We start from the raw sequence: 71593 nt of genomic DNA, 5'->3' as shown, positions 1-71593 counted from the left end.
TTATTCCTCCCTTCACCGCTGCCACCATTAGATACTGTTTCTGTTCAGCCTTGGTAATTACCTTGCCCTCCCTTCTGGTATGTATATCCCCCAGCCAAGGATCAGGCCTTTGGTAAACCAAATAAGTATTTATTAAATATCAGAAATAATAAGATTAGTTTTAGAATGTTTCACAAGCGTATGGTTTCATCTATTCCTGTTTTGTACTTGACTTATTAATCAGAACTCCAACTCCCTCTTTCTCCACACTCCTGACCTCCACCCTCAAACACCTCTTTCTCCACACTCCCAACATCTACCCAGATTCAACTGTCATTCTTCCATTTATACTCCCAGCCATTCAAATGCTCAGCCAATCATCCAGCATTCTACTGCTCATGCACTCCCCCCTCCTCTTTTTCCACTTACCATATGTCTTCTATATAAACAGCACTTACCATATTTACACTATAAGCAGGAACATCACATGGACATCCAGTGAAGCTGATTGTTGAAAGGTTCAAGACAGACAAAATAAAGTACTTCTTCACGCAGCACATAGTTAAAGTGTGGAATTTGCTCCCACAAGAGGCAAGGATGGCCACCAACTTGGATAGCTTTAAAAGAGGATTAGACAAGTTTGTGGAGGATAAGGCTATCAGTGGCTCCTAGCCATGATAGTTGTGCTCTGCCTCCATAGACAAAGGCAGAATGCTTCTGAAAACCAGCTGCCAAAAGCTGCACACAGGAGCTGCTTGCGGGCTTCTCATGGGCATCTGGTTGGCCACTGTGAGAACAGAATGCTGGACCAAATGGGCCTCATCCAGCAGACTCTTCTTATGTTCTTAAGTTAGTCGCCACAAAATTTCATGTCATCTAGTGGAGGCTTCTGTATTGGGGAAAAGGTTCAGGAACGCCGAAATCAAACTCCGTATTGTTTTACCAGTAGATGGCAGCAAAAACACATGGAATAGGTTTTCACGGACCACCGTGGATAAACTGAGAAGTGGTACTAGATCCAATATTTGCCTTCCCTGTTTGAAGAAGGGAAGGTGCAGATGGCAATTAGGGGGTAATGCAATAGCCCAATATAAACAAAAGGATGAAATGACTATGTAACCGCAGAACGGTTTTTTAATATACTTGTAATGTCCCAATTTCTGAGCAGGTGCAAACTGGCTTTCCTGGGACTCCCGAGACCGAGTTTTAAAGTTCTGCCAGATTCATTCGTTGCTTGGGGCTTTGACACAATCTGTAAATGCAAAAATGCTCTGCTGATCTCCTATCTATCCAGAGTTTTGGGGGGTGCAGGGGGGGGAGGTAAACTGAGTCATTCCCACTCAACCAATTGCATTCCACGTCGGATTGAATTTGAATCTGAATAAGGGACGCTTCCTTTCCTTGAGAATTCCTGGAGAATTCCCCCCGGTGGAATGTGTCTAGAGGGGATTGAGGTTATGATATATCCTCATTATAAGTCCCTATTAAAGAAGAGGGAAAACAATTATCGATAGGAGCTGGCACAAGAAGCAATGAGTTCTGGATACAGGAAGGAGCACTTAGATGGCACGCTCAAACATACTTCCTTGGGAGCAAATAGCCATGAAATCTGTAGAACTTTATCCCAAGGAAGCTTGCCTAGAAGCCGGGCACGGTTACAAAAGACAGTGGTCCAGAGAGCATATGGGATCTCATTCTCCTAAGCATGCCTCGGTTATAGAATAGGCAGCTTTAGGACGGGGGCTGGCCAAGTGATCCACTAAAAGTTGCTTCACACGTGCATGTAATAGTACCTCCCTGGGTTTCTTATCACTAAAGCTACTCATGCAATGGATGACGCATGGCCGTGTGCATTCCGTGACTCCTTTGCATCCTCTCTGTAGATCCGTGTTGGCGCATTCATACATGCAAGTCGTCAGTCGATGCTGCAGTCATACAGCGATCACTGTGCGGCTCCTAACTCCTCCTCCTACTCGACTGTTCTGTTCTGTTCTCTAACTGGTCTCTCCCCCGCCACACACACACACATCTGTATTTAATTGTATTTATTGTATTACTGTATTATTGTATTTTATTGAATTTAATATGTACGTCGCCTAGAGTGGCTTCGGCCAGATAGGCGACCTAAAAATTAAATTTACATTTTTACATTTACATTTTACACACACACGCACTTTCTGGGATGAGAACCCTCCACCTCATCATCATATTAGCAACAACAATATTAATTAAATTTCTATCCCGCCCTTCCTCCTTGAAGGAGCCCATAATTTGAGCATACACTGATCTTAGTATTCCGCTTACAGATTTCTTCGATGGAGTCCAAAACCACCCCAAAAGGCAAGATGCGCGCAGGCAAGAGAAGGCTGGAAAATTAAAAGACGCTCCGCTGGGAGATGTAGTTTTTTAAACCGGGGTCCTGCCGGTAAGAGAGTCCCGAAGGGCAGCTCGTCACTCCGCCAGGAAGGCAGCTGCGGCGCTTTTTTTTTACTGGATCACCTATTTACATATAAATATTTTGCCAAGCCTGATTTGGCTGAAGAGTTCTGAAGAGTTCCTGTGAAATAACCTTTGCTTATTTCCTTTGTTTCGTTTCCCTGCACATGACGACGTGTAGCGCAAGGCAGGGGAGTGAGAGAAAGAAAGATCCACCAGAACTAGTCAGTAGTTCTGTCGTGGGCAGAGAGAGGAATAGAGAGACAAACAGACTGATTATTATCAACATCTACCTAGCCGGGTAAGAAAGGATAAACAGACATGATTGCGCTGTAGCGGCGTCATATAATATACTCGTGTAATGGATTAGATGAAAGGCAGATTTTGGGGATACAAAGCGAGAGATGACTAGGAGCAGCGGCAGAACATCATTTCAGCGGCAGAACTGCGTCCCAGGACGTAAAACGGCATCTGTCTGAGAGCCCCGCACGTTGCCTCCCCTCAGCCACCCTCAGACCTCGCGGATCTGCAATTAGGGACAATGACTTCCGGGTCAAAGGTTGTGACTTCCAGGCAAGGGCAAAGAACCCCAGGAGGTTCCGTCTGAGAACTTCCGTGCTCGCTTAGGTAAAGCAAGGCGAGGATTCCTCGCTGGCGCCGGTTTCCAAGGGCAAGGAGGCGGCGCGGCGCGCGCTGCTGCAGCTGCTGCTACTAAGCCGGTCCGGTCGCCTGAAGTCTTCCAGGCTGGCCGGTCTTGGCTTCAAGCCTGCAAATCAGTCACCTGCTCTCAGGGGTGGCACGGCCCACCTCGGAACACTACGAGAGCACACCTCTCCTTTCCCCACCCCCAGGTCGAAACTGATCCGGACTGTGGAGCGCAATCTTAAGCATAGCTTATGTGTGCATAGGGTTTGTTTCAGCAATGTATATACCGCTTGACGGCACGGTTTCTAAGCGGTGCGCTTACAAAAGGGGTACCAGTGGCACAGCGCAGTGCTCAGTGGCACAGCGCAGGCTTTGCAGGAGACCCAGAAGAGCCCCCGCCAAGGAGACAATGCTGAGCTAGCCCAGACGGACTAGTGGCCTGGCTAGGTATATAAAGCAGCTTCCTCTCTTCCTGGACTGCTCCCATGCACTTTAGGAGAAAACACGGATTACATGGGCCTCACTCCCAAATAAGTACTGAGTACTGTGCACACGCGCCTGTCTTTCTTGTAAGCCCCGATGCATGCAGCCTTACATCGCCAGGCGATGCATGCTTCCTCAGAAGTAAGCCTTCCCCTTTGTTCAATAGGTCTTACCCCCACGGAGGGATTGCAGCCCTCTAATAAACTGCGCACAGCTGGGAGACTCGAGCTTCTGTAGACAGGGGTCGCTGATCCCCAAAGAGCTGGGCTGGACTCAGGCTGCGGCATTTGCTTTGCCAGGAGGGATCAGAAGACCCATCCTAACCAAACTCAAATGGCTAAGCCTTCTTCGTTCCCTTGGTGAGAGACCAGAGCCGGAGGGTTTCGGTGCCTCTCCAAGCCTGGCTCAGCTTCCAGGATTCAGGGGTACAGCCCACAGCCCGCACCGGCAGCTATGAAATGAGGGCTCATCTTTAAACCCAGGGAGAGTTGCATTTCTTTCGCTCTCCTGTCGCTGGAAAGAGGTGGTCTCCAGGCAAACTCCAGGAGAAGAAGACGGAAATGGGATGCAACGAGGACCGCGGTGTCTCAAGCCAGGCCCTACCCTCGCGTCTTTTGGGCAGCGCCTGCCTTGACTCTGCCCTGGTGGGCGATCCAAGGCACTTTTGCAGAGGGACCTCTTCCAGCCTGGAGAGAGGGCTTTCCCCGAAGCATTAGCAATGTGTGGGGTGGGAGAGAGAGGCGAGGAAGAGGGAGGAGCCTCCTTTTCATTCATCTTTTAGAACTTAGAAATCTATCCGTCCCAAACTGAATACGAAAATGTATGAAATAGAAACACCACCTTTTGCATTTAAAAAAGGGAGGGCTGGTCCCGGAAACGGAAGTGACAACATTAATTGCAATGAAAGTCAATATTGTTTGTTACTTTGAAGTTATTGTGGTTCCTTCTATTCCCGGCCCCCTGAGTTCAACAGGACCCTGAATTAACTTAACTGGTATTGTTACAAAAGTGGTCTCTTTGGGGGACACGGTGAGGGTGGTAATAATTAGCAGGGAGTTTTACCCAACTCAGAATCGATCAGAACATCATCACTGCAACGCAGCGACACCCCCCCCAGCAAAACTCCAACTATGTCAATTTGTGAAAGCCTTGTCCCCTACTCTAATTAGCATTATTAATAATAGGCTTTTGAAAGGGCAGGGGGACCAGGACTAATACCAAACAGCCCTGGACGATGTTATTATTATTACTGTTATTATTCGATTTCTGAGTAATTATTATTATGATTATTTCATTTATATAATTTCTTATATAGTTTAGTCATAATTGTTTTATTAGCATGCACTTTAGCCACGATCCTCAAGCCACTTCTTCCCAAATAAAATGGTGCTGCTCCTGAATCAATGAACTGACCATTGCTGTTCATCATCTTATCATCATCATCAAAGCAGGAGCAGCAGCAAGGTCTTGGTTATCGGACTCATGACACATACAGGAGAATCTCCTTCCCCCGCAGTCCTCAGCCACAAATCTGTCGGGTGGGGATTGTCCCGCTTTGCACTGCGTTACGGCGCTTTTCCGCCTGGCGAAAAGTGGAGAAGTCAGGCCGGCCAGCCTCCACCCTCTCTGGTAGGAGGGCTGCCCAGCCTGCCCCGGCGAGCGATTGTAAAACGATGCCCGTTTTGGAAGAGGCTCAGAGATTCAGAAACTGTCCTAGGAAACTGAAGGGTAGAGGGCAGAGAAATCAAGGAAGTTATGGGAACCGATAAGATCATACCTCTCTCCCCACCAAGTTGTAAATTGTTTCAACTGATTTTAATTTTGCATTCTTATCTGATTTTGCATTTTACCCACCCCAGGACCCTATGGTGAAAGGTGGCTAAGAAATAATAATAACAACAACAACAACAACAACAACAACAACAATAATAATAATAAATGGGCAGTGTGGTGTAATGGTTAGAGTATCGGGACTGGGATCTAGGAGACCAGGGTTCAGATCCCCGCTAGGGCATGAAGCTCACTGGGTGATCTTGGGCCAGTCACAGTCTCTCAGACTAACTTACCTCACAGGGTTGTTATGAGGATAAAATCGGGAGGGGGGATCATGTTTATAGGCCACTTTGAGCTCCTTGGAGGAAAGCTGGCATATAAATGTAATAATAATAAAATGATAGTAATAAACAAGTGAGTGAACTGCACTTCCACTTTCAGCAGAAAGTCAGTTCCATTGAGATCAATGCAAGTGGCTCCTAAGTAAAGAACCCAAGGTGACTATAGGTAAGTTACGGGAAAATTCGCCTGCACCTCTGCCACGGTCTTACTGTCTGGCCTCGGCCAAGGGCTTTTTCTTCACTTCAGTCCCCACCATCTGTAAAATGGTCATCACATGAACCGAACTCAGGAGGCAAAGCCAATCGGATAGAAAGGTTGTACATCATCACAACATAGGAAATAGACTTTAGAGTTGTAGCACCTAGACTTTGGAATTCCTCCCTTTAAATATTAGACAGGTATCATCTGTCTCATCTTTTCACCACCTGCTGAAGACCTTTCTCTTTCAACAAGCCTTTTAAGTAGACATCTTATCCCAGTATGCCTCTATGCTGGCATTGCTTTTTAATGTGTTTTTTTTAAAAAAAAATTAAAAATATGTTTTGTTTTAATATATTTTCGAAGATGCTTTGTTTTAATATGTTTTAAAATCTTTTTTTAAGATATTTTAGAGTGTTTTAGTGTTTTTGTTTGCTGCCCTGGGCTCCTTCTGGGAGGAAGGGCAGGATATAAATTTAATAAATAAATAAATAAAACGCAGGCAGGTAGTGTACAAAACGCCTAACAATCTGGATCCCCCGCATCTCAACGCGCTTAGGTCGGAGCCTATCAGGTTTGAGGCGATATAGGTAGACCGTCCGCCCTCCAAGCAGGGCCGTAGTTTTAAGGTGACAGTTAAGCGTGTGTGCGTGTGTGTATGCGAGGCTGAGAATGTTCACATTGTGCATTATTCAAGCTCCTTTGAAAAGAATGATTGCTTTCCACTTTCCAGGAAATGCGGAGGGAAGGGGCGGATTGAGATGTTAAATGTGTTGAAAGAGGGATCCACCGAAATCGATGGGGGGCATATTCCGAAGAGCCTGTTCACACGCGCATTTCCATCCCTTGATGAACTCAGACTGGCAGCTGCCTGTGACAACCAACTCCCGTCCGAAAGCAACGTGCCTAATTAGAGGCAGGTGCGAGAAGATGCGAGCGTTCTCGTCGGTTTAAGGGCTGCGGCAGCTCGTTCGCACAGACAAACCTATCCTGGTGTTGCCCTCATCAAGCGATGAGTGAAGGCGCCCTGCGTCATTATGTTTTTAGGACCGGACTGTGCCACGTTGGCTTCGAACAAAGAAAAGGGCATTGACTTTGGAAGCGAGCCGCGCGATTACAGCCAAAACCTGGTCTTAGAGACACTTTACTCAGACTTTGACCTAAGTTTTTCTTTTCTTTCCTCCTTTCGATGGAACTATTAAGTAACTCTGCTTCGGAACAACACAGCCAGTCTAAGGAGCTCTGTTTGTTGTGCCAACAAACTGGTTTCGTTTTAATTGTCTTATAGAACAATAACAATCAAATAAAATAAATGCAGGTCGATCGTTGCTCCTCCCCCTCCCCGCCTGCTTGGCAAATCCAGACGTTCTTTCTTACTTACTTTTCCTGCGCCTTAAAAAAATCCCTAGGGGGCCTGGGAAAAAGGGAGGCGATCAAACATCATATCTTAACTGTCAAGTGCACAAATGCCCTTCTCGGCCCTTCCCTTTGGCCTCGAACTGGCATACATTACGTGGAAGGAAATGCCATTGAAATCACTGAGACACCGCCAGGATCCATGGCTTTGGCTCCCGGGGGCCATTTGGACAGACATTTACATAAATACAGATTCGCGTTGGAGTTCTCTGATTATGCCGAGATAAGACTGAATAGATACACGTGAGGGCGGCTGCCTGGAGGCTAGAAAGATTGGCATATGTATATTTATTATGGCGATCCACCCTCCCTCCCTCGGTATAGGAAGATACCTAAAATTGCAGGAAATTCATTCAAGATCCAAGAAGGTGTTTAACTAAGATTTTTTTTAAAAAAAATAATTGAAATAATGGGACGTTTACAAATAATGAATCTGAGAGAGATGGCTGAGATTTAAAGAGGGGGAAGGTCCCATTCAATAGCGCAGACAAAATTCAGGACTTCAAAGTAAATTGATTCGGTTTTAATAGTCTGTAGAATAGAATAGAATAGAATAGAATAGAATAGAATCATTCACTATGTATGTGTTTGATGTGTGGTTTTACGGGGAAACATCTTTATATTCTCTGCCTCGCCTGATTTTGAGCAAAGGTTCTCTCCTGTCAGCTCTGGATCTTCGTTCGTCCATGCCGCTGACTCCCTTCGGACTTCAGGGCACTCCGGATCAGGTGGCGCGATGTCTCTCCGGACGTGGCGTGAAGAGGCTGGCGTCTCCCACTCTTTTCCTCGCCGGCCGCGTCCCCGGAGCCTTTGCTGCTCTTTCGTCGCGCCAGAAGGGGAGGGTCGAGGCTATCTCTCTGCCTTGCTCCGCCTCCGTTTTTCCTCTTCCCCGGTCGCCTACCCACCCCCAACTTTGACTGGCGAAGTGGCAGCTCTTCCCTCCTTCGCTGCGCCTTTTGTTCCAACCCTTGGATCCTTGTCCGGGACGCTGTGCGGGAAGTCGGGTGGGGGGTAAGGCTATAGGAGCGATGGGGAAAGAGCGGGCTGTGAGGCGTCCTTCCCTGGCTCTCCCTGTCAGGTTCCTACCTGCTCGTGGTTACTGCCTGTCTCTAGGCACCACCAGGGACTCCACCAGTCCGGACCACACTCTCTTATGATTTCTCTCCCCGCTGTAGCACAGATCTCAACAGATCCCCCTGCTAGGCAACCACCAGTAACGTCCCAATACTAGTATTCCCAGAGACTCTGAATACTGGTATTGTTATTCTCTTCACCGCTGCCACCATTTGTTACAGTTCCCCTTCAGCCTTGGTCATTACCTTACCCTCCCTTCTGGTCTGTGAAACCCCAGCCAAGGATCAGGCCTTTGGTAAACCAAATTAAGTATTTATTACAGATAACAAAGCTAACAAGATTAACAAGATTTCTTCTTAAGGCACATAAACATATGGTTTTACTCAATACTAATCCAAAATCCACCTCCCTCCTTCTTCACTCTCTCCTGGCAAACAACTCTCTCAAACCCCACTCTTTCTCTTCTCCCCCCAGATTCCACAATTCACCACCTCACATTCCCCCAGATTTACCTGTCATCCTTTCATTTATACTGTCAGCCATTTTAAACATTCAGCCAATCATCAAGCATTCTATTGCCCATTCACTCCCCCTCCTCTTTCACTACTTACCATGTATACTCTAAACAACCAGCACTTACCATATATACACTAATATATAGGAACATCACACGTGCCCCCTGGGGTGTGGGACAATGGAGAAGAGTAACCAGAAGAACGCGAGGTACAATCCTCTGAAGCATGTACTATTCCAGGGTACCTGCGTCAGAGGATGCTGGCAGAGGGAGAAGGTAGGTATGGCGGATGACTGGCTCGGGAACTTTTTGTTGGATGAACTTAGCAGAGTCAGCACACACAGCTTGGAAGATGGCTGTGTATTGACTGCCTTCCCTTTAGTTCCAATCACACAGAGACTTTTACTATGGAAAAGAAGAAAACTTACTTTATTAGCAAATACATACTTGGAGAGAAAAGAGTTCCAACTAACTTAGATGGAGCAGAAAATGAGATCAGCAACCCTAAGAGTCTCAGTCCCTAAGAGCACCAGTGTAGCATCTAAAGGAAGGTCAGGGCAGGTTAAGTCAGAAAGATAGCTAGGAAGCACAAGAGTTTTCCTGCTCTGTGTCTACTTTAACCTCAGGCAAAGCCCTGTCAGGCTGAGTTGCATCCCAAGACTTCCAACACCTTTTGTGTCTCAATCTATGAGTATACAGAGATCCTGCTCTATATGCTCTTAGATTGTGAAAGCTGATGGATTTTGGTTGATCCATCAACTATCCATCTAGTTCTCTTTTAGTGGTCAGCTAAATGTCTCTGGAAAGCCCACAAGCAGGGTGCACAAAGGCAATAGCACTCTTCCATTATTGTTCCTCCCAACTGTTGGCAAGAACAACTCCTATTTGGTTCTCCTTGCATGCCTAAGGGGAGATAGAGCAAGGGTCCTCCAGCTGGCTAGACTGCCTATTCTTACCTGTGTTCCTCTACCTATCTTCCTTCTTTGTAAACTGATACACTCAGGGAGATGACCTCACTTCCATCCTCTCCACCCACTTTCTTTTTCTCAGGCCAGACTAGAAGGAGAGCAGACATCTTCCTTATGTCTCTCATCCCTGAAGGCTGGGAATTGTCCCTCCAGCCTTGTTAGTTAGCTAGAACTAACACCTTTCCTATCAAGTATGTATTTCTATTAATAAAGTAGTATTTTCATATTTTGAAACCAAGTATAAGTCAGTGATTTAAGGCAAGGAAAAAGCTTGCTTTATCTCAGGTAACCTCTGCACAGAACACTGAGCAAGCTACATTCAGCTAATGTAGCTGCTATATTTTTACCAATACTCCAACACCAGCAACTCTCAGCATACAGTTTTTGAATAATTGAAAATATGTACTGCCTTCAAGTCGATCCTGACTCATGGCAACCCTATGAATAGGGTTTTCATGGTAAGTGGTATTCAGAGGGGGTTTACCATTGCCTCCCTCTGAGGCTAGTCCTCACCAGCTGGCTAGGTCCTGCTCAGCTTGCCACAGCTGCACAAGCCAGCCCCTTCCTTGTCTGCAACTGCCAGCTGGGGGGCAACTGGCCTCCTTGGGACTATGCAGCTTGCCCATGGCTGCACAGGTGGCAGGGCATGTAACCCCTGAGCCACTCACTGTGGGGTGATCTTTAGCTGGCCCTTTACACCCAGGAGACATGAGCGGGGATTTGAACTCACAGACTCTGGACTCCCTGCCAGGCTCTCCTTCCCACTGTGCTATACCAGCTATGTGAGGGATGGGGAGAGACTGTGGCTCTCCAAATATTGTTGGACTCCAGCTCCCAACAGCCCCAACTAGCATGTCCAATGGCCAGGGGTGATGAAAGCTGTAGTTCCTCAACATCTGGAGAGCCCTGTTAGCATTTGGTGCTGAATGCTGGAAGAAGCTGAACTGTAGTAGGATACCTGCTGAAGGAGCACACGTTACCCTGGATATAATCACACCAAGACTCTGGCTTTAGAAAGCAAGCAAACTGGCATTTATTATAGGAAATACATTATGGATAGAAAAGATCCTAGTTCTAGCTAACTAAAGTTGGAGATGCAGAGATACATGCATGTTCTTTGCTCTCTGCAGGAGAGACAAAGGAAAGATGTCTCCCCTCCCAAGGTGGGATGAAGAAGAAGGGAGGAGCAAGAAATGAGGTCAACAACCCTAAGTATCAGCACAGAGATCAAAGGACAGTGAGACAGATTAGGGAGCTTTGGAACCCTTTCTGTCTACTCTTTCCCCATGCAACTCCCCTGCAAGCTGAGTTGCATCCCAGCACTTCCAACAAGCCCCAGATTACCCATCCTAGCCATAGGTGAATAAAACCTACCCCAAACCACTGACATGCTTGGCTTGGCCATCATGTCTAGGGATCCTTCCAACAGCTGGTCTGAGGCAGTGACTAGAGTGTTGAACTTTGAGAGCAATGTAACTTAGGATCAAATTCTCCACCATAAAGCAAATGGGTGAGTTGGAGCCAAATATCATCTCTTGGTCTTGCCTACCTCACAGGCTTGGTGTGAAGATCAATGGGGGGGAATCGTGTGTGCCACCTTGAGCTCCTTGTAGAAAGGATGAGATAAGGATATATAATAATCTAAAAAATAATTAATAGGAATAATAACCATGCGGGGAATCCAGTGTGTCTCTTTGTCCAATGCCCAAGACTCCCACAAGAGATGGGCCTTCTTAGCACACATACCCCTGTCCGTCATAATGCCGGGCAATAACAAAACCTCACATTTACACAATGCCTCAGGCAGTTCACGTATACATGGCTTCAATCATCTTGCTTGGATTCATGGTGAGATCTTGACCAGGGACATCCTTGTTTGCAGCCACTGAAATATAAGAGCTCTCATTTGTGCCACTTGGGGCTCCAGCACTGAATTACAATAAATCAAGAAGTTCAGCTCTATTCACTTGGGTCCAAATTGGGACCATGGTTTCCTTTCAAGTGAATTGTTTTATTGCCCATCACCACTGTTGTAAAGGATCAGTGCCTATTTGGCATATGTTTTAGTTCTAATTGAATTGTCATTGTCTGTACTTCTCACATTTCATTTCCCTCTGATCTCACTGCTTACATTTCCTCCTCCACCACCATGTCTATTTATATATACCTGCAACTGAGGATTACACTTCATACATCTGATGAAGTGGGCTTTTATTTGTTTGTTTGTTTATTATTTCCATTTATAGACAGCTTACTATCCAAATATCTGGAATATGATTACAATAAAAATAAATAAATATATATGAACACAATAAGTACAATAATAACCCTGCCAAATGATTTACCTACAAATAGAGAACAAACACATAAACAATATCCATATGCACAAACACATTATAAATGTAAAGTCAGAGAGAGTTACAAAGCATCATGATGTAAAATTCCAAACAACATAACACATATTCATTCAGCCACCTCACTCTCCATCCATCCTTCCATCCAAGCACACACCAGCTTGTGCCAGCCTCCGTGAAAGCTTAGGATATCATACCATTTGTTTGTATTTAAGTTGCCACAAGACTTGTGTTTCAGCCACAGAGCTGGCAAAACTCTGCCAAAAAGAGGCTGCTTTCTCAGTATCAGCTATCAACAGCAGCAGGTAAGATGCAGGATGAGGCCTGATATGAACACTAGTTGCTCTGTGTGTGCTTAGAAACACTGCCATTCTTCCCTGTTACTCTGTTACTCAGAACAGTGAGCCCAGATGTTGAAGAGCCTTGACTCCAAGGAAGCCTCGTTGCCAGCCCCTCCCTGCTTCCACCACCCAAGCGCACTACATGATCATGACAGAAACTGTCTTGAGCAAAAACCATGGAAGATTGGGAGGGGATCCTGTGCACCCAGAAGACAATTAACGATTCATTGGGAGAGGTGTTGCCCAAGTGTGGTGGGGAAAGTAGTCTGACATCTGCTTTGATGGCTTCTTGCTAATATTGTTGCCACACAGCTTGTATTCAGAGGCTGGCTGGTTTGCATGGGGAAGGGTAGATACAGAGGGGAATTTCCATGCTTCCTCAACCTAATCTGTGCTGACTTTCCTTCAGGTGCTAGACAGATAGGGGCTGCTGATCTCATTTCCTTCTCCTCCCTTCTTCTTCTCCTCTCTTGGGAGAGGAGCCATCTTTCCTTTGTCCCTCTCTCCTGAAGAGAACAAACAGCAAGGATGTCTATTTGCATCTCCAACTTTGGTTAGCTGGAACTAGGATTGTATTTCCTACAATAAAGGTAAGTTTGCTTGTTTTCTAAAGCCAGTGTGGTTATATCCAGGGTAAAGTGTGCTCCTTCATCAGGGATCCTGTTACTCTTCAGCTTCTGACAGCATTCAACTCCAAACGCTAACAAACTCCACTTGAAGGTGGCTTGGTGGGGACAGAAAGAGGCCATGTCCAGACACTCCTCTGGGTGCTGTGCTGGACCTGTAGATTGCCATAGATCAACTTTCAGCAAGGACCCAGTGGGATAACTCATATGCAGTCCTGAATGTGAGAGGGTGTGTGTGTGTAGTGCAGCCTTCCCCAACCTAGTGCCCTTCCGATGTTTTGGACTACAACTCCCATCAGACTTTGGTGTTGTTCTAGACTTCCAGCACAACTCTGTCCCTATCTGTTCAGAGGTAGTCCTATTGAGTTCAACGGGGCATACTCCCTGGCAACTGAGTATGGTACTGCAGCATTAGACCCACGTTCCGTTTCCTGCTCATCCACAGACCTTACTGGGTGACTTTGGATCAGCCGTTTCTCTCTCAACCTGATCTACCTCACAGTGTGGTCATGAGGTTAAGATGGAGTGGTGGTGGGGAAATGGAATTATGTGTGTCACCTAGAGCTCCTTGGAGGAACAGTGGGCTATAAGTGCAGAACAAAAATATATAAATAAATAAATCAGGGATGGGCATGCCCCCCCCGATGTTCACTAAGAACATCACTAAGAAGTGAAGATGAAATACTGTATATATTTCTCACAAATTCTCAATCTCATGAAATACTGTATGTGAGAGTTTGGCTTCCTAGGAAAATACGGAGCTGCCTTGGAATAAATATGGTCCATTAAACCCAGTGGTGTCTGCTCCAAGGGTAAAGGCTCTTCCCCTTTCCTGCTACCTGAGATTATAATTGACTTTCCTCTTTCAACAAGCTTTTTAAGTTGAGACCTACCCCAGTCTACATATGTGTCAGAATTGTTTAATATATTTTTAATAATGTTTTTAACCCTTTTTAAGGTTGTTTTTTAAAAATGTTTTTAATGCTGTTTTGTTTTAATGTTTTTTAAGATCTGTTTTTATGATGTTTTAAAGTGTTTTAGTGCTTTGTTTGCCGCCCTGGGCTCCTGCTGGGAGGAAGGGCAGGATATAAATTAAATAAATAAATAAATAAATATCATGTATTAAATTTATATCCCACCCTTTCTCTCAGAAGGAGCCCAGGATGGCAAACAAATGACAAAACACTAAAAATATCTATAAAACATATTAAAAACAAATATCAGCCTGGGGCCTTCTGAGTACAAAGTATGCACTCCATATCCTTGAGCTAGGAGCCATCCTCAAAGATTCCTTAATATACCTATTGTGCTGGTACTGCATCATAGGGGTTACCTTGAAGGTAAGAGGCTGTATTATAATCCAGACTATTTGTCTACCTACAAACCTACTGTACAAATTACATCATCCCTAACAATTGGCCCTGCTGGCTAGGGCTAGTCATGCTGTCTATAGGAGTTGGAGTCCAACAACTTATAGAGGGCCACAGGTTCCCCATCCTTGTTGTGAGTGCCGACGGAAGGGATTGAACCTGGGATCTTCTGCATCAGGGGTAGAGAACCTTTTCTCTGTCAAGCGCTACATTCCCTAGAGAGTGTAATCTGCTGGGCTGACCAGAGCTGGCTGTGTGCAGGGCTGAAGCCACTAGTGGGTGAAGCAGGACAAAAAGCGAGTAGAGCACCCTCTCTCTCCCTCTCTGTCTGCCCCTTTCTCCAAGTTCCCACCCTCCTTATCATCCACATGAAATTAGGCCACAGAATGCCCATCCATTCTACATGTAAAGTAAGTACTGTGCCTCTGTGTTGTGGCCCCTCCTGTGATAGGAGAAAAACTATAGCTCAGTGGTAGAGCATCAGCTTTGCATACAGAAGATCCCAGGTTCAATCCCAGTCTTCTCCAGGTAGAGTCAGTGTAGTTAATACTGAGCTAGATGGTCCAATAATATAAGGCAACTTCCTATGTTCCTAGGATACCTTGGCCCAGTCCTGCAACTACCCTTCTGTCTTGGCTCCCAACCAAGAAAGCAGGACTTAAAGACTGGGTTTTGCAAAAGGCTTTATTCCAGTACAGGAACACAGCATCAAACATTCTAGGCGTAAACCAGGATACAGAACTAGGCATGGAAGCAACATTGGAAAGTTGTTGCAATGATCTTATCATATCCAGACACCCTATATAAAAGAGAGGTGGGTGGGCACTTTACTTGCACTGGCCAACTCTAGCATTTTCTAGCCTGTGCAGCAAGACAGGGACTCCTTCTGGAAAGCAACACTGATTACTTTAACTGAAGCCTCCTTTTCTCTATTTTGTGTAACCTTGGAGAAATTGTTATCCCTGGCTCTGACATATTGCTTTCACTTTCCTCTCTCTGGGAGAGTACAGGCTGTTCATTACGGTATATCTGTTCAACAGCTATTCTGGGCTGGGTGCCAGTGAGGATTCCTCTCTCTTTGTCATAGGTGAATGGGGGTTACCAACATCAATTAATTCATTAGATACAGAGCTGCTAGAGGTTTCTGGAAGCATTTCTCCCATCTTTTCCCCAGCCCCCTCCACAACACCTGAAACCCAGTCTTCATTCTCGCAGTCCTGCCAAAAGTTTTCCATGGGCCCATGACACCTTCCTTGTTAGGTGGAGCAGCCACATTTCTAGGTAGGGCACTTGGGGGGAAGGAGCGCTTAGAGCCAGCCAATCCCTGCTCTCTCATTGGTAGAGAGGACATGACAGCCAGGCCAGGAAAAGGGAAAGGCAGTGACCTTCCCCCTCCTCCATCTAGAGAGTATGTTAACTTACATGAATAAAGTTTAATCAGTTGAATTGTCTCATCCTTTTTGAGAGATCCCCCGGAATACCAGACTGAAAAGCCTGACTTTGCTTATAGCTACAGTCCCCTTCCATTTGTGGTTTGTCCCTGTAGTCTGATTCTTTATGAGCTGAACTACTTTGGTAAGAAAAGTGAGCTCCTGAGCTTGGCTTTGATACTTCATTAGGTATCTCAGTTTTAAATTCCATCCAAAAAGGGAAGGACAGAGAGAAAATAAATAATTTTGGATGTGTTTGTTAATTCTTCCTTGACAGTCCCTCCTAATCTTGTTCCTGACATTTAGATTTTGTTTCCTCTTGGACAATTGAGGGAAAACTTTTTGACTGGCTGCTTTATAATGGACTAACGAAGTAATTGGAAACTAAATGTGGAAAGCAATATGATTTTTTTTTTACTGGTTGCTGGGTTGATTTTTCTATCTAGAAACTCTGAAAAGGCCTCATGCTGAGCTGCACATATTGGGAAAATCAGAAATTAGGCAAGAGTTACAGCCTAGGTAGCCAGCCAGCCAACTGGCTAGCTGTAGTGTACACAGCAGTATTTCTATCCCTCTGGGACTGTTTTCATCATTTGCCATCAAGTACTCAAGAAAAAAATAGCCACTATGATTGTGAGTACAGTGAGAGCTTTAAAAGAAAAAAAAGAGTCTTAGGGTAGCCATTTTTTCACATTAATGTTCTTAATTGTTGTAAACCACCCAGAGAGCTTCAGCTATGAGGCAGTATATAAATGCAATAAATAAACATCTCTTTATTTCATCCTTTACCATAAGCACACAATCCTGCTCTACTCATTGTAATGTCTGCAGAATAATCAAACTCTTACTTCTCACTGCAGAATGCAAATAAACATGCTTCTTTATTGCTGGCTGGGTAGAGAACACAACTGAAACTGAAAAGCAGAGCAAATGAAAGTGTAAGTGGTGGAGTCTAATTCTAGCCCTTATACAAAGTTCTAATATTTAACTCTTTAAGAGTCACATATTCACTGAATTTTTCAGAGGGCCCATCATCTCTACTAGAGATGGGAGGGGTTCCAAACAAAGTCATCCTAATGTTTATTTGCAAATGTTTGCAATGGTGTCCTCTTAATGTCACTGTGCTGAAAAATTATATGCTATACTCCACAAAGTAGATCCACTCAGTTCTGCGGGTTTAAAGGGACCGGCTAAATTGCTGAAGCATGAATGTAGATTAGAATCTAAGGCTGCACTCCTGTACACATTTTTCTGGGAGTAAATTTCATTGGATTAAATGGAGCCTACTGTCAAATAGACATGTATGTGACTGCACTATAATTCTCTGTCTCTTTCTTTGTCTAAGTTCCTCTTTTGGATTTTTGTCCTCTACCAGTACATGATTAGAATAAATAATTTTACCATCAATGTCCCATCAAAGCTCTTTCTAGAAGAGATGTGCTTTGTAGAGTTTCCTGTCTGAGCCTTTGTAAAATCCAGTTACCTCTGTGAATCAAGAATAATACCTTCCTAAAAGGTCAAGAAAGCAATAGTAAATGTATTTCTTTTTTCCTCTCTTTGAATGGGCTGACATGTGTACCTGCAATTGTTTACCTGTGTGAGTTTCTCTAAGAAATTTTATTTTTATAGTGAAAAACCAAAGAGAAGGTCTAGGATTAACTAAAAACATTGCTCCTGTTCTTCTTGTCCTTTAGTAAAATAAAATGCAATGTGCAATTTGTTTCAAGTGTGAGTTGTTTTTATTCAAAGTGAAATTTCAGTGGCCAGGAAGAGGGACAGAGATTGGAACCCAGAGTCCTTGGACTGTGGTGGGATAAAAACCCAATTAATTAATTAAAGTACTCCTGGGTATTCTGCCTAGGGGTTTTAAATACAGTCCACCTCTTTAAATACCACTGGCCTGACACTCCTTGTGGGCACCAGGTTGGCGAAGGCTGTGCTACAACAATCGAGGCCGAACCTAGGAAGGAAAAGAACAGTGGCTGCGTTGCGGACGAGCAGTGCTTGTTGACATCATTGCCTCCAATATATTGATCCCAGCCCTATGAAATTACATAACCCTGAAAAGCAAGGGAGGCGGTCTATTTTGCGTAGGTATCAGCCCTGGAATGTGTTTGTTTGTTTTCGCTCCAAAGCTGCCTCCAAGAACGCCACGACCAAATCCCGACGCCACAGCAGTTGGAGTAGTGAAGAAATGCCCCAGAGCGCCCCTGAGCCTTTCTCTTAATCCCCGAGTAACCACAGCCAACTTATCCCATATTTGAAGGTGAAAGGCTTCCGCTTTGATTTCAACACCAGCGCTTTCCCCTCTCTTCTTTCTTTCCTAAAGTAAATGAAGCTCCGGTTGTTCCCCCCCCCCCCGGCGAACCTCGGCTGGAGTGCTCGTTTGCCGCGACTTCGCCTTCCTCCCTTCTCCGCTCGCTGGAGGCGGGGCCGGGCAGAAGCCCGGCGCGTCGTCTGGGAAGTTCCGCGGCCCAAAGAGGCTCTTTTGTTTGGACAGAGGAGGGAGATGTGTGCCTTTCCGTCCCTTGTTGACTCTTGGCGATGAGGGGGAGGGGGGAGCCGCAAAGGCCCAGGCCAAAGAGAGAAGGGAAGCAAACGACGCCTCTCCTAACGCCCAAGTGGCCCGCCACGCTAGCAAGGCGTGGACTCTTCCCCCTGTTCACACCGCGAACAGGCTGGGAACAAAACGCGAGGGGCGAAGAGGAAGTTGCATGACACTTAGAAGGATAGGCGACAAACAAATTAAATATTATTATTATTATTATTATTATTATTATAAGGAGGCGCGGGAAGGCCCCAGAGAAGGCAGGCCAGAATTCTTCGCAATGGCCCCGCGTGTGATTTAACAAAACCGGCCCCCAATGCAGCACAGAGACAGACAATAGCGAGAGACTCCGGAGCTCAGCTGTGTACGTGCGCAGCTTATTGTTAGAATCGGTAGTGGGGAGACCACCCCGAGAGCCTTCCTTAGAGGACTTAAGGCTCTGAAGCAACGTCACACATGTTGCGATTCATCTTTTTATTATTATTATTATTATTCTCCTGTCTTTTTCCAAGGACCTCCTGGTGGCATATTTACAAGGCTACATTGGCGCCATACCTTGAAAGTACATTGAAAATGAAATAAGTCGATTCCGAGTTATGGTGACCCTATGAATAGGGTTTTTATGGTAAGCGGTATTCAGAGGTGGTTTACCGTTGCCTTCCTCTGAGGCTGAGATGCAGTGACTGGCCCAGGGTCACCCAGTGAGCTTCATGGCTGTGTGGGGATTTGAATCCTGGTCTCCCAGGTCGTAGTCCAACAGTCTAACCACTATGCCACACTGGCTCTCTGAAAGCACATTATTTTCCCCCAAAGAATCCCGGGAACTGTACAATTCCCAGCACCCTCAACAAACTACAGTTCCCAGGTTTCTTTGGGGGAAATAATGTGCTTTCAATGTCCTTCAATTCATGGTGTGTATGACAACTTTGTTTCCCCTCCCCCTGTTTTATCTTCACAACAACCCTGTGAGGTTAGGCTGAGAGATGGGAACTGGTCCAAGGTGACCAGTGAGCTTCACCACTGAGCAGAGATGTGAGCTTAGGTCTCTGATGTCTTCCTGTCCATTTTATCCATGGATGGGCAGAATATAGTTTGGGATCTACTGGCTGATCTCTGGGTAGACTTGCAAAGGTTTCTGATTCTGAACGAACAATGGCAACAACAACAAAAATTTCCCTTCTCAGAAATTAGGTTGCTGAAAAACAATGTTTGGGAGTAGATTTCTGTGTGAAAGCACTTGTGAGCTTGATCATAATTGTGATCATAAATTCCTGGGCTGAACATGTGCTCAGAGGAACCCTCTTCCTTAATTTGTTGTACATTACCACCAAGTTGAGCCACTATTGGGCCCCTGGCTCTGGCTGTAGACCCCAGAGCTTTAGTAAAAAATAAAAATAAAAAATACACTAGATCCCACAAGTTTGGAGTCTGCCCGCCATTGCATTTTTCAGGTGCACACCCAAGATATTTTAAATTTACATCTCAAAAGGTAACATGTGAATGCAACAAACGTTTGGCTGGATGGGTATATGGGTCAGGGAGTCAGGATTGGCTGTAGCTGTTGGAATATGTGGTTCAACTCGAACTGGTGGGTTGGGGCTGCATGGGGTTAAAAAGGGTAGACAGAGAGGAGACCTCCTGATTGCTAGGTTATACCTATCCTTTGATCTCCTGCTGACTCTTCCTTCCTTAGACTGATATTCTCAGGATGTTGACCACATCTTTCAGCTTCTTCTTCATTCTCTTGAGAGGAAGAGCAGACATCTCTTTGTCTTTCTCTCTACTCCCAGCATGAGGGCAAACACTAGGCTTAGTGTTTGCATCTCCAACTTAGCTAGTTAGCTAGATGTAAAAGTCTTTCCTATCAAGTATGTACTTCCAGAATAAAGATAATTATTTCTTATTTTAAAGCTTGAAGTGTTAGTCTGACTAATTCCAGGGAAGGTGTAATATATAGCAAGGATTCAAACACACAAAGTTCACTCAGATGCTCAAGTGCCTAATTTCACTACTCTGCAACAGCAGCCCCCTGTTGCTACCCAGTGGCAAATCTTGGAAGGGCACACACTGGGCTCTCTTCTTTAGGAGGGGTTGGAAGGAAACTCTTGGGTGTGTTAGCCTTCTCATTCAGTTTTGTTTTGTTTAGGGCAAATAGATGTATGAATGAGTGGACAGATCAGAGCTGAGCCTGTAAAAGTAAAATGTCTTGCCCTTATCATGCACCACATCCAATAGCCACAAATGATCCAGAATTAGCTGCAAGATTTTTCGGGCCAAAGGGTGGCACAGTTGCTAGGCCAGCAAAGCCCTGGCACTTCTCTGGAATAAGAAACAGAGCATATCTGTGGGGAGCCTTCCCATCCTCCTTTGTTTCAAAGGGTTCCATTGTTGATAGATTAACAGACTGTAGCATTCTTATATGTTTCTTTCTTGATTTGGAGACAAAGATGACTTGAGAAGGAAGATGGGCTATTCAGAGCTTTATTAAAATTATGCATGATTTGGAGAAAGGTTCCCCCCACCTCCTTCCCTGTCTCACAATAGCAGAACATCAGGCTTTCCAATGGAACTGATTGGCAGGAGGTTCAGAACAGACAGGACGGCCCTACCAACCTCAGTCTGTCCTTTGCCAGCTGTCACCTGCCTGTCTTCTTTCTGGCATCCAGTCCAGGGGGAGGCATGGCCTCTCAGCTTCCTCTTCCTGAGTCTTAGTGTTGCTATTATGGTACTCAGTAGGGGCAAAACCAGAATGAGGTGGCTCTGCCTGTCATTGATTCTGGCTTCAGCTACTGTTGAGCTCTCTGTCTTCTGCCCCACCAGTCTTAATGGGCACCAGCCAGGACTAAAGACAGACAAAAGAAATCACTTCTTCAGATAGGGTTGTATTCAGTGCTAATACTACTCAGAGTAGACCCACTGAAGTTAACAGACATGACTACCTTAGGTTTATTAATTTCAGTGCGTAGGACTTCATTGGATACAACCCATAATGCACAATAAGCTTATGGAATTCATTACAAGATGTGCTTAAGACCTCTAGTTTGGATGGCTTTAAAGGAGAATTATATGTCTTTCAGCAGCTATTAGCCAAGTCAGTTAAATGAAACGTCCAGGGGTAGAGGCAGTATAACTCTGAAAGCCAGTTGCTTGGAGTCATCAGTAGAGGAGAGCAATTCATGCCCTGCTTGGAGACATTCTGGCCATCATGGGAAACAGGATGCTGGACTAGATAGACCTTTGTTCTGATCCAAGAGTACTTTTCTTATGTTTGTACATCATAGATTCATGGTTGGTTGTGTGCCTCAGCTGTTCACAGTCATAACCATTTACTAGTAATAAGCCACTGGCCTTTGCAACTAGTAGACACTACTGGCAACATATCATGTGATATATAACCTGTGTTACCTGTTAACACACTGTGCAGTGGTTACAGTCATTCCATGGAAAACAAACACTGAGTGTAACTTCTTCTATTTATATTCCTCCTCCCCAGGTGTGCAAACGAAGAAGCAAAAGCAAAGAGATTTCAGTGGGGTGAGAAAGGTTTCTAGCAAGATTATGCTTTGGGATGTAGTCCTGACTGACAAAAGCAGTGTATTCTGAGAGCATTCGTTGCAGTTACATACTTCATATACTTCATAATAGCAGTGTTATCAACAGAGATCAAAATACCACCTTAGGGTGTTCTATTGTTTTTAGCCTTTATACTTTTGGCATAAATATCTGCTACCCAGAACCGCTGCGTTGACCAGAAATACTGATTGATTATTTATTTATTTATTTTAAAATTTCTATTTATATGCTACCTTTCAGTCAAAGCATTCAAGGTGGTTTATATCCGATCATTATGGCTCACAGAAGGGAAGGTTAACCTATGGCCCTCAAGATTGTTGGAAGTGTGGAAGATTGCAACTCAGATTTGGAGGTTGAAATCTGCATGCCAGAGAGGAGATAAAGAGATAGTCCCCCAAGGTGGCTGTCCATGTGACCTGTGTTCATCCCTGTCTTCCTTCTGTTGTAAACTGACTACTCCTTCTGGTCTCTTTCCCCCTTCTGTGACCACCAAAGACCACTTGCTTTTTGTCTCTTTCTCTTGTAGCGTGGAGACAATGACCAAGCCTGGCCATTGCACCACCACCTTAGTAAATTAGTTTGTTAGAACTACATTGCCTTTCCTATCAACTGTGTATTTCTATAAATAAAGTAACATTTCTTATCTTCAACCAAGTCTGAAGTATCAGTGATATGAAGCAGGGGAAAAGCCTGATTCCTTTATAAATAAACCACATTCCTCCCAATTCACACACATTCCTCCCAATTCCACAGCCAATCTGTTCAACACAAATTATGTTGGACTCCAACACCCATCAACCCCAGCCAGTATGGCCAATACCCCAAGATGATGGAAGTTGGTGTTCACCATCTGGAGGGCAACAGTTTCCCCATCCTTGTATAAAGCACTGTTTCCCACAGCCATCATCCCATCTGGTCATTATTTAACTGTATTATGCATCAGAATGAAAGAGTTACTATATGGTTACAAGGGAAAGTATCCTTCAGATCAGTAAAATTAGCCCCCCTGATTTTATCCATGTTATGCATTAGCAGAGAATTTAGCTGAGATCAATGGAGTTAAGACATGCATGCTGTGTGATTTATCTTAAAAGGAGCAGGTTTTTACCCTGCATTCAAATCACTGAGACTTTAGACTTTGTAAAATAAGTAAAGCTTCTTCATTTATAGAAATACATACTAGATAGGAAAGACATAACTAGTTCCAACTAAGTTGGAGGCATAATGGCTGGGCTTGGACATTGCCCTCATGCTTTTGGAGACAGGAACAAAGACAAACATGTCTTCTCTCAGCTGGAAGGATAAGTAAACAGGAAGGAGAGTTAGAAGTGAGGTCAGCTCCCTGAGAGTATCAATTTACATGGAAGGAAGGCTGCTAAGATGACAGGCATGCAAAGTGAACCAAATGGGAATTGTTCTTGCCACACTTCCAATAATCCATAGAGCTCAGAGCAATCTTGGCCCCTCACATCACCCCGTGAGGTAAGGGTTGAATAATAGTGAACAATAGTAAACAATGGTGACTTACCCAAGGCCATCCAGAGATATTCAGAGCAGTTTGAGTCTTAACTTCCAATTCCCAGGGTCAACATTCTAGCCATTGCATCAAGCATAATAGTGCACAGAGATAGTTGTGCATCTGATACCACATGCTATCTAACCCAGCAGGGAACTGAATATAGATCCAGATCTACTGGTAGATTTCTGAGTGATTTGCAGTAGATCAGCATGGAGTTTGACTCACATTTATTGAACATAAGCAAGAACAAACCCTGACCCACATTATGCTGCTCAGAAGAAGAAAGCTGGGATGAGAAACCAGGAGTAGATTTTTATGTAGCAGGACTGTGAGCTCAATTGTGGTAATGGGAACTAAATCCTGGACTGTGCACCTTTCGCACAGGCACACTGTACCTTAATTCCATGTCCCCCGTGTCATTATTTTATACCAGGCTCCATTTCGTGGGCTTCAGGGGGTTCTAGCAAATAAAACAAAACAAAAAATCACATAACCCTGGAGTTCATTTGAATGTCTGAATGGGCTGCTTCTAAGCAGAAAAAAAGGCTGGTGTTTGCAACCTGTGAGACACCATGGGTAGATTATGACTATAGATGGACAATGGTGGTGGAGGAGGAATAGCTTATTGTAAGATACGGATGCTGTTGGTAAATGCCCAGTGTAAATTAAGTATGAACTACTCCTACTTTTGGCCATTCAGCAGAAAGAAACCACAGTTTTGGTAACTGAAATAAAGTTAGTACGTTTATATGTATGCCTCCCCATTACTTGATTTGTCATCAAAATGTAAAGATCTCCAACTAAATGTTGTTGAACTCTCACTCCCATTAGTTCCACCCAGCATGGCTAATGGTCAGGGATAATGGGACTTGTAGTCCAACAACATCTGGACAACCCCAGGAGTCCTCACCCCTCCTCTAACCTGGCCCCACATTGGAGAAGGCTGTTCTAGCACAACCCTTGGCCTGCGGTGTTGGCTAGCTATTTGCAAGGAGCTTCTAACACAAAGCATTCCAAAATGTTATTCCCCACTTGAGTTTCAAGTGGTGCAGTCCACTCCATGAGTCATTCTGATGTAGCCCAGACTTAGGCGGCTTATTCCTGCCAACAAGTAGTCAGAAGACCCAGTGTTCTTTCACATAAAAAGTCCCTGCAAACAGAAAATAACTAAGCTACCAAGGAGAAAGGTTTTGCAGTTAAGGCCTCTCCCTGCTGTGGTAGCTTTCTGCTTATCAGTAGTGTAATGGCAAATTCAGAACTGCGGGGTTCCTTCATTATAGTCACAGCCACACACCCTTCCATCCTTCTGCTGGGTTGAGAATGAGGTCCTTGTTCATGCCTTCTCCCACAACAATAGACATTCCTAGGAGTCATTAAGCATGAAAGGAGAGAGTGTTAGCTACTGAGAAGAGTCTTCTCACTGGCTGACCCACATCCTTTCACCCTGATTGGCTCCAATCAACAGGAAAAGACAAGGAAGCATGTTAGAAGACTCTTCACAGTGGCTAACACATTCCCCTTTCATGCTGATTGGCTCATAGAATGCTGGAGACATAAGGACCCTGCTGGGACCCTGCTCCAAAAAAGATAAAGGGTCTAAGACTCCCAAGACCCTGAACAACTGCACCCCTGTGAGTGCTTACAGAGACGGGGCGAAGTGGTGGTTTGTTTTATCTTTAACTAGGGTAACTTTTTTTTAAGCAATGCCTCGTCTGCAGTCTGAAGGGGAACTGCCCATTTTACCAACCTCTGCTGCTGCATGAGCGGGGGCTCCAAGTAAAGTCGGTGAACCTGCCCACACTCTCAAGCCAAAAACTGTTGGAAGTGGGACAAGAGCAATTCCTGTTTTGTTCTTTTGTTTGTGTTCCAGAAGGGAGATAGAGCTAGGGTCCTCCAGATGGATAGGCTTGTTTACCTTTACCTGTGATGCTCTGACTGACTTCCTTCTGTCGCTAGACTGTGATGCCTTTAGGGAATCTTACCTGCCCCTCCTCCTTCCACCCTTTCCACTCCTTTGTTCTCTGACTGTCTGGAAGAGAGGAGACATCCCTTTGTCTCTGCTCTCTGCAAGCCATGAAGCTAACCCCTACACCTGGGCATTATGCCTCCAACTTAGTTAGATAGAAGTAGGTTTGCTTTTCTGTCTACTGTGTATTTCTATAAATAAAGTAGCTTTTCTTATTTTACTAAGTCTTAAGTCTCAGTGATCTCAATGCAGGGTAAAAGTCTGCTTTCTTTGGCAAACACACACACACGCTGGCACACTCGCATTTCAACATCTGCTGTTACTCTGCTGCTGTGGTGTTGCTTTAAATGAAATTAAGCACACAAATTACACACAGCGCAACAAGGGTTATGGGCCCAGCAAACTAAGTTGAATGCAAGTTGTAGCTGAAGCTAAATGTGCTTGTGTGTAATTTACAAGGGAGACTTTAAGTTAGAAAGAAAAGCAGAACAAAGATAGAAAGGATGGCTGAAGTATCAACACTTGAGAGACGCGTTCCAAGGCTTGAAAAGGATAACTACAAATTATGGGATTTAAGGTTCACAGCCCTCCTCGAAGGAGAAGACTTGAAAGGAATTCTGACTGATTCTGAGCCATCAGCTGAGGATGTGAACGCAATGGCTTCATGGAGACGTAAGCATGCAAAAGTAAAATCCCTGCTTATTCCTGCTCTATCAGATGAAGCATTAAATTTCTGTGTTGGATGTAACAGTGTAAAGGAAATGTATCACAAACTTGGAGAAGTCTATAACAAGAAAACAAAGAGCCACATTATGTTTCTTTACAAAGAGTTATTTACTCTGAAGGAGATTGCTGAAAGGGGCAGTCTGAATAAGCACATAGAAAAGTTTTCAGAACTTTTTGCAAAATTGGAAAAGTGTGGTAGATTTCTGGATGAAGATTTAAAGAAAGGCTTGCCTTTAAGCTCTCTTAATCAGGATCATAAATTAATTTTCTGTGTGCTAGAAAATTCTGATCAAAGTCTGAGTCAGCTTATATCATATTTAAAAGACCAGGATTTTCGGGAAAAGCGGAAATGGGGAGAAACAAACAAACAAAAGGTAGCCACATGAGTCACCACCCCAATCCACAAAAGGGGGAAGACAGACGGAATTTCTATTTTAAATGTGACTCTTCAAAACATTTTCAAAGGGAAAGCAATAGCTGGCAGACAACTCCAAAGCCTGACTTCAAACAAGAAGACCCCAGGCAAACTTGGCAGAGAAAGCCAAAAACAGAGACTTATAGCTATGTGTCTTATCATGAAGGCAAGAGTGATTGTAAAAGCAGATTTTTGACTCAGGATCCACCTCACATATTATAATTGATAGAAACCTGTTTAAAAGTTTTAAAAATCACAAGCAAAAGATACTTACAGTGTCTGGACAAGAAATTTTCTGTGAAGGAATAGGGACAGTGCAATTACTGTGCAAAAACCCAGATGGGCAAAGACAGATTGAGCTTAACAATTGTCTATATGTTCCAGTTTTTAAAGACAATTTAGTAAGTGCTACCAGGATTATGGAATTTGGAGGTCAACTTCATATGAGTGGAGAAACTTGCCATGTTCTAGATAAAGGAGGAATAAGTTGCACTGCAAAAGTGAAAAATGGACTTTTAATTCTAGAATTATTAGAAACCATGCATGCAAATGTGGTCAAGGAAACCAGTGATTCTGAATGCTTGCATACCTGGCATAGAAGGATGGGACATGCCAGCCTAACTAGAGTTACCGCTCTTGAAAAAGAGAATTTGGCAAGAGGCATTAGAATGAAACAGTGCAATTGTACACAAACTTGCAAGTGCTGTATTAAAACTAAAAGTGTGAAGCCAAAATTTCCTAAGAAAAGTGAGAGGAAAAGCAAAAAGCCTCTAGAGTTAATTCACACTGATCCTTGTGGGCCAATGAGAGTGTCCTCTAAGGTGGAAATTTATACATGCGGACTTTTATAGATGACTACTCCAGATATACTACAATGTATCTGATAAAGGAGAAAAGTCAAGTACTTCAAAAACTGAAGGACTATGTTAGGATTGCGTCCAACAAATTTGGCAGAAAGCCACAGATCATAAGATCTGACAATGCAAAGGAATTTTTGTCTAGAACTATGCAAGACTTTCTCCATGAGGAAGGCATAGAGCACCAGACTACAGTTGTGTCCAACCCAGAGCAAAATGGGGTTGCAGCACACATGAACTGGACTTTTGGACAAATGATTAATTCCTTGCTGGAAGATGTGCATTTACCAAAACAGTACTGGGGAGAAGCTGCGGTTACTGCCACTTACCTGCAGAACTGACTTCCTGCATCTGCAACCAACAAAACACCATTTGAACTGTGGCATGATAGGATACCAAGTATGTCACACCTTTGTGTATTTGGGTGCAAGGCCTTTGTGCACATCCCAAAGGAAAAGAGATCCAAACTTGACAACACTGCCAGGGAAGTGATTTTTATTGGATATTCTCCAATGCAGAAGGGATACAGAGTAATAGATCCCAAAACTGGCAAAGTTGAAGTATGCAGAGCTGTCAATTTTGGTGAAGGAACGTCCGCACACCGACCAGAAGGGGCGCCACACCAAACAGATGACAGCAAAATGGAGGAAGCTGAATTATTCTTCCACCACAGAAGATATAACAATATACCTGCAGAGGAAGGTATAATATACCTGCAGAGGAACCAGAAGAGGCAACAGAGCCACAACAGGCAACAGAGCCAAAACAGGCATCAGAGCCAGAACAGGCATCAGAGCCAGAACAGGCATCAGAGCCAGAACAGGCAGCCACAGCACCAGCACCCAGATGCTCTGAATGCACCAACAGAGGTGTACCACCAGAGAGACTTGCTTACCTTGTGAAAGATGAATTTCCAGAGCCAGAGACCTGGAAAGAGATTGATGCCTTACCCAAAGCCGAAGCTGAGAGTTGGTGGCAGCCAGCCGAGGAAGAGCTGGAATCTCTACACCAAAGTAAAACTTGGACACTGACCAAGCTTCCTCAAGTAAGGAAAGCTGCAGGCTACAAGAGGAAATTCAAGAAAAAGCCAAATGCTAAAGAAAAACCTGTATATCAGTACTGTTACCAAGCCAGATGTGGTGTTAGCTGTGGGATACCTGTGCTGAAGAACCTGCTCACCAGCCAGATGGGACTGGGAAGCAAGCAAGGATGCAACAGACTCTTGGAGTCAGAAGGGGTGAGTTCACACACCAAGTACATAGATGTGAAGCACCCACCTACCGCAGAGGACTACTCAAGATGGAGTATTGTCCAACAGAAGACATGACTGCAGGCACTCTCACGAAGGCGTTGGGCAAATTCAGACATTGCAAGCTGTGAGACAAGACGAATCTCGTGGACTGAATCAAACACTGGTTGAGAAGGGGTGTTGGAAGTGGGGCAAGAGCAATTCCTGTTTTGTTCTTTTGTTTGTGCTTCAGAGGGAATATAGAGCTAGGGTCCTCCAGATGGATAGGCTTGTTTACCTTTTCCTGTGATGCTCCGACTGACTTCCTTCTGTCGCTAGACTGTTACGCCTTTAGGGAATCTTACCTGCCCCTCCTCCTTCCACCCTTTCCACTCCTTTGTCCTCTGACTGTCCAGGAGAGAGGAGACATCCCTTTGTCTCTTTCTCTCCAAGCCATGGGGCTAACTCCCGGCACCTGGGCTTATGCCTCCAACTTAGTTAGTTAGAACTAGGTTTGCTTTTCTATCTACTATGTATTTCTATAAATAAAGTAGCTTTTCTTATTTTACTAAGTCTCAAGTCCCAGTGATGCTGATGCAGGGTAAAAGCTTGCTTTCTTAGGTAAACACACACACACGCTGGCACACTCGCATTTCAGCATCTGCTGTTACTCTGCTGATGTGGTGTTGCTTTAAACGAAATTAAGCACATAAATTACACACAGCGCAACAAAAACGAGTTAATAACCATCCATGGAAGCCTCGCCTGAGAACACGCCGGCAGCACCGTGGGGCTCTGAAGACGGTGACTGTTGTAGCGGAGCTGGTACTAAAAGAAAGCAGAGATAAGTTTTCCGTCCCTCTGCAGTCCCCGCAATGGATGCTCGTGTGGAATAGCACAAAGCCAGAGTGCTGCAGGTTATCGTGCCGCAGCAGATAAGGCGAGTCTCGCCTGTCTCTCCAATCATACGATTGAGATGTTCAGACTTGGTGGTTTTGCTCATTCCAGGCCCCCCTTCCTCATCTCCCCCCCTCTGCTTTCCACGTTGGTAATCCTTCTTTTGCATGCAGAGCACAACCCCATCCCTCTAGACCGCCTCGCCAAAACTCTCTAATTAGCAACGTGTTCCATCATTAAGGAGCCCTGCTGAGAATTTCTATTTAATAATGGTCTTAAATTAGTTATGATGGTAAATACTCATCGGGAAAAAAATTCTGCATCTAAAACCATCTACGGTCTGGAAAGGCTCCAGCCCGCCCGTAAGCTCTTGGAACTCACAAACGACCCCGAAGCGGAGGATTTTTTTATTTTTATTTTAAAAGCAACTTATTTATTTATTTATTTATTTATTGTTGTGCCAGGGATGGATTGCGCAGACGACTCGCTGTGGATGACCGGAGGGGGGTGTTAATTAGGTTAGACTGTAAACTAGTTGCTTTGGCAAATATTTAGAAATAAACAAGAGCAGGGGCCAGGGTTGGAGAAGGGAGATCTTATATGAGCGCAATAAAGGCCAGTGGGTTAAGGTAAGGGGAGGCACCCAAATCTCTCCAGAAATATTTGCTTCATTCCACTGGTGTGTGTGTGGGAGGGGGGGATATTTTTTCTTCTCCAATCACAAGGACTTCGTCTTAGGGGCAAGTCTGGTCTGAAATCCATTTTCACCCCTCTGAGCATGTGCAGAGCATTTTCTCCCTTGCCACTGAAAATAAAATTTAAAAAACCCACAACCGGGTCATATAATCGGGGTAGAGGGCTTCGGAGGCAAAGGATGAACACAGGAAATGTCAGACCATTGATCCATCTAGATCAGTGTTGTTCACCCTGACTGGCAGCGGCACACCAGTACTTCAGGCAGGGTTTTCTCCCTGTCTTAGCTGGACACGCTGGGGATTGAACCCGGGGCTTTCTGCCTGCAAAGCAGACGCTCTCCCTCTAAAGATGGCTGTAACCCAGGCATCAGCCTCCCTACGCTCATTAAGACCTTGATGGTAGTGGGTGTTAGGGACAAAGGCTTGCACTTCCTTGGGGAGCGGACTCCGCCTCATACACTCCTTTAGTTAGCTATAAAATCTCCAGGCCCTACTTCTTACTGGAGTAGCCAACTTGCCTGGGCTGAGCCTTTATTACGGAAACTGATCCTGAGCTGTGGTTGTGGTTTCTGTCTTCAGAGAATATTTATTTACTTATTTATTTATATACCGCCTCATAGCCGAAGCTCTCTGGGCGGTTTACAATTAAGAACATTAATGTGAAAAAATGGCTACCCTAAGACCCTTTTTCCTTTTAAAGCTCTCATTGTACTCACAATCATAGTGGCTATTTCTTAGCAGCATTTGGGTGCAATTTGGCTGACTTTAGATTGCAATCCAATACACATTTGCCAGGGAATGAACTCGATGGCGCTTACTTTTGAGTACAGACCCTTATAGGATTGCATGGCCATTTATTTATGCTCTGAAGGAGCAGGCCGAGGAGAGCCAAGCCCACGTACATTTTTGTAGTGGGACAGCCCAGGCATAGGTTGGACACTCCATGGCAAGGAGGCCAGAATCTTTCTGCATAACCTCACTGATGTGTGGGGAGGTTCTTTCTGTCGCCTCCCCCCCCCCAAAGCATGATACAAATGCAATCGCGTAGTAGTAAATTCGGAAGTGCAGGGTCCCTTTATGATAGTCACAGCCACACACACACACACTTTTTTGCTCCTGCGTTGACAATGATATCCTTGTTTACTTTCTCCCACAACAACAGACATCCCTAGGAGCCAATAAGCATGAAAGGGGATGGTGTTAGCTACTGAAAAGAGTCTTCTCAGTGGCTGACTCATCTCCTTTCACTCTGTTTGGCTCGTAGGACACTTGAGACACAGGGACCTGCTGGGACCCTTCTCCCCCCCAAAAAATAAGGGGTCTGAGACCCCAGACGACTACACCCCTGTACAAATGTCATAAAGCAAAGTCAAATCGCCAAGACTTGGACGTCACCAACATGAAACAATACAAGGCACACACAAACCCCATTTCTCTCTGCATTTCTGTCCTAGGAAATTGTCGACCGCGATGAAGAGGGGGAAGAAGCTTCCTTTTCATTCAAGAGTTTAGGATTTCCGTCTTGAGCTTTCGAAGGCAGACACCTTCGGGATCGCACTCTTCACTCACGCAGAACACACCTTGCCGATGCCATTCTCCTGCGTAAGTCCCGTTGAAACGAATGGCATCACCTGTCTCCACTGAGCAAGAAAAGGCCGAGGTTCTTCTGGCTCAGCTTCCGAGTCATTTCAGGGAGGCAGCAGCGCTTGTGGAAGAGCACTGCCCGGTGAATCCGACCCACTATTTGAAAGAGAAAACCGGAGAATATTGGCAGAGCGGCTTATAGAGACAGCAGAGTGAGCTTTGTGTGGACGCGCCCAGTCCTTATTAAATTAGCACACCTTCCCTGGAGTTAGTTACACTGGGACTTCAGACTTTAAAGTAAGAAAGTTAACCCACCATCACTAGCACAGATGTGAGGTGTGGAATTTCCCGGGATATTTCCCAGTGCTTTATTTTTCGGCAGAAAAGTTTCCATTTCAGAAATTCAAATAGTAGCGATGAATGGATGCCCATTGCAAATGCAGTATTAGGCAAGCGTTGCACTTTCGAAGTTTTTAGCTTTGTTTACTAAACACGAGTAAAATAAACGTGCTAAATTAGATCTCTCTCCAGAGCAACCTTTTCCTACGCAAAGTGAAAGTTTCCCAGGGGAAGAAATCACTCTGGACCAGGGATGAGTAACCTCTGGCCCTCCACGTGTTGCTGGGCCACAATTCCCATCATTCCATTGGCCATGCTGGCTGGAGATGATGGCAGCTGGAGTCCAACAACATCTGAAGGGCCACAGGTTTATCCACCTCTGCCCTAGACAACCATCCAGTTTGCCCTTATTTATTTATTTATTAAAAAAACACCTCGCTTTTCCTAAAAGACCTTCGGAGTTGCTTTCTTATTTCTCCCCTCGTTCAATTTATCCTCACGAGAACCCTGTGAGGGAGGGTTAGGCTAAGAGATGGCAGCTGACTCAAGGTCACCCAGTAGATTTCATGAACTGATAGGGATTTGAACCCATATCTCTTCTGTTCCTAGCCTGAACACTCTGTCCGCTAGCCCCAAGCTAGTTCTAGACGAGCTTACATCCAGGGCTATTGATTATCCCCAACATCAGAAGTACATTGTTTCTGAAGATCATGGCTATTAGCCCTAGCTAGGCCTATCCTCCAGGAGTTTGTCTCCTCTAATCTCTTCCCCGCCATTGGAGCGAGTAGCCAGCAATGACCATCATGGCCACATCCCAACCAGCGAGACTGAAGTCCTGGAACTTTCCTCCGAGTAGACGCAGATAGGATTGCACACTAGGAGTTGTGGACCGGGTTGTTCTAGAACTGGGGACTCATCATGCTGCTTTGATGCGACAGGGGCATGAAAGATGCAGAGAGAAAACAAGGAACAAAACAAACACCAGGGTATAAAGTCATCTCCGTTGAGGTCCCAACCGGGGTTATTTATAACAGCCGCTGAAAAGCAGTAAAGGAGACAGTTGGAAGGGAGGTGGACGACGGTCCGGAGCCGGGAAGAGAAGATTCCGGCTCCTACTTAAACGTCTACACGTTTCTCCTCTCTTGCGATAACCTTTCATGTTTAATGAATGAATCTGCATTGCAGTCTCTCTCCCTCTCCTTCCCCCTCCCTTTCCCGGGCCGGCTAGTTTTAAATCTGCAAGCATCACATAAAGAGGCCGTGATCCCATCTGCCTGTGATTCCAAATTAAAGTTCAAACGGCCGGCTTACACGCTGCTGATCCTGTATCATAGCCTCTCGCGACCCTTCAATTACTATTTAATAGAATTACAGTTTTAAATCCCAATAGTCTTAAAGAACTTCTTTTTTATCACACAGACTGAAGAGAGAGAGAGAATATACAGGCACCTTCAACGTTATTGAACTATTGCCGTTGACCCAGTTTAGACTTCTAAACAAATGCTGGGTGTTGAAACAAGATATTACAAGAGGTACTTTTTAATCTTCGCATGAGGAAAAAAATGTATATACACAACAAGCCGGTTAGGCCACCACCCACAGCTCAAGTATATCCTCATGACTGTCATAAGAGCGATGTGTGGAGTAAATAGGTCACATGCACAGACAGGTGAGATGACAGTGGACCTTACAAACCAAGCCATGCATAGCCCATTTGAACCGACTTACTAAAGAGCTGATCAAGTCCCACTGAAGTAAATCAGTTGAAATGCAACTACTGTTCTTTGCTGGGTTGTGGGTTTGGTCTATGAACTATTATTACAGTTTATGTATAGATTTGCTAGGAAAGGACCTGTCATATTTTCTTTATCTCCAGAGAGCAGAGACGGAAAGTATGATGCCATTGCCCACTAAATACATTTTATGGCCTTCCCCAATGAATATCCAGTTGAAAAACGAGCTGGAAGCAGGAGCTAGTCCCATGTATGTTCATTGGAAGCAAGTCCTCTGTGGTCAATGGGGTTGACTTCCTAGGAAGTGTGATTAGGATTGCAACCTAACAGCAACATCCTGAACGTCTGCTCAGAAGCAACTTCCCACTTACTCTCAGGTAAAGACGGCCTGAACCCTTATATTCCAGCTTGATCACTGAGATCATCTGGAGGAGTGCTGCTAGTACTCCCCAGGGTTACAGAGGCCCTACAGGCCTCAAACAGAAGTTGGCCATTTAGTGTTCCCAGTCCCTGCTTTGCTATACTCGTCCATGAAAGATTCGGGCAGCACCCCCTGCTTTGGATTTTTGGGCACCTCTTAAAAACCTTTTTAGGTACACAGAGTGATGCAATTGTTTACCTTTTTTTTTTTACTCAGCCAGCCATTAAAAAAATTAGTACTCTTTTCAGTTATTTTAACCATTTAGTACTTTTTTCATGGAGTTTTATATACTGCTGCACACCCTCATGTTATATCGTATGAACGGGAGACAAATAAATACTTCAATAAATAAATAAATAGGCACAGGGCTGGAGCCTAGATTGCTTTTCTGGCCTGTCTTTCAGCAACCTGTATCTGAAATGAAAAGTCACTCCAAAGAGACAGTTGTTGCTGCTGCTGCTGCTGCTGCTGCTGCTGCTGCTGCTGCTGCTGCTTTGTCCTGGGAGCAAGGATGGAGAAAAATGGGGCCACCTGTTACCTCCGTTGTTAAAAACCCATTCTTCATCTCCCCATCCCCTTTGGAACGCAGCCCTTCAACTCCTCAGAGGTGCTCCGTTCTGGTGCTCAAGTCCCCTTGCCACGCAAAGCCCAACTGTGGCTTCCTTCCAGGATCGTGTGGACCTGCATCCTCTGCTCCTGGCTGCTCCGCTTCGCTGTTACATTCCCCAATGGAACATGTCCAAGGATGTAGTCATCCAGGGTCTCGGGGGTCTCAGACCCCTTACTTTTTTAGGAGGAGCGCCCCAGCAAGGTCCTATGTTTCCAGTATCCTGTAAGCCACTCCTCATGAAAGGGGAGCGTCTTAGCCACTGAGAAAAATATTCTAACATGCATCCTTAGAGTCAATCAGTCAGAGCCAATCAGAAGGGTGAGTCAGCCATTGAGAAGAGTCTTCTCAGTAGCTAACACTCTCCCCTTTCATGCTGCTTGGCTCCTAAGGATGTCTCATGTGGGAGAAGGCACTAACAAGGATCTCATTCTCAACCCCACAACAAAAAGGGGACCCTGCACTTCTGAATTTGCCACTATACTTCTGAACATGTCTCCATTCCTCCTAAAATACATTCCTCAGCAATTCCTTCCTCCCCCACCCATCCACCCACGCAACCTTCTCCTGTTATCTGTGGATGCTACTGGGTTCTTCTACCGCCCTCCCAGCTGTGTGTGTGTGTGTGTGTGTGTGTGTGTGTGTGTAGGTCGGGATGGATGGATGGGGCTGTGTGAGTTTGGGTCTACTTGTGTGTTGTAGGCCTTTTTGTGTTGGGGAAGGGGAGAAGGTACTGATATGATGGGACAAATCTGGGGGAGACAGAAAAGGAGGGTCTCCTTCTGCATATAAATCGATGTGGGATGGGTGTGCCGGTGTCGGTAATGGCGTGGGTGTGCGAGAGAGAGATTGTCTCTGATCTCCAGCATTTGCTGGGGCTGCATTTCCCTCGCTGAATCCAGGAGAGCGCAGCGCAGTGTGGAGCTCAATAAGGGACTGCATGAATAAACACGAATAGGAAAGTTGTGCTCAGCTAACCGAGGAAATCAGAGCCATGCCAGGGCACCAACGTCCGCGTTTCTTTTCACTGCAGGCCGGGGCTCTAACCTTTCCGGGTGATGCTGGAGACGAAGGGGGCCCAAGAGGCGAGGCGAAGAGAGCTCCTTCGCAACAGCCAGCTGTAATTGATCAGGCCGAGAGAGAGGATCGAAAACCGATCCTGAGCAGGAAGAGACCAAACAAAACACACGCATCGCTCAATAGGGGATGGGTTTGTGTGTGTGTGTCCAGGATAGTGAGAGGCACACAAAGGGCTCCCTACGTTGCTGGAGGGAATTCAAGGGGAGGGGGGACTTTCCAGGTGACATCCTCGCTTGCCAGACAAAGAGGATTTTACACACATACCTTGATAGGTTTGCATACCACGCACCGCTAACACCTACACGGACACTTATATATAGACTTCGCCAGAAAAAAAAAAAAGCATCGCCCCTTGAAGGAAAACCTCCCATTGATTTTGAATGGTGGTGGATTTACAGTAAGCCCCACGCACGAGGGAGGAGAGAGAGAGAAGGCAGAGGAGCTGGCCCTGAAAAGGATTCCTTTCCCGCAACTTGTTGGGAAAACCGAAAACTGGAGAAATAATCATCATTGGGAGAGAGGGTTATCCCAGATCCTGGAGGCCAGCCCGCTGGGATCCGGTTATCTCTGAGGTTAGGTCTGACCTAATGTCGCGTTTGGGTTTCTTCTCGTTGTTGCTTGCTTTAACCATCCCTCCTAAATTAGTATTAAATTGTGCACATAGTGTGGAAGAAAGAAATCCCCATCCAAACAGCAAGATGGTTAACATGAGTGGCTGAAGCGGGGATGCTCGTGCCATGAGCTCTTGAAGGTGGCCTGGGGATATTTCTATTAGTATTTCTTTCTTCTAATATTTTAAATTGTCAGCCGCCTTGGCCGAAAGGCGGCATAAAAATTGCGACAAACACACAAATCCAAGGAGGTTCCAAGTCGCGCTCCCCATTTACCCAAGAGAAATAGCTTGCCAAGAAATTTTTGACCAAGCTGCGTCTGCCCCTGGCCCCATGCATTCGCCTTAGGGGGACCATGCGGCCTTAAAGACAAATACTTTCAGATGGATAAGGGATGCGCACCCGAAGGCAGCAGCGAGATTTTTAAGAGTCAGTGGGACACCATCGATTTAAATCCAAATACTCAAGCTTAACTTGCTTAGGGATAGGTCTGAGAACCATCTGAGAGAGCAAGAAGGAAGATCCGATCGATCTGACAACCTAATCTAGCCGAAGCCTTAAGGTCTTTCTTTTTTAAAAAAATCATCCCTATCCTATGCATGTTTATTCAGTGGTAAGTTCCACTGAATTCAATGAGACACGTCCAAGTGAATAAGTACAGGACCGTAGCCATAAACGGGCTGAAATGGCGGCTTTGGTGGAGACATTTATTTATTTATATATACATGCATGCCTTCACTAGCTTACAGAGCGGGCTTTTTCGGTGAAGGGACACAGTGGTCCCCTCCCCAAACCGCCAAAACCCAGAAACTTGCCCCTCCATCCAAGTACTGTACTCCCCATCTCTCTAGCTCCCCCTGGTGCTTCTCCGCTGTTCTGACTCACCGGGCGCCTTGTCTGCCATCTGGCCTGCTTCGGTTCTGTGGCTTCTCTCTTGCCTATTGATCAAACGCAGTTCAGCTTCCGAGTAATTTCATCGTAATCAACAGTCCAGCTTGTCCCGGATAATAAACTAATATAGGAGAAGGGGTTTGTCGATAACGATCGGCCAAAGCCGGGGAGGGAGGGGGAGGTAAGCCCCCCAGTTTGGTGTTTTTCGATAGGCCATATCTTCCCAGGGCAGATGGCTTTAGTTGAGCGGGGATGGAGGGAGTGGAGGTGGTGGAGAGAGAGAGAGAGAAGAGAGGCTGGAGAAAGAAGACTTAAATGCAGATGTTCAAGGATTTACACCTCAATCAGCCATTTAGGTTTCTAATGCAAATCCTAAAGCAACTTTGTTTATCAGCTTGGTGGGGGGAAACCAGCGTTAGCAGGAAGAGAAAATGCTCATTAGCTTTGTCTGGGTCTAGGGGCTAACAAGCAGTCAAAGCCTCCAGACCACCCTTGATGGGGTTACTTGAGAGTAAGGGGCTCACTGACTTGCCTCTGCAAGAAACGGGGCTCTGCCAGCCGGAACAGCCAAAAAGGAGGGGGAGGGAGAGAGACAGAAGAAGAGGCAGCCCAGCGACCCAATCCTAAGGGCATTTACCTGCAAGTAAGTCTCATCGATTTCAAGAGCATTTGCTTCTCTCCAGGCATCCCCGAGTCCCAGGGCTGTAGTCCTTGGCGCCCTTGCTTTGGAATTAGCCGCATTGAACTCAGTGGGGCTTACTTCCGAGTAAACACGCATGGGATCGGGCTCTGTGGGCACGGCGGGCAACCCTCACGCAGCCTCTGTATCCGACGGCACAAAGGAACAAACAGAATGTGTTTCTGGAAGGACAACTCAAAATAACCAGCGTCGCTTGTCTAATAAGGGGCCTACGGCGGTAGTATTTTGCCCAGCTGCGGCGTCAGATCTAACCAGGGCTTGGTTCCACTACCCAGAAAGAGGCTCCGTTTTTACCGCCTGGGCGGCCGCTTTCAAACTAAGAATTTATATTCCGTTGTAGGGTTAAAACAAAACAGATGAGGCGACTTACAATAAAAAAAGGAGAAACATTTTACACCATGTTGCGTTAGCCTTAATCGTTGATCTTAAGGCCTCTCGGGAGAGAGAACTTGCTTCCGAGTGCCCGAATCATACCCAAAGGGGTAGCTTTATTCTGCAGGCTTAAATGCTGCTTAATAAAAGTACGTCTAAACACACGGGGGGAATTCCTGGCAACGGGGGTGGGAAGCAGACTCTAATTAAAAGCGAACTCTTGAACGGAAGCCGATTCTTCCATTCACATTAAACTTGAACCGGAGTTCAAAGGGGCTTCGAATCAAGCACGCCATTGGCTATCAGACGCCTGATATTCGTCCTCCCTAAGTATCCCTCGCGGCGCGTGAGCCTCCTTGGGAGCAGCTAAAGATCCTTCGGGGGCCGGCGCGACGCGTGAGTCTCAGACGGCAGGCCTGATGCACAGAAGAAAGCGTGAGGTTAGGGATCTCCTCCTGCGGCGTCTGGGATCCTACAAGGGCCTCCTTTCACGTCTCCGAGGCAGTGCGAGCGACTTCATTCTCGTACAAAGACCACGACGCTTCCCAATACAGGAAGCAAAAGCCTCACATCCCCACCGCCGCCACCACGGACACACGCCCGAGAAGCTAGGATAAACCGGGTTGACTCCCCAAATGGAGCCAAAATGAAGAAGGTGCCCTTGGCTAAAACCCTGAGAAAGCTCATCACTTGCAACTTTTCTGGGCTTAGGCCACGGAGGAAGACACCGACGCTCATCCTTCCATTCCTGCTGGTCTTTGGAGCTCCTTGAGGGACAAAGGGGGCGCCCAACATACTCCTGTGGGTTTACTCTTGGGAAAGGGCAGAAGAAAATCCTGCGCATGAAACTTGGCGTTCCTGACTGGTTCTTTCTGGGCCAAGCTGCTCAACGCCCGCTTTCGCTACAACCAAACTAGGAGAAGAGTGATCAGTGATCCTAACCTGACTTTATTTCTCGCTTTCCGTCCCAATCCAGAGCCCGTTTTAGTGCCAGCAAATCCGATTTAGTCCCATGGAAGGCTACACTTCTGTGCCGCTCTGACTTGCGAGCAAGTCCCATTGAACCTAATGAGACGCACTGCCGATGCGTAAGATCGTGTTTTCTGCCTGACAATCTAGGTCTGCTTGCTTGGGGACAAGTCCCATTGAGCACAGTGGGATTTAAGAGTGCATAGGATTGGGCTGCGCATCTGCAATATTTGGGCTTTTCCTGAGTGTGTGAGTCGGAGCCCTCCTCGCTTAAGCCAGTGGCTGGTGTTTGCGCCGGGGTTAAGACCGGGTGTTTGGATTTGAGCATGTCTGCGATCCTGAGCACAGGGACATAATTGCTTTCTAAGGAGAAACATTTAGGATCAGGGGGTCCCAGTCCCTGCTATGGGTTTTAACCCAGTTGAAATGCAAGTAATTCGATTTAACTGTGGGGAGGGGGATAGAAACTGTCTGCTGTGGTTTAACAAACACACATGTAACACTAAACCAGTTGGGGAGCAGAAGAGTACTCTGTCCGAACCACTGCAGGGTAGCTATGGGGTGAAAGAGCACCTTAATCAAAGATATGCATTTGGGGTGGAGCGGAGACCTGCAGTTTTAACAGTTTTAAGGATCACGGCTCTAAATCTTTTAAGAATCAAAGTTCTGAATCTTCTGCCTCTTGCCTGGTTCCCCCCCCTCCATATTCCAATAAAGCTTCCTCAGTGTCTGTGCTGTTCCTGCTACATCCCAGTTTTTCTGTGTTTTGGAAACCTTTCCTCCCTCCTAAAGCTCGAGATCACGATATTCTCAACAAACTGATAAGTCAATCAAAGTAAGTGGATTTCTCCCTCCCTCCCAGATGCTCCAGCCTGATCAACACATGCGCGTAAAACTCATCTAAACTAGGGTCACGATCCATCCCAAGTGAACGGCTCCGAAGCCTGGTGGATTCTTTCCAAACGCATCTGTTCCACTGAAGCCAGTGGGACTTCGGAGTCTTCCACTTGGGATGGGATCGAGCCCAGCCCTAATCCCGCGATCGCTTTCTTAGCAGTAAATTGAATGGGACTGACTCCCGGGCAAGTGGGTATGGGCTTGCAAGCCTTACTTTCGTGTCGGAGGTGGTGAGGGGCCGGGACTTCCGAGAGAAACAACTGGAAAGGCATTTTACATTCCATCAAACACACACACAAACACCCCGCATTCTTCTTGTGAAGAAAAAAGATATCCAGAAAAGATATCTACCGAATCAAAAGTCCTGTTCACAACAAGCCACAGAAGAAAGGTAATTCGGAAATCCCAACCGACTTTGGAAATGGTCAAGAAACATTCCAGGCACGTTGCTTCTTAATCCTAATCAAAGTTTCAAAATTGTATTTTCAAGTAAAAACAAGTTTAGAATTCACCTCTTCTTGATTCACGCTTGACTAACCTGCCCCGGGGCCAAGCGAAAACTTTTGAATGCGCCAAAGGTGAGGCGGGACCCTTGATCGGGAGGGCAAAGAAAGGCTCTTTTCAACACATTAACCATCTGCTTACGACTCGAGGGGAGGAGCCGTCAAACGATTAAGGGAGAAGGAGTTTGTTAGGTGGCTTTGGAGGGGTTGTTTGGTTGTCATGTTTGCATTTAAAGCTACGGGGGGGGGAGAAATCACACGCACCCTAAAACACACACACACCCTAAACTCTCTTAAACTGCTCTTTGGAGTTCATCGAAACAAAACAACTAAAAAGTCATCCTTCAAGCTGAGGACACCAGAGGAAATAAGCAGGATGGGGGAACCGTGTTGGAAAGCCATTCTCGAAAGATGCAACCCAGCCAACCCACTCACCCTCCAAGAAGTTTTCCCGCTGGTCTGAATGGGAGAGCAATGGCAATTTTATACCAAGCAGACCCCGTTCCACGCTTATTCTGAAGTAAGTGCCGCTGGAGAGGTCAGTGCCGCTTCCTTGCAAGGAAATTTATTTAGTACCACATAGCTAAGTTAGGAGCGTATCTCCAAGCGATTCGAACGGCCTAGAGCAGACGGGAAATATTCGCACGCACGTACGCATACACATACGCTTTAGGGCAAGCAGATTTCATGTTATATTCTTGTCTGGAACTTTAGACAAAGGTTCAACGTTTTCTCTCTGGTCATTCATCAGTGGGCAACATACCACGCACTAGAGTCGGAAACACCAAAGGAACACACACACGCTACAAGGGTATAGGCACCAGATTGTATGGCACTTATTCTGCTCAATGTAAAACCCCATCACAAATTTATTTACTTAAAATAAAGCCTCATTGGTTTCGTTGGGAGTTGCATCTAATGGCTTCAATCCTAACCCCACTGACCTGGTATTAAGCCCCACTGAATTCAAAAGGACTTCCATTCATTAGTGGTTAGGATTGCGCTGTTAAGCCATTGTATAGCAAGTGGCCTCGCATCCCAATCCTGAAACACATGCTTAGCTGGAAGGCATTCTCATGGAATAGAATGGAATTTACTTCCAAGTATAGGTGCTCCAGATTGTAGGTACAGAAAGTTTTCTTAGCCCGATTCAAACCCGAGGCATTTGCCTGTCGACCAAGCTAGACTGGTGCATAACCGTGGCAGCTCAGAGTAGTCCTACCGGACATAACGGGACTTGCTTCAGAGAAAACATTTTGGGGCGTGAAGGGGGCTCAGATTGGCTTAACCCCAAATGTTCGGCTTAACCGGCTTCTGGATCGAAAGGACCTACCCTTGCATTAAGCACGGAATCACTGAAGTGCGATGGGATTTTTAAAATGAAACACCATTTCTCTGTGTCCATATCTACATACAATAGATGAAAAACACCAACGTCACTGAATAGATAAGAAAAATGGAATACTGTATTTGATTTTTTTTAAGAAAGTTTGTACATATAGATAAACACGCAGTAAAGGAAACAGTGGTATAAGCGTCCTACCTGGAGTTTTAGAAGAGACCCCAAAAGCTGCTATTGAAATACTCAAAAATGCTTTTGCATAAGAGGAATACAGTGGCATCCTAAGCCTGGTTTCGTCTATCATTGAGGGCCCTTTTGAAAACCTAGTCCATCACCTCTTGACAGCTAAGTTTGCGCAAGGAACTCAAGTCAGGGAAAGTGTTTAAAAGAGAGAGAGAGAAGAAAAGGAAAGAAAATAAGAGAGTGGGTGGAAGGGAGAAAAGCCCGAAGGGACAGAGAGAGGCAAAGCGAAAGAGGAGAGCAAATATAATATACAAGCATTTTCTACACATATCTTACAAACTGGGAAAGATGACCGCATGATTAAGATATACATAATTCATATAAAATTTTGAAATAAAAATAAAAATCTGTTACAGTCATAACTATTCTTTTTCCACATTTATAACCAGTACCCACACAGGCAGTGACAGAACTGTAGAAAAAAAGGTGCTTACGAAGAAAATGATTGTCTGTTGAACAAAAGAAATTAAAAAGATAAAAATAAAAATAAAATAAAAACGGCGGAGGGGAAAAAAGGAGGAGGAGGAGAGGAAAGGGGGGAATTGCATTTAGTTTAAACCATCTCTTTGACTGGGGGGGGGGGACTTACAGATAAAGAGTGACAAAGACTGATCAAAAACCAACCAAAAAAGGCAATAAACATTTGTTGCTTTCCTCCTCAAAGAGTTCCTTTAGATTTTTTTTAAATGCTTTTGTCTCTCTTTTTGTACAAATTTGATCAGAATTTCCCTCCCACGCCAGGCCTTTATTTGGCCTTTCTGTTCATTTAACACAGAGAATATTATATCTCTCCCCCCCCATACAAACTGAATCATCTCATGCAAAATGAGTGGAATGCAGTCCATGGGAAAGCGCAAACAATGAAATAAAAAAAAACAGGAGGGGGAGAAGTGAAGTAGAGCTGGAACGTGCTTTTGTCCTACGAAGAATACAAAGGTCACCTTTCTTTCTTTCTTAATAATAATATTTATAATAGCAAAGGATTATCATCATCATCGTATTAATAATAATAATTCCCCGCGCCCGCTGCAGCATCAGCAACTGTCGAACTTGTGATTATTCCTTTTTCTAAGTGGATTGTTTGTTTCTTATTTCTTTTGTTTGCCAGGTAAGATTTGGGTTTGTAATTTTTTTTTAAAAGCAATTACAAAAACCCCAAACACCTATTTTAAAGGTCTGTTTTCTTATCCTGTGGTCGTTTCTGTTGCTATTTCGCTGCTTGGGTCTACGTTTGTTTCTGAAAGTGGCTTCTTCTTGTTGTAGTTGCCTTTTCTCGGAGGCAGGGGCAGTCCGGGGGGGGGGGCGGGTGCTCGCTCGCTCGCTCGGGGTAGGTGGGTGTGTATGGGGGGTAAGGGGGATATTTTGCCTTTTCTGATCGTTTTCCTTTTCCTCCTTAGGGTTGTGTGTTTTGTTTTGTTTTGTTCCTTTCCGTTATCATACATCACATTCTGAGTCGCTGGAGGTTACCGAGAGGATGGACGTGCCCGTCTCGGCTCGTTCCGTCAGGCTGGAGACGCTGGTGGTGGGGCTGGCCGCTGTGGACGGAGACTCCGCCGAACTGTGGGTCGGGCAACCCGGTTCTGACAAGGAACGCATGCCGCTCTGTCCGATCGCCTGGTGCTGGAGCCTGCAGGACGCGGGGAGACAAAGCAACAGCACAGATCCTTGCTCAGAAGCAAAGCCTCAGAAAGAGAAAGACAGGGAGGCAAGGGGCCTCCCAAGACGGGCTCCCAAACACAGCCCTCAGACGCGAGAAATGCATTGCTAAGGGACCGGGATCCCAAGACGCTTTTGCAGGAGTCAGCAGCGATCCGGATCTAGCCGGGGACACCTTCACTCGTTCTCCAACAGATTATTTCCCAAAACAATCGCTTAGCACGGCCCGTTGAGAATTCTCTCTCTCTCTGTCTCTGTCTGTCTGTCTGTCTGTCTTTCTGTCTTTCTTTCTTTCTTTCTTTCCGTCCTTTCGGCCTGATCTCACGCAAGGCGCGGGCCGCTGCCTCTTTATCCGGGCCAGCGCCGAGCTCCAAACCGCCTCTCTTCCTCGCCATCGCCCTCTCTCTCCGCAAAGTGTTTCAGATCGGGGAGAGGGGGGGAAGGCAAGCAAACGGCCTTCAGCCGGGAAGGGTCGCTGGGAAAGCACGGACTAAAGAGACGCTTCAATTATTGTTATTTTTGAGGGGGTGGGGGAGACACAGGAGTGCAAGGAATTTGCTTGGGGAAACAATTGACCCGCACACAAACACGCTCACAGAAAGCCACAGAGGCGCAAGCAGGCGTGCGCGCGCGCACGCACACACACAGGCGGCTATCCCGTTAGGTTATAAAATATGAGTTGATTTCCAGGTAACATTTCCCTCGCTCTCTGCCTTGTCAGCTTCATTTGCAAGATGTGGAGATCTGGGGGCTCCTTTTAGTCCATTTTTCCCCGCCGCTGCCCCCCCCATCCGTTCAGTGACAGTCCAGTTCTAACAACAAAAGTGGACAGTCACAAAGGATGGTCTATAGCAGCAAAGGAGGGCACTGGCCCAGTTACCTCCCTTGAATCCCCAGAAATAAATGTATACATACATGCAACATGATTTTTAAAACAAAACAAAATAAAATAAACACGAAAACAAAGTGATGATGGGACTGTTTGATGGGGGCTGTGTAGGGTTAGAGAGCGACATTTCCCAAGTCCTCGGCACTCTCAGTATACACACACACACAAGCAGCACCACAACAACTGATTTTCCAGCAATATGTATATATATATATGGTTTTGCTGGGGTGACGGTTAAATTCTCAGATTGCATTTGGAAACATGCGCGCGCAAAGAGACAAAGGGATCTCGGCGGCTGCTCTTTATAACAGTCAACAGCTAAGTCGATTTCTTTAGGGTGGGTTGGTGGCTTGGGAAACCAACCCCAGGAACAAACAATCTGCAACCGCAGCAGAACCTTCCAAACATGACCTCCATCCCACCTCTCGCGCCTGATGGTTATGAACTCTTCAAGATCAAGAGCGGTGTTGGGGACGACTACCCTGGGAAGTTGATTGCACGCACGCACACCCCAAAAGTCCAGTCAAAAGGGGGGAAAGGGGGGAGTCCAGGATTGGAAGCTAAATAAATAAATAAATAAATAAACGAATAGAAAACCACAAAAGAACGCGGCGCTGAACTCTCAAGCCTTTTGTAAAATGCTTTGAGAGACAATCTTCGGGCAATTGGGTTCTGGAATATTTTAATTCCGCCCCCGGCAGTGAAGTGATTTGTAAATATCTAAAATATTTTAATGTCGAGTGTTTCCGCACTTTTTATTTTCATACTGTTTGCTTATTCCCTCCCGCCTCTCATAGTTCCTAATACCTCGGTTAGTAAACAAAAACCATGAGTAGCTTTCTGGCTTTATTGTTGTGAGTGGCTCTACTCTCCTTCCACTGATAGACCTGAAAGTTTTGTGTTGCTTTTTTAAAAAAGCTTTCTTGCTTTCCCCTCCTCTCTCTCCTCCAGAATTCAGATTAAACTTTACCAATATAAACATTAAAGGGAACTGAGAAAGTCCAATGGGGGGGGAGGAAAAGAGTCACCTTTTGTTTATCTTTTCTGCATTAATTCATGGGATCGTAACATTTCTTTCTTAAAAAAAAACACTATTATTAACATTCCCACCATTTTTAAAGCCACACTGAGCAAGGAGGAATTGCAAGAAGGCTCTGCGTGCTGTAGCAACACAATAAAAGCGTCCCGATAAGGGTGTCCACGCGGCTCAAGAATGCCCCTGGATCTTTATTTACACGCTCACAAACCAGACGCGCCTAACTCAATCTCCCTATATCCGAAAAGAGAGACGGGGGTGGGTCGGGGCGGGGGTGTGGATTAAAATGGTCTTCAGTGTTGTTTTTATTTGTCCCTCTCTCTCCCCACCCCCTTCTCTTTCTTTCTGCAAATGAATTTGGGTGTGTTTTTTTTAAAAATATATTTATATATAATTAATAAGAACAATAGTGGAACAGCTGCCTCTTTTTCCCCCTCTATAGAAGGACTCTTTGCATTATGATGTTTGTTTAAACTATTTAGTGAGGAAATCTGGGACAGAAGGGAGATAAGTTAAGGTTGCCAAATACAGCTTTCATTAACAAATAAAGAAATACATCTAATCCCACCCACCCTTTCTGCTTTTCTCTGTGAGAAGCTGTTGCTGTTGTTCTTGTTAATGTTGTTGTGGATTTATTATAAACAACAATAATGATGACGACGACGACGACGACTATAATAATAATAATAATAATAATAGGCAATCCATGTAAAAAGCAAGTGTGTAAAATAAAAGAGAAAGAAAATTCAGAGCTAAGAGAATAAGAATATATACCGATTCCTCCTAGCCGGTTCCAATGAGAACTCGGCGTCAGATCAAGTCCTTCTGTTTTATGTTTTTGGATCCCTAGTTAGAATAGGCACGGGCGCACGCACACGCACACACACAAGTTCAGAAAACTGTTCAGAAAACCAGTATTTTCCTGGGTGGAGGGGTGTCCTATTTAAAGCTAGAAAGGATGGACGGAGTTTGGAAAGAATGCGAAACTTTAAACTGTCAGAGAGAAGCTGTTTGCCCTTCCTGGTGAGCCACCTATTCGGGAAAGGGAATTGAGCGCTGACTTTGGCGCAGCAGGGAAATGCGTTGCCTTTGACGTATGTGGTGTGTGTTCAGTACAGCGAAAAACACCATCGATTTCATAGGAGCCGTCACTTCCAGGTGAGGAAATGTGCTCCAAGGCCTCATTTTGCTTTTTAGCAGTCAACTGGCTTCCCTATCCCTGCTGTTGGAACCTTCCGGCAAAGTCGGGCAGCATTTAATGCCCCCACCCACACCTCTGAGTCCAAAGGGGCTTCCTCAAAGGATCGCCGCCCTCGGAAGGAGATCTCCCTTGAGAGACTCTCTCGCGGTCTAGAAAGAGAGTCGTACTGTATAGGCAAGGCAGGCCCTCTGTTTGTGTGTGTGCGCGCGCGCGTGCGTAATGGGTGTGCATGTGTTGGGTGTGCGTGACCCGCAGTCACCCTTGCCCGAGCTGGAGCCGGCTGCCACTGACCTGTTCTTGGCGGCCGCCGCCCGGTCTCTCTGCCTTCGGTTCTTGAACCAGTTGCCCACTTGCGTGGGGGTGAGGCCAGTGGCCTGCGCCAGTTCCCTTTTCTTGCTGGGGTTGGGGTAGGGGTCCTGGAGGTACCACTCCCGCAGGAGGCTGCGCGTCCGCTCCTTGAAGCAGTGCGTCTTCTGCTCGCCGTCCCAGATGGTCCTCGGCAAGGGGAACTTCTTCCGGACACGATACTTGTCGACCGGCCCCAAGGGGCGTCCGCGGAGCTTCTCGGCTTCCTGGTAGTGAGCTTCCAGCCACATGGCCTGCAGTTTGCCGTGCGACTCCTTGGTGAACTTGTGGTTCTCCAGGATGTGGTAAAGGTCTCGGAAGTTGCCGGTGTGAAAGGCTACCACCGCCCGGGCGCGGAGGATGGACTCGTGCTTGTTGATGGCCTCGCATGCCCCGGGCGCTACCGGCAAAGACCACAGGAACCGGCCCAGTCTTTCGATGTCTCCCGTCTCCTCCAGCGTCTCGCAGACACTGGCCACTTGCTCCGGGGAGAAGTTGAGCGTGGGCAGCTGGAACATGGACAGTTCTTCCGGGGCTCCTCGCGAGGCGCCTCCTCCTCCTCCTCCACCACCACCACCGGCTGACCCTGCGCTACAACCGGTGGTGGCACCGCTGCTGCTGCTGCTGCCACCGCCGCCGCCGCCGCCTCCAGGTCCGGAGCTGCTGCCACCGCTGGCCAGAAGGAGCGAGCGGTGGTGGTGATGCGGGTCGCTGGGGAAGTTTGGCAGGAAGAAATGGGTGGGATAAAGCTCTAAGGGGGATCTGAACACCATGGGACCCAGCCTGGCGAACGGGGAAGGGGGGTCGGAAAAACACGAGAGCGAGAGAGCGAGCGAGAAAAGCTGAATCAAGGGGAAAAGAAAGGAAGAGGGGCGCACGGAGAAAGAGATGAAAAAGAAGAGGAAAAGGAGGAGGAGGAGGAAGAGGGGAGGGAAAGGGGGCTCAAGCACCCCACGCGCATCCACACCCGCACCCGCAGCCACATAGAGACCTTCATCCAAACCCACGCGCGCACACACCCCCGCGCGGGCACACCCACCCACTCACTCACACCACCCACCACCTTTCACACGCACACACACGGGCAGGCAGGCAGACACTTGCTAGCTCACACGCACACCCGCACGCAGGCAGGCAGGCAGGCAGACATCCGCGCGCTCGCTCGCTCTCGCACACCTCCCCGAACCAAGAGCGGCGTTGTCGCCGGCGCCGCCGAGGCGGAAAAAAAAAGATTCAGTGATTCGGCCGCGATCGCCCTAATGACAACAGCCTCATAATATCTCTCCTAAATCCACAGTGAGTGCAGAGCCGAAGCATTTTGTTTCGCTTTTCTATTGGCCCGCCGGGTGTCGTTGTGGCGTCGCCATGGCAGCGCCCTGCCAATCACTGTCAGCCCTGCCAATCATTGGGTACTACGTAAGAAAAAGAGCTCTTACCACTGAACCCAAAGGCGAAGGGGAGGGGAGTTGAGAAGGTGGGAGGGAGCCAGCCAGCCAGTCAGCCCGCCAGCCCGAAGGAGGGGGGAGGCCGAGTGAAGGAAAGCTAGCGTGTGTGCGTGCGTGCGCGCGCGCGTTAATCTTTGCAACTCCTAATCTTAGCACTTCCACTTCTCTCGCTTGTGTCTCCCTCCCCGCCTCTACGAGCAGTCCCCACCATTCCTTTCCCTAAATAAATGGTGTTGTTGTTTTTTTAATATAAAAAACGCGCAAGGCAATGCGCAGCGACTCCTTTGAAAGGGATCGGCAATTAGACGCGAAATCGGAGCGCCGCCTTTAAGGAGCCCCCTTCCCGCCTGAAGGAAAGCCAGAAAAGGGCAGGAAAAAGTAGGAAAATGAAGCAACGTGGGTCAACCTGAGCTGGGCGATGGGATAAAGGGCTCCAAACCGAGACATTTTACACATGATTTGCACGTAGTTGCGCTTCATTCTGCCTATCTGAGCACTAATAGCTACGGGGAAGGAAAGCTAGATGAGATCATTAGGCCCATCCTCAGGCCGCTGACCCTGCCAGGAGCAGCAACTAAATGCAGCGGAGGCTGGAAGGGGGGTGGGGAGAGAGAAGAGGGTTAGCTTCCTATCTTATCTCTTCCACCCCCGCCGACCCAGCTTGAGTTTCACAGAGGCTCTGCTCAATGCAACTTCCAAGAGAAAACTTTGCAAAATTCTTCCTCGGATCGCCAGGCGTGGAGAGTTCCAATCCGAACAGCATTCTCGCTCGGGAAACTCCCTCAATGGGACTTGGTTCCGAGTCAGGCTGCAAAATCCCACGTGCCCTTACTCGGGAGGAAACCCCCTTGAACCGAGGAGAACTTGCTTCCGAGTAAACGTCCCGTAGGCCGCCTGCCGCCATCTGGATGTGAGAGGCCAGAGGAGGCTCCGACTCATCCTCCCTGGTCTGTTTGTTTGTTTGTTTGTTTATTTGTCTGTTTGTGGCAGAAATAATTAGTCCTGGGTGAATTCTTTTCTGGGAGTGGGGGCAGGCTCGGATCTCTGCCCGCAGCTTCCGGCGAGTGGTTTCTAATTCCCCGCGCCACATCTATTGCGCGTTTCCCCAAAACTCATCACCTTTTGCCCTTCCCCTGCGAGTTTTGTAAACCATTCTGGGCGATTGCCCAGATATTATATCCCTAGGATCTGTTGCATCTCTGCCTTGCTTTCTCGTCCTGCTTCGTCTGACTTTTTTTTTTAAAGGTCGAAGAATAGTCAAAATATTCGGGGTGGTTGGAGGAAGTCCCATATTTGCACCTAGATCTATCGGCGAAAACAAATCGCTCAATGGTTATCTCCCCGACAGCTAAGCCGGCCTTCCCTGCAGCCGCCTGCCTCCATTTATCCTTGAGGTGCGTTGCTTTTAAGGCGATTTTAATCGGCATCTTGAGCTGGTAACTCCTTTTGTTTCGTTTCTGCAGCTATGGAAGTGTGATTTACAGAGATTTGTACGGGTCATGGATGTCTTTCCAGCCTTACTGTGTATATTTAGACAGGACTTTGGTTGGTGTTAAAAAGTGTATATTTTGAATGGGTTCACACACAGTAGCAAAACAATGCGGGCATTGTCAAGGCATGTAGAACGCGTATTGAAACGCAGCATCCAGACTTCTCCTAATCTGCCCTCAATAAAGCTGAAATAATTATCCTAAGCCGCCTTTCTCAAAGAAGAAGAGGGGGAAAAAATCATTGAGGAATTCAAAACTTTTTTTAAAAAAAAACACAAAACCCTTTGCTCTGCATTCCGATGCAGATCTAGTAGGGCGAGGGGAAGAGGAGGGAGGGTGAGACATGGAGCCCAAACTCATTGCAGACATCAATGGGAGCGAGGGAGAGGGAAGAGGTGGGGGCAGATGTACAATTAAAATGGAGAAACATCGCGTGACTTGGCCTATTCGAGGGATAATCATCATCATCATAATTCGAAATGCTGCAGTGAGTGAGTGAGTGAGAGACAGTCTTTAGCCGGACTCCCAAACTGGTTGGGATCTTTTCACTGAGCAGCCCCCATGAAATAAATACCAAGTGGCAGTTGAATAGGTCCAGTTGGAATAGTTATTGGACTGGAAGATCCTGGCTGGATTATGTATTCATCACTTCCCGAGCAAACTGTCAATGGGGGTGTGCTACACTGGTTCATATTCCTAATGAAAACAACTCGCCCTCTTCATTTTTAGTGCTGGATTTAAACACTTCTGTTAACATATTTGCCGGGAGGGGTGGGGTGGTGCTGGCTGAGGAATCGTTCCCTGGCCATCCTCATCACCTTGTTCCAGCTCGGATTTCAATCCTGCGCAGTTCAGAGACCTTGTCGATTTTATGAAAGGCAGGAATTGTCCACCACCGTGTTCGGTTAAAAAAAGAAAAGGAAAGGAAAAAAACGCCTGGGCTACAGAGCACCTCGGCCTCGCTTCAGAGGCATTCTCTCTTTTAGGGGAAGGATTACAGACAAGGGGGCAAAGGGGGTGGAAGATTCCGGGGTATGGAAAAAAGGGGAAGGGGGAGACTCTTTGTGCTTCACTCTGTTTATCTTAAGGGTGCAATGACACGATTAAGAAATCATTTGGAAGCAACGACGAGTTTCCAAATGGGTCAGTCTTTCCACCCAAAGGTTTCCTGATGCTAAGGAACCTCCAGGGACTTCGGGGACCTTGTAGTCTTGGGGTAAGACTGCCTAAACGCTCAGTGCTACACGTGTCTGCTCAGAAGCAAGTCCGCTAAGATCCACCGGCCTTCCTTCTGAGTAAACTTGTTTGAATGGGGCCTGCTGCTTGCCAGTCATTCGCTCTTAGAATCCTGTCTCTTGCACCAAGAGTCTCAATACACTTAAAACGTGGGATTCACGAGTGGACTTGACTTCGATTTAAAACATTTAGGCTTCTAGGAATAGAGACTGGGGGACCAAAACATTGCATTTCCCCCCACCCACCCCGACTTTCATACTCGCATACACTTTAAACGATTAATCGACCAACTCTCAGTAAAAGCTGAATTTATTACATCTTTCAACTCAGCTTCGGTCCTTTCGTAGCACAGAAAGACCCTAAATAATTATCTGCAGCTATATCTAAGCCAAAGTCTTGCTTCTGTCTTCACCACGCGTCTGATGAAGCAGGCTTCTGCCTCCCATAGTTGATGCCTGCCTCAATGAATGGGTTGCCACCAGGCAGTGTTGGCCAGATCCAAAATATTTTGGGCAGAGAAGGAAAATTCAATACGGCTCTTCTCCTGTACGAGTCCTGTTGGTTCTTAGCTCAGCCAAAAGTCCCCAAAGCGACTTTCTGAGGGAGCCCCTGGACTTACTTCTCTTTCCAGCCCTGTCGGATGCGCTGGCCATCTCCCAAACGATTTCTGGAGGGCTGCTAGTGCCTTTGTAGCCCTGTCTAGGTGATTCCCCCCACAACACACATGCACGCACACAAAGTTTGGGCTTTGTTATGGGATGTAAGGTGGGAGTAGAGGGGACGGACAGGAAGGCTTGGGGTTTGCCCTAAGCAGGACGACTGAGCCCTCGCCTAAGCCTGTTAGGGACACATTCTCATGTCCGTAAACGTACAAGCAGATAATTGTTGGCGCTCTATCTTTGTGCGAAGGAGGCCAGGGTGTAAATGCCTTTTAATGACTGCAGCTGCTGGCTGAAAACTGTCAATGGAATTGGCTAATACAGAGCCCCCGGAAAAGAAAAAAGTGTGTGTGAGAGAGCGAGAGAGCTGCTGAGCCCGAGCGCCGCTGGAGCCGAACAGGGAACTGCGGCAGAGGTTGAGAAAAAGACAGGCACAGAAACAGAAAGGAGGAGGAGAAGATGGAGAGAGAGAGACTGGAGGGAAGATCCCAGCCGCGGAGCCGTCTGCTCTTCCGCCTCTCCACCAGGGCCACAGCCATCAAGTCCTCGAAAATCCTTTCCGGATCCTGTGAGTGGTTGGTTTGCTTTCATTCACACACTCAGGTCCCATTGGAAAGGTTTCTGGTGTTTTTTTTTGTTCGTTGTTGTTCAGGGTTATGTTTTCTTTCTTTTCTTCCCACCGCCCTTCCCACCTGCCTTCCCACCTCCTCCTCCTCCTCCGTGACCCTCTGGTTTAACGGTTCCGAGGAACTCGGGGGAGAGTTCGATCCCCATCTTTCCTAAACAGCCGCGGAAGGGAGGAGAGGAGGAAGGAAGGAGGGGGTGATGAGAAAGGTCGTAGCAGGTACGACGTCTCTGCTCGCAGCCTGGTTGTCTTTCCTCGGACACGCTCGCTCCTTCCTTGAGGCTCCTAATTTATTTACTGCCTCCCGCGCACTCACCAACTGACATTTGGGACCCTGGCCTTGAACAGGCTAGGTGGGAGCCAATTCTCCGGACGAGATCAGCGAGGCTGGCTTCCCACTAATGCGCTTCGGTCAGGATGGGGGGACTCTGACCGCCGTGCCATGTTCGGGAGGGATGGGGTCAAGCGTTGGCTCTCGGCGAGGGGTTTAGGGGTGGGGTGGGGTGGGGATGGGATGGGATGACAAGGCCGCTGGGTTTGAGGGAAGCGTGCCCCCAAGCAAGTATCTTGCTGGGAAGTCAGATCCATTGAATTCAATGGGGTTTCCTTCCCTCCAGGGTCCGGGTATGAGGCGACGATCCTCCTAAGCTTCCAAAGTGATGTTGACTTTTTTTAAAAAAAATACTTTTTGGGTAACTCTGCGGACCCGATCCCGTGCCACCTAGAAGTAAATAATGCCATTTGTATCAATGGGATTTTATTCTAAGGGCAGATCCTGAAGGTGTCTTCTTAACAGTTAACATCTCCACCGCCTCTTGCCTTCGGACTCCAAGCGCCTTTGGTTCAAATGCAGGAACCTGGGGGGGGGGGGAGCTGCCTCCGTCTGCCGGATTGCTTCCTTTTGTACTTCTCCGTTCATCCCTATTTCCTGCAGTCCCCCAAACCTTCTTTTAATCCTGATTCTGTCCGGAACGACCTACTCGGCAGGCCAGAGTTAGATTCGCTTGCTCCCCCCGTATGCGTGTGTTCAGTACAATTGACAATTCTGGTCTTTTTCTGGAGATTTTTAATATGCTGGGAAAAGCAGTGCGGTTTTAGAAAGGGAAACCAGAAGAAAAGAAAGAAGAACTCAGTCAATCATAATTATACACACACACCCTAGACAACCCGCTTTTTTAAAAAAAGGATTTTCATTGAATTGTTTAGTAGCAAATTGATGATGTCCCGGCATAGTTGCATTGTCCAAAAAAAAAAAAAAGTCTCCCGCGTCGCTTTTAAATAAATAAATTAGAAACAAATGAATATATTGAGCGCCCTCTTTAAATTTGACCCACACGGCAGCTGTAGTTCAGTCCGCTTGATGCAAAGGGTGTGTTGCACACGCGGGGCTAAAAACCGAAAGCAAATGACTTTTTTTGGGGGGGGGGGACGAGAGATGATTTATATTAACTGGCCCAAAGCCATCTCCAAATGTTCAACTTTCAAAAACCTGTTTATTTCTTATCTGCTGGTAATATTAAGGATGTATCCCTAAATTCCTTTACTTGGTGGATAGTCCCCTTGAATCCAGTGGGGTTTACTTCTGCGTAGGCAACGTGTAGGGTTGTGCCGTTAGCGTAACAAAGAATCCGATTTGATTTAGGTTCTGAAGAGTGGGAAGTGTGTGTATGTGTCTGTCTAGCCAAGGAATTCTGCAAGGTGAAAAAGTTTTTATTTTGGTATAAGGAATAATTATATTTCCAAAGAGCCTCCTCTCCCTTACAGTGCACTTGTTGTGGGTATTCAGCTCTCTTTTTTGGGGGGGGGAGAGTCTCTTGTAGCAAATTCGCCTTCTCTGTCTCTAAAATGAGCGCCATCCCAACTAGTTTGTCCGGAATGTTCTTTGTTTCAAGGACGTCCAATGCTTGACAATGGAACTCTAATTCCAGCTAAGTGTGTTTTTGCTTCAAGAGATTCTGCAACATTTTCACCCACGGAGACGTTGAGTTTCCTTGTCGGAAGGTTTACACTGTCCCCTTGCTAGTCGGCATCCCAAACCCAGATGCCTCGCAAGCATTCCCACACATTTCAGAGAACTGTATGTCTAGTAACAACAACACCCACTCATTAAATACAGTTACTTAGGAAAGAAGTCCCAAGTGACTTAAAGGTCAGACGCTTAGTCCCGAACTTGTAGCAGATGAGGCTACCCCAGAACAAGCGTGGATAGGATTGCAACCTTACAGCTTCAGTGGTACATGTATTTACTTGGAATTACTCCCAGGTAAGTGTATGTAAAATTGCAGGCTTATCTGCTCCTTATGGCCTCTCTTTAGAGTGTAGAGTTAGGAGCGGCCCAACGATTTCAGCAGGACTGAAACACACTTACTTAGGAGTAAGCAGCAGTGAACTAAGTATTACTTACTTCCGAGTATGAATAATTAGGATCGAGCTTCACCTCTAGATTGTGGCCCCATGTGTTTATGATCAGAAGGTGGTGCCAAGACCTTCAGGGCCAATCCTGGGCATGTAAATCCCACTGAGCCAATGGAACTGATCCCCTAGTAAGCGTGTTGAAAACTGCAGACCTATTCTGGAAATCGTTTCCTTACACGGTCCTGAGCGCAGGTAAATGTGCTTTTAAACAGACATATATCAATATATACACGCATATATATACACAGACCCAAATTTGAAATAGTTACAGTCGCATTGAAATAAATCGTGCTTTACTCCAAAGAAAACATGTTTTAGGGCTGCTGTTTTATCTGCACCCCGGGAGTAAATCCCACTGAACACGGTGGGGCTTACTTTGAGTAATCCAGGAACAGGCTGCACCAATCGGTGCAAGGAGAAACTTAATCTAATTTGGAAGCTGTATGTTAAATAGAAGAAACAGGCCCACGCTGTTGGCAAGAAGGCAGTCAAATGCTACTTGCCTGCAAAATGTTTCAGCTACTTTGTGGAAAGCGTAGAGTGTTACTTCTGTATTAAGGTTGCATTAAAACTGCGGGCCAGGCCGCAATGACTGATCGTTCCATCTTTTAGCCACCAGGAAGGACGACTTTTAAGATTTGTCCCCCAAAAGCAAGGAACAATGTCAGCCCGATTCTAGACGTGGTTTGCACGGAAACAAGCGTTCAATAAGCCCTACGTTCAATAAGCCCAACTTACAGGCGCATAGAGAACTGCAGCCTGTTGAAGTTTTTGTCCTTTTCGAGAGTCATCCGTAGGCCTGGATATAAAGAGGGAGGTCAGGGTGGAGTTCGGAAGAACTAAGGTTATCATAGGCAAAATATAGACATTGCTCAGGTCCGATTTCCCCGCTTTTCTCCGAACTGAAAAAACAAAAACAAAAGCCATCTCCAAACAAGTATACGATTTCCACCCAACTTTTCTCTTTTCATCCCCAAATTCCTGGTGCGAGGAGGAGAAGGGGGGTGACTCTGAATATCTTATCAAGCTCTGGTAGTGACCCTCATTAGGGGGGGCATCCTGCTAAAGGCCCCGCCGCTGGAAGAAAGCTGCCCAATCAGAGCGATTGCACGCCTTGTTAGAGATGGCTATAATGAAGCTTCGTCATACACTCGAAGAAAAGCTCCCTCAATGCCGATTTACCTTATGTCAACTCGTTACTTCTAATGAATCGCATCAAAACCCGGCCCTGAATGGGAAGCTGGAGCAGACCGTGAACCTACAGCCCCGCTCCCCACAGCCACCCTCGGCTCCCTGCTTCTACCCCACCGAACCGACATCTCCTTCCCCCTGTTCCTTAAAAGAGGAACGTTTATACATCTAAAGCAAACCGTGACTTGCTGTGCAAAATTATGCATGTTTACCCAGAAGCAAGCTCCACTTGGTGGCATGGAGCTTTTACACCTAGTAAGTGTGTTTAGCTTTGCAGCCCTGGATCCCTTTGAGCCCCATTGAGCGATTAAATATTTTATGATCGTTATGATTATCATCATCATCCGCATTATATTTTGATCCTTTCTCAAAGAGCTCAGGGAGACATGCGTAGCCTTCCCAGCCCAATTGGGTCCTTGCAACAATCCTGCGAGGTAGGCGTAGAGAGATTGCCTGCCCCAAGGACATCTACTCTGCGACATGGCTCGGCAGAGATTTGAACCCGCATCTCCCTAAGCAATGCTGTAGGCACGATCCTGCCCTGGCTCCCCCCCCCGTGGGAATTCCAGCCCAAGCTTATCCCTCTTGGATAAATGGAAGTTTAAGGCAGGGAGGCAGCGAGGCCATGTTGAGTCACAAACGAGTTAAAGCAAAAGTAAATGCCCACATTTCAACAGGACTGACTCCCGAGGAGCGCACAAAAGCGTGAAGCCTTGATCACCACTCACTTTAACTGGAGTGGGAGCAGAGCGCTTAGGAGAAGGGGCGGGGAGAGGTCACGTAGTCTCTACAATGTCAGCCAAAGAAAGGGAAACGTGGCCCCTTTAAATCCGGGGACTCCAGTATTCAATAAGGGAACCTTGCAGTAGGTCTCTGCAATGCTTTTTCGCTTTTCTTGGAAGGGGTGGACATGCCGCCCCTTCTGCGCGGCAACTGAGCGGTGGAGACTTCGCTGCTATCACAGGGTTACCTTTTCCCCCCTGTTTGCCTTCTGATTTCCCGGCTTCCCCTCCCTTTGGGCCGACACTTTAAAATCAATTAGTATTTTTCTATTCTGGAGGTAAATTATTCAAACAAATGTTTGGAAAGACCCCGAGGGAGAATTTGGCCCTGACAAAAGATTTGATTAGCCTGATTTCCTCCTCCCCCTTTGCACCCTCCTCCTTCAATACACACACCTCCCCAAAAGCAACAAAGCACGAGGAGTTCCAAGCCACTAGAAGAGGGAAGCGCCAATGAAACGCCAGTCACCAACTTCTTCGCCTTAAAAGACCCCCAAACTGGGGAGGGCTGGCGAATTGTTTTTTTGGGGGTGGAGGGGAGATTTATTGCCTTGGAACTGCCAAAACACAAACAATCAAGCAACCATAAACATCAGGAAAGCAGCAAGTGGCAATGTTGGGAGAGGGGAGGGCTCGATCTAAACAATAGCAAGCCCTAAATGCAGAGTATTACATCCACCGATCCTCGTCCATTATCTACATATTGATTTCCATACCCACGTTTCACGCCTGTTAAAAAAAGCGGCTCGTCGAAAGCTGCGCCTTCGAAAAAGAGCCTTCCCTTGCAGAATGAAATCAGGCGCATTCAGGAGCGTGAACGCTGAAAAAGAGAAGTTCAGACACACTGGCAAATACGGGTTACGTTCCTCTTTTGCTGAAGGGATCCGTAGTTTTGAGAGCCAGCAACGAATGGCGAGTAGAAGTTGTGTATAAGTGTGTCTGCATGTGAGAGAGGGGGGGGGGGAGAGAGAGGGAGAGAGGGAGAGGGAGGAAGCAGAGGTCCTTAAACTTTCCACCGGCTACGCCATTTCTATTTTCTTTCAGGTAAACCCAGGCTCTGCAAACCAAACTAAGGCTGCAATCCAATGCATGTCTACTGAGACGCAAGCTCCACTGGGTTCAATGGGACTTACTCCCAGGCAAGTGTGTATTGGATTGCAGCCTAAGAGTGTATTGGCAGACAAGCTGTCGGTGTTATTCCGCGAGTGGCTTGGCCTCTAAGCAACTCTCCCTCCCCCCCCCCTGGAAGAACTAGACAGGTAGACAGAAAGAGATGGAGAGGTAACGTCGACGCTTTACCGGGCAAGACATACCAATAGGGGATCAATTAAGATCTAAAAGAAAAGTGCAGGGCTTATGCTCATCAGCGACAATAAGGGAGGTGGAAACCGGGAGCCAAGCGCGCACATGCACACACCCCACATAAAATGAGATACTTTTTGCACCGGAAAGCGAACACCTCCCAGATGGGAAGGAGAGAGCAGGCAAGGATTTAAGAAGCGTTTGCAATTCTCGGTTGCCCTGAGGATAAAACCTGTGCAGCTCAGCCTCCTACTAGGAAGTAAGCATTGGTTTCACTGGGAGTGACTCCCTAAACACGCATAGGATTGCGCGGTATGTGGGAGCACTGGGGAATAGTCGAACATAGACGTCCCCTGAATCTGCTTCGCAGTCAGGAGCTTCGGGGTGGCAGTCTCTATGGAAGAGAATTGCAGGGTCTTCCAAAAGAAGGTTGGAGTAAATGTGTGTGTGTAAGTCTTCCAAGGGAGGTCTACCCAAGCCACTGTAACTGCTCTAGAGTGGAGTGAATTCTCATTCTCTCTCTTCTATCAGCCTGTCTAGCTGCCGCACTAAACTCCACACAAACACGACGCGGTAATACGTGAATTGCTTTGAGGGCACCAGCATAACGTGAAGGACGCTCAGGTGTGTCGCTCTACCCGCTCCATCCTTCTCTTTATTTTGATCAGCAGCGCTATCGCGCTATCAAAGTTAATACTAACTGGAAGTAAGTAGTTTGTAGTTTGCAGTGATCTCTCTTTTACCACTCCTGCTACAGGCCGTTTAAACTGAACCACTTCACCTAAAGTCCGTCAGAGCGAAGGGAACCAAATCAACCAACTGACATCGGCTGAAGTGAGCTGAGTAGATCGTCCCGCGATCACTCTCTCTTGAAAACTAACGCTGAATCATCTGATTCAGCGGGTGCAAGTGTGGCCTTCCGCACCCCGTTTATAAACTAGAGTCCCCAAGAAACTTTAAAATAATCTTTTCTTGTTTTAAATGATTACATGATTGTAATCATATAACCCTAGGGCAAGACTCTGCCAGAGTGAAGCACTTTTAGATCCCATTGACTTTAAAGGGAATATATTAGCCAAACTCTCCCATTGAAGTTAATGGAGATGCATCATGATTAACTTTGGCTGGATCCCGTCCATGGAGCGTCCAGGATTCTGCAAAAACATATAATTCCTAGCACGTCTAGCGATCTGAGGAACAGGAGAAGAAAACTGAGCCATGCCTCTATTAACTGCGTATTGCTATTTTCCCCACACAAGCGTCCAAATTGTCGCTGAAGATGGCCCAGGTGTAACAGTTCCAGACTGAACAGAATGGGCTGACCTCTTTATCGTGTAAATTGTCATTCACCTGACACTTCACTTAGCATCAAGCTCAGTCCTGGATTATTGGGAAACGTCTGTAAGGTTCTTAGTCAGGACTATACAAATACTTGACAAAATTCCCCCAAGAGAAATCTGATCATCTTGGGCTGTGTCAGGAAAATGAACATTCATTAAAGATAGGGACGTCTTCAGGCGTAAAGACCCTGGCCTAAGCAGGCTCACAGGGCAGTACATTTCCGTTTTAATCAAGGGGTTGTATGCTTCAAAGTTAATGTGTTGAAGAGGGGAGATTAAAATATATACATTTTACATCCTGGATCCATACGTCTACGTAGATATCTCTTTAGTTCAGTAAACTCGATGAATGTGACTATTTTAAGAAACTGCATATCATCACCAGTAGGAAAAAATCAGGGAAAGGTGTGTGTGAGTGCTGTATACGAGCGTGTGGACTAGATACGAGTGCGTGTCTACAGGCACCCAAACTCTAAAGTACTGTTCGGCAGAAATAGCCGGATTTAAACCGATTGGAGATACCATTGGTTTTGTGGTGTTGTTTTCTTCCAAGAATGCTGTTGAGGACTGGGGAATCATTAGATCGCTTGTGGAACCGGTGATGATCATAACAATTTGACAAACACCCCACCCGTTACTGTACAGCGAACTCTCTGTCTCTCCAAACAGGCAAAGAATGGTACATAGAAGTTGTAAACCACTGAAAGGTTTGATCAAGAGGCACAGCCTACAGTTCCTGTTTTGATTCGACAAATAGGCTTGGCCAGGAAGTCAGGTGCAGATTTCTTTGGACTTCAAATGAAAAAACTTTCCCGAGACACAGAGAAATATAGACGGCGGCTCTGATTTCCTTACAAATTCAGTCGCTATGAAATCGGAAAAGCTGAGAAGATGCATCTGAGCGTGCATGGCTCGTATCCGACTGTGTCACCTCAGAAGAGACCCACTGACATCCAAGGGGCTTAAGCCGCACTTGCTTGATTGCACATGAATTTTAGTGGATCTACTCTGAGCATATTACAGCCTCATAAATAGACAGCTAAACAGAAATCCAAATGTAGCCATAAGATACAGCAGCTCTGATCCAGGGAGATGGCTCTGACGGATTAATTTTGTTAAACTCCGGCTGCCACTAGAAACAGCAACAAAAGTCACCATGCACGGACCCCGTCGAGGATTTCGCGTCTTTTGTGACTCGCGCCGGTTTCCCCGCTTTCCGCTCAAAACTTTTAAGGCAAAAGTGTCAGCGGGCGAACAAACGGAGGGCACAAGAGGCCAGCCGAGCGAGAATGCTCTTGACTTCTTAGCAGTTGCCGAGAAAGGGAGTCGGGGCAGCTTAATATGAGGACTCAATCGGCAGAGAGGAGGAGAAAGCTGAGGGAACCAAACAAAACAAAATCGGGGGCGAGAGGATGCATGAGGGGGGGTGGAGAGAAGAAAGTTGTGTTCAGCACGTGCAGTTTGGCCAGGCCAGCTCGACTGAGCGCTGGTAGAAAAAAAGAAACGCACAAGGACAAGAGCGCCACAGCCTTTCAGGAGAAAATGCCCCCCTCCAAATTCTGCCTCCAGAGTCTCCGAAAATTCATAGGGTGGTGCTCCTCTTTCTTCATTCTCCACGACCCATCTCCTTCCTCAGCCCCCCACCCCACCCCACCCCGGATACAAGCCAGGGAAGGGAACTAGTGAGTCTTTCCGAAGCGATCTGGATTTTATTCAAGCGTTCCACGCAGCGTCTCTTTCTGGCTTCTTTTTTTCCTTCCTTCTCAAAAGGCCATTTTCACCCAAGCCCCAGCGACAGTGTGGCCTCAGCTGAACAACCCTCGTTGGCGTTCAGGGGTGGATCCGAGCGTATCTTACGCAGCAGGACCGTATCTACTCAGAAGTAAAAGTCGCCCTGCCACGAATGGGACTTTTATGCTCTGGTGACGCGTTTTGGGACTGGTCTGGAAGCAGGATTTAGATTCCAGTTCTAAACTGGCTTGCGGGGTGTGGGTGGGTGTGGGTGTAAGACCCCTCGGACTCAGTGAGAGGGCTTACGTTTGAGTGGACGTGCTTAGGATCGCGCTGCTGGCAGGCTCTGGATCCTGAGCACATCAGGGGCACCCTTACTAGGGAGAAAGCTCGGGCTTTCAGCTCAGCCCGATGGCATCCCACGCAAGCCATAAAGCGCCATGCAGCCCCAGTGAGGCTCCGATCAGTCCCATATTTTCAGTGAACAAACTTTAGGCTTCACTCTCTCGTTGCAACCAGCATGACTTCGTATAGCTACTATCAGCCTCGTTCACTTTATTGGGACTTGTGAAGTTCCCGGTTGAACGTCTCAGGTAGCTCAATGGGACACAACTTTGACTTAGTATCTTCAGGACAGGCACGCGCGCACCTCGCCTCCGGAGATTCTCGCGAGGAAATGCATTCTATGCGTTTCAATGGGGCTCGCTTTTCATGCGATGAGCTTATACGATCCTAGTGACCGTATATTTATCTGCCTGGAAATAACGTGTGTGTGTGTAGCCATTTGCCACATTATCATTCCACGCAATATTCAGAGTTGAGATTTGTTGATAGGAGACTGCTCTGGGGAAAGAATAGGTTGTGGACTGCAAAATTCTGTATGTCTGTGTAAACTAGGACAGACAATGGACACGATCTAACCAGTATATCACAGCGTTTTAAACAGTGCCAACAGCACACCATAATTCATTGTGTACATAGGATAGAAGCCTAAGCTATTGATGTTGATAGGGAAGATTTTAGTTTGTACTTTTTGTGTATGTTCTTACCTTTGTTGGTCTCCATTTCTGCCTTGGGCCTTTGGGTGAAAGGCGGATGAGAAATACTTGTAATAAATAAATAAATTTTAAAAAGTTATTGCTCAGGAAACTGCCCAACAGTATTGATGCAAGAAAAACATTATTTATAATCCTATCTCCTTCGTGTTCTAAGCAGGTGTACTTGTGAGAATACAGACAGATTGGCACAGTTAATATCTGCGTCTTTTTGGCTACCTTCTCAAATAGGTGAGAATCGATGTTGCCTCTACTTCTCTCTCCACACACACATACATATGTAATAGTTGCCTCTGTTGGTGCTCACAGAATGTAGAGGGATTTGCCACCCAGTCCTAGATTTTTAAGTCCCATTGAGTTCAATTAGGGCTATTCTCACGTAACAGAGCAACCTTATAGGCTGCAAGGAGTAAGTCCCATTGAACTCAATGCATCTTACTTCTGAGTAGACATGTACAGGACGGCAATGTTAAGTATGCTCGGAATTGCAGCTATAGTCTACCACCTGTGTGTGTACTGTATCTCTCTCTGTGTGTGACATATATATACACATATACATTGCACTCATGACATATACATATAAATATATTGGGTGTACTTGCGCCCATATTTAATTTTACATGCACTTGCACAGGTTTATATGTAATATGCACTTGCATGCACACACAATATATTACTGCTGTTCTGCCTGTATAAATATATCTATAGACTGCATGCATGACATATCCTCGCACGTAGCTATTTCAGTAAATGTAAAATTGGATTTTGTAAATATATCTGTGTCGATTTTGTACACAGAGAACCCCATATTATTTTTGGTATCACACAAGACTAGATATCAGAAATCGATAACTAGAGAAGACAGCATACAGTGGAGTGCTTTTTAATAGGCTAGACCTGGCAGCGATCCTAAAGCGCCCTTTACTTCCAGCTGGGGTGATGGCGAAGGAGGTTGCTTCCCTAAAGAGCCGACTGCCTTCAAAGTGCGACTGCAAAAATAGTTAACAGTTTAGCAATGTTCACAGATAAGGACAAACTGGAGATGTTCATTAGATTTCCCACTCTTCACTGCCCAGGAAACTCCACGCTGATAGATATAGATTATTCACACTTTGCAGCTCTCTGCCCCGAAGAACTTACAACACAAAAATCGCCGAGGTGGGGTGGGAAACAGAAAAAGGGATAACAGCAGATGGAGGCAATGGTAAACTTAGGAAGAATGTGGATTTCTTTCAGTAACGTTGGTTCCCTTGCAGTATGGAAGGAAGACTGGAGCTGCGCCCAACAAATGGGGGCTTAGGGGAGGGAATTGAGGGAGGTCCTAGTGATGGCATTATGGATGTGTTCTGGGAAACGGCTTAGGTCCTCACCAGTCGAACTACATTGACACATTTTGCGTACTTTTCTTGTGCATTGACCATTTTCATTTTCTACGGTGGGAGGCAGGATGCTTCCGAACATCAGTTACTGGAAACCGCAGGAGGGGAGAGTGCTCTGGCGCTCAGGTCCTGTCTGCAGGCTTCCCAAAGGCATCTGGCTGGCCATTGCGAGAAAAGATGTTGGACTGGGCCCAATGTCCTGTAGGACCCTGCAGAGTTGCATAGCGGAATGGAGAGTATTGAGCGAGCTTATGTGTGTGTGTTTGAATCTTTGCTAAGATTCTACTTTCCCTGCAAATTAGTCAGACAGAGACTTTCAGCTTTAAAATAAGAAATAACTACTTTATTCTGGAAGTGCATGTTTGATAGGAAAGAGTCCTATATCTAGCTAACTAGCTACGTTGGAGTAGCAAGCACTAGCCCCAGTGCTCGCCCTCATGCTGGAGGAGAGGGAGAGACAAAGGAAAGATGTCTGCTCCCCTCTCGAGAGAAAAGAAGACTGGAAGGAGGGAAGGAACTGGGATCAACATCCTCTGCATATCAGTCTAGTAGGAGATCAAAGGACAGGTATTAGCCTAGTAATCAGGAGGTCTCCTCTCTAGCTACCCTTTTTAACCCCATGCAGCCTCAACCCACAAGTTGGAGTTGAACCCCATATAGTCCAACACCCATAGGCATCTGGCTGACCATTGCAAGAAAATATGTTGGACTAGATGGGTCATTGGCCTGAATCAGCAGGCTCTCCTGATGGTCTTAAAGCAGAGATGTTAAGGCGTAGCCCCATAGGCCACTCCCACTTACAATGCCTTGGCAGCCGAGGAGAATAGGCGATTGATTCTAAAATGCACACTAGGGGAGAGCAGCTGGTGGAAACACTGGCTACGATTCAACATTGACTCAAAGTGAAACTCTTTCTAAGTCCCTTTGAATTCAAAAGGGAGATTTAGTGCTTGCTTACCTTCCTCCATTCAGTTCAGAGGAGAGGAGGACTACGAAACGCCTTGCTTGCTTACTGGATCGTGTGCACATCTTCTGAAATGAAATGCGCAGGACCTAAAAAGTCTTCCTGAAGGTTACATCTTACGAGATAGCTGGCAAACTTAAGGAACTCTCCATGTGGTCAGAGGCCTTCTTTCTAACTCCACATGTCAGACAAGGATAACGCCTTAGGACTAAATCCAAGGGAATTCTGCCTCAAATCAAATTTTGTTGGTCCAAAAGTCAGCAAGCATGCAGCAAGGGTACTAACAATGAAGCGATTACCACTCAGCCTTTAAGGGCATTTGCATGGGCCTCCACGGAGTAAAATATGTATATTTTCTGAAAGGGTGGAAGTCATAACTAGTTCAGCCTCCAAATTCACAAATCAGTTAAGTAGAAGTAGGCACACATTTTAATACTTTTAGAATCAGGAGAGTCAAGAATAACAAACTCCAAAATCCATATTAGGACAATACCTTTATGAGGCCAACCAAAATATTACAAAATAGTGTGCAAGCTTTCGAGTCCTCCAGAACTCTTTATCTTGCTGGATGATAAGCAAAGCAGGAGGAGAGAAGGGTTTGCTGGTGGCAACACCATGAATTTGCATTTGGTAAGTCTGACCAAGTAAGAAGTCTTATGGCAGGAGGTAGCAGCCATTCAAAGGAAGTTCTTTTAGGGGCTATGCAGATATCAGGTTGCATCAAGGCCTACTGGGAAGAGGAAACACACCAACAGATGATTCCCCAACTCTGGAACTACAAAAGACAGCTGTTACCCAGATTTATCTCCATTCTTAAGGGAAACACACAGGTTCTTTGATGGGTAGAAAATGGAAATAAAGAGAAACTAGGCAGTCTTTATATTAGTGAAGACAAGAATACGTTTTTTTGCTGGTGAGCTATGTAAAAAAGCCAGTAGAAGTCAAAGTCAGTAGCATTACTCAGCTGCTGGAGGAAATGTTCCCTTGGAGAATGAAGTCCCGTCTTCAGGTTCTATGATCCTCTTTGCCGTTTCACAATTTTTATTATGGGCCAACATGACTAGCTTTATTTTTTTGTGTGACTTGAGGAATAAAAAGGCACCTCTTTACTCAATGGATAATTGACTTATGGAATTTGCTATCACAAGCCATGGCTGAAGGTATAATTTCTTGGTTTGTTTGTTGCCTCACACAGGGCAGTCTCTATGTGTCTTACAATCAAGTTAAAAACATACACAATTGTTAAAAACTGCCATCAAAATTTAACAACAAATCAATACACAAAACATAAAAACAATAATACAGAAAATTAAACAATAGCATAGGAAACTGCCTTATACTGACTCAGTATTGAGTCAATATAAGTATTGGTCCATTTAGCTGGGTACTGTCTACTCTGATTGGCAGCAGCTCTCCAGGGTTTCAGGTAGGAACTTTGCTAGTCCTACCAGAAGACACCAGATGTTAAACCTTGGACCTTCTGCATGCAAGGCTCTATCACTGGTCCATATAAAACAAAAAACATATCAGCCTACCCGCTCAACACTAACATAAAGCCTTGGCACAGGTGGATCATATTAGACAAATTCATGAAGGATAGGTTTGTTAAGGGCTATTGCTAGTGGAACTATTGGGTTCAGAGTACCTCTGAATGCCATTTATTAGAGCAGGGCCTACTTGTGGGCTTCCTAAAAGTAACCAACTGGTTGCTGAGGAAAGCAGGCTGTTGTACTAAGATGGACCTTTAGACTTTTCCAGCAGGGCTCTTTTTGTTGGAATGTATGAGGTTCAACTTCAACTTGTGGGTTGAGGCTGCATGGGGCTAAAGGCGTAGCTAAAGAGGAGACCTCTTGGTTGCTAGGCTACACCTGTCCTTTGATCTCCAGCTGTCTCTTCCTTCCTGCTTTACTGATATGCAAGGAATGTTGATCTCAGTTCCTTCCCACCTTCCCACAGTCTTTCTTCTTTCTTGAGAGGGAAGCAGACACCTTTCCTTTGTCTCTCCCTCTCAACCAGCATGAGGGCTGTACTGGGACCAGTGCAGGCTGCTCCAACATAGCTAGTTAGCTAGATGTAAGGACCCTTTCCTATCAAGCATGTACTTCCAGAATAAAGTAGTTATCAGCGGCGTCACTAGCAGGAGTGCGGGGGGGGGGGTTTGCGGACCTCCGGCGCGCGCCCTCCCAGGGCATGAACGGGGGTGGCTGGTCTTGTGCGTGTGCATGCCCGCACTCACCAGGCACTCCAGGCTGGTGGTGGAAGGCCCGTCCCTGCTGTCGGTCTCACCCGCCCACCTCCGAGGAGGAGTTGGCTGCACCAACCTGGAGCGCTTCTTGACTCCTTTGCCGGCCAATGGCACGGGGTGGGGTGGCTCTGGGTGTCACCCCCCACAGGGTGTCACCCGGGTGTGGTCCGCACCCTCCGCACCCAGGTAGTGATGCCCCTGGTAGTTATTTCTTATTTTAAAGCTTAAAGTCTCTGTCTGACTAATTCGCAGGGAAGGTAGAATCTTAGCAAAGATTCAAACACACACACACAAGCTCGCTCAAAACTCTCCGTTCCGCAGTACAGCATTTCAACACTCTCCAAAAATTTTTACAATTAGCACTTCACTTTAACAAGCTGCCCCAAAGCCCAATCCAAGAGGCCAACTTGACACCTACCAAGTTCTTGGACGATTTCACAACTTCAGTTTGGGTGGGTTGTGAGGATCAGTTTGTTAACTCACAACAGAGGAAGGCAAATATGTAAGAACATAAATGGAGCGGATCCTTTCCCCGAAACTGGCAGTGACTCTCCTTTGATTGGAGATATGTGGGATTGAATCTAGGACTCTTTGCTTGCAAAGCATGTGCTCTGCACGGATCTATGGGCCCCACATTTTTTTTCTGTTAGATAAGCCATGCTTTCTCCCCTACCAACATTATTCACACAGATATGTCTGTTAGCAGAGTGAGTCGGTGAGCAGTGGGATTGTGAGCAAGCATGTGACTTTACCTGTAGGAGCAGACTTCTTCTCTGCATACAATCACTGAAGCTTTAGACTCTAGTAAAATAAGAAAAGCTTGTTTATTTAAGGAAGTACTCCTGATAGCAAAGAGTTTCTCGTTCTGACTAGACCAGGTCTTTGACCTCATGCTGCAGGTGAGAGATACAAAATAAGTCAGTCCCATCTCCGCAAGAGATCGAGGAGGAGGAGGTAGGAGTAGCTGGAAAGTGTGGTCAGCATCCCTAAGAAGTATCAGTTTACAGGAAGGAAGATTCAGCAGAAGAATAAAGGACAGGTACAGCCTAGGAACCTGGAGGCCTCCTCTCTAGCTCCTTTCAAACATGCAAACCCCAACCCAGTTCAAGTTGCACTCCCACAATTCCAACAAGGCTCAAAAAACATTCCCTTCTTTTTTCATCCTTGTATATCCCGCCAGTAGACCCCTCCCCCTAATATATAGCTGAAGAGGTCAATGGCTACTAGCCAAGATGGCTATGTTCTACCTCCACTGTCAGACGCAATCTGTATGCCAGTTGCTGGAGCTTACAGGTGGGGAGACTATTGTTGCACCGTAGCGAAATTAGGCACTTAAGCATCTGAGTGAGCTTTGTGTGTTTGAATCCTTGCTAAATATTACACCTTCCCTAGAATTAGTCAGACTGAGACTTTAAGGTTCAAAAATAAGATATAACTACTTTATTCTGGAAGTACATACTTGATAGGAAACAGTTCTACATCTAGCTAACTAGCTAAGTTGGAGACGCAAACACTGGGCCTAGTGTTTGCCCTCATGTTGTGAGGAGAGAGGTAGACAAAGAGAAGATGTCTGCTCTCCCTCTCAAGAGAACAAAGAAGCAGGAAGATGTGGTCAACATCCTGAGAATATCAGCCTAACAGGAAGGAAGAGCCAGCAGGAGATCAAAGGATAGGTATAGCCTAGCAGTCAGGAGGTCTCCCCTCTGATCTACCCTTTTTTAACCCCATGCAGCCCCAACCCACCAGTTCAAGTTGAACCACATATTCCAACAGCATTCCTGCTCGTGCGCTTCCCATATACATCATGGGCTTCCCATCTGTATCACTTGGTGACTGAGAGGCTGGACTAGGTGAACCTTTGGTCTGATCCAGCAGGGCTCTTCTTATGTTCTTATATTCTCAGCCAAAATCTAAACTCACTTATTTATTTATTTTATATCCCACCTTTCCTCCAAGGAGCACAAGGTGGCATACATGCTCTCTCCCTTCCATTTTATCGTCACAACAATCCTGTGAGGTATTGTAGATTAGCCTCACAAATAGTGATTGGCCCAAGATCAGGACCAGTGAGCTTCATGGCTGAGTAGGGATGGACTATGACCTCGGAGACCAGGGTTCGAATCCTCACACAGCCATGAAGCTCACTGGGTGACCTTGGGCCAGTCACTGCCTCTCAGCCTCAGAGGAAGGCAATGGTAAACCACCTCTGAATACCGCTTACCATGAAAACTCTATTCGTAGGGTTGCCGTAAGTCAGAATCGACTTGAAGGCAGTCCATTTCCATTTCCCCCCAGGTTTTAGTCCAGCTGACTCTAACCACTACACCATATTGATTCCCAGCCATTCAGGATGAGAACATCCAGCTTTTACAACACTTAAAAAACTAGGGCACTTATTAAATATGGCTGGAGCACTCAATGTAGTGCAGGGCAAGAGTAGCAATGAGGAATCTGCCCAGGCATGCCATTTGCAGAAGAGGTTTAAGGAAAGAATCCTGACCATACATAGATAGATATAGATATAGATAAGATATAGATATAATCTCCTGCCCTTCCTCCCAGTAGGAGCCCAGGGTGGCAATATATTTAACTGAATCAGCACCTGTCAAAACTAGTCACCTCTTCTCTGCCTAGTGAAAACAGAGCAGGAACATGGAGCTTGCTGTGCAGTGGAAAACATAGGCATAATTGCACCATTACAGTGTGACCTCCTGGCTGGGGCACTACTCTGCAGCTTCTTTAGCATGATGGTTAGATCCATCCTCAGCAAAAATCTTGGTTTTATGTTTTGCTTCTTTGGATGGTGGTTGAGTTAGGACACATGCCTTTTCCCTGTGTGTGAGCAGATCCACCCCTACCTCCTCAGCTGGTTCCCAAACCCTGTTGACATGAAACAGCCAGAGAAGAGGCAGGAAATCTGTACATTGCCTTGTGTGACCTTCTGGGGGAGGGGGGTCCACTTCATTGCAATTTTGAGTTTCCAGGAAAGAGGAGATATGAATTTACAGGCTCCGTGTTCATGAAAGTCAGTAGAGTGTGGAAGGGATACTGGGAAGACATTAACTGCAGTTACAGTGCCTTGCAAAAGTAAACAGACCCCCTCACCAATGCTCTCATATTACTGAATTACTAATAGTACATTGTAATTTTGTTCTGTATGATACTTTACTTTGAAACATGGAAACTCAAAATCAATTATTGTAAGGTGACATTGGGTTTATGTTGGGAAATGTTTGTAAGAAACATAAAAATTTGAAACATGTTGCTTGCATAAGTATTCAACTCCCACACATTAATATTTGGTAGAGCTACCATTCGCTGCAACAACAACTTTAAGTCTTTTGGGGTAGGTATGTACCTGCTTTGCACACAGTGTTGGAGAGATTTTGGCCCATTCTTCTTGGCATATTCACTCCAGGTCTTCAGGTTGGTTGGACATCGCTTGTGGACCGCAATTTTCAAAGAGTGCCACAGATTCTCAATGGGATTGAGATCAGGACTTTGACTGGGCCACTGGGTCACCTTTTTGATTTTTAGCCACTCCAGTGTTGCTTTGGCCTTGTGCTTGGGATTATTGTCCAGCTGAAAAGTGCATTTCCTACCAAGCTTCCCTTTTTTAGTGGACTGAAGCAGGTTCTCTTGCAGTATTTCCCTATTTTGTTCTATCCATTCTTCCTTCGATTTTAACAAGATACCCAGTCCCTGCTGATGAGAAACATCCCCACAGCATGATGTTGCCACCACCACACTTCACTGTAGGGATGGTGTATTTTGAGGCATAGGCAGTGTTAGGTTTGCCCCACACATACAGCTTTGAGTTTTGGTGAAAAAGCTCTATCTTGACCTCATCTGATCACAAAACCTTTTCCCACATTGCAGCTGGGGCACTCTCATGCTTTCTGGCAAACTCCAGATGTGCTTTCAGGTGGTACTTTTTGAGTA

The 71593-nt window shown here is 46.2% G+C and overlaps 1 protein-coding gene and 1 long non-coding RNA gene across 6 annotated transcripts; both read right to left on the bottom strand.

Annotated features, from left to right (window-relative positions):
• Positions 1 to 44091: 44091 nt before the first annotated feature.
• Positions 44092 to 48565, bottom strand: SIX3 (SIX homeobox 3). 5 transcript variants are annotated; one of them, XM_061626454.1, is made up of 3 exons: positions 48391 to 48565; positions 47739 to 48351; positions 44092 to 44292 (listed from the first exon to the last, which is right to left on the bottom strand). In XM_061626454.1, the coding sequence occupies exons 1-3, from the start codon at positions 48563 to 48565 to the stop codon at positions 44100 to 44102; spliced, it is 981 nt and encodes a 326-aa protein (XP_061482438.1). In that variant the 3' UTR covers positions 44092 to 44099. The 5 variants fall into 5 exon arrangements, with proteins under 5 accessions (XP_061482438.1, XP_061482439.1, XP_061482440.1 ...); XM_061626455.1 differs by having other exon boundaries at positions 47739 to 48372; positions 48424 to 48565; XM_061626456.1 differs by having other exon boundaries at positions 47739 to 48354; positions 48424 to 48565.
• A 4839-nt stretch (positions 48566 to 53404) lies between these two features.
• On the bottom strand, positions 53405 to 58525 carry LOC133384509 (uncharacterized). The gene is made up of 3 exons (XR_009762593.1): positions 58352 to 58525; positions 56401 to 56564; positions 53405 to 54321 (listed from the first exon to the last, which is right to left on the bottom strand). It is a non-coding gene; the product is annotated as an uncharacterized LOC133384509 (long non-coding RNA).
• Positions 58526 to 71593: the final 13068 nt, after the last annotated feature.

Source organism: Rhineura floridana, chromosome 4 (genome assembly GCF_030035675.1).
Source record: "Rhineura floridana isolate rRhiFlo1 chromosome 4, rRhiFlo1.hap2, whole genome shotgun sequence".
Classification (NCBI taxonomy): domain Eukaryota; kingdom Metazoa; phylum Chordata; class Lepidosauria; order Squamata; family Rhineuridae; genus Rhineura; species Rhineura floridana.
This window is presented reverse-complemented; position numbering and strand designations above follow the sequence as displayed.

Excerpts from the sequence above, each read along its gene's own strand:
- SIX3 (XM_061626453.1), bottom strand. The coding sequence starts at position 48,565 with ATGGTGTTCAGATCCCCCTTAGAGCTTTATCCCACCCATTTCTTCCTG. Across the intron at positions 44,293-47,738 it reads GCGGCGGCCGCCAAGAACAG|GCTCCAGCACCAGGCGATCG; the intron begins GTCAGTGGCAGC and ends CGCGTCCTGCAG.